Raw genomic sequence first — 72,089 nt, 5'->3', positions numbered from 1 at the left:
GCAAGAAATACAGGAAAAATGGGAAAGAGAAGGTTCTTTCTTCTCAAAGAACAGTTTCCACTGAGCTTATGAAAAACTTCAGAGTAATAGAAGGCAGGGCTGCAGAATGCACTATTGCATGGTGTACCCCTCCTTCTTTGTGGTTTCAGGAGTTGTCAGTGGATGTCTATCCCTTGTCTCTTACTTGGTACATGTTAAGGAGCAGCCCAAGGGAACCAGACCAAGCAAGAGTGCGGCAGTCCACCTGAGACTTCTGTGAGAGAGAGGTTGGCGGGTCAAGTCAAGGCCCCCAGCAGAACTTTAGTCTAGATGAGGCATGTGACGATGGAGAGTTATAAGAAAGGAGGACAGCTAGGAGTGCAGTCTGAGGGATCAGAATGTAAGCATAGCTTCTAGAATTCTGAGGGATGGTCATGCTCTGGTGTCAGGTGTAGATGAGGCTGTTAATTGGTGAAATCAATCCAGGGTGGTTGGTAAGAAGGGTTTGTAGGGGGCCCATCCACAGGAAACCAGGCGGCTGACTGGGCTCCCCCACCTCACCTCTAGAAATCTAGGGAGAAGGAGAAATTCCAAGCAGTCAAAGAATCACGGAGGAGAAGTCTAAACAGGCACAAGTCACTTTGGGAAGGAGCCAAACATAGTGTCAACCACTGCCAGGTTGAGTGTTGGTCAATCTGCACAGACTTGGTCCCAAGTCAGCTCAGGTTAGCATCATGCTGGGTGTGATAGGACCCTGCAGGAACTGGGATTCTGGTGCATTTTCTAGGAATGAGCCTCCAGATGTTCCTTTCTGTCCCTAGCTTTATTACATCTGTTCTACAGGCACCCCATTCCCTGCAAACCCCCAGTATTCAGACCAAGGCAGAGGATAGTATGTGTCCTATTTGAGCCTCAAGAATTCTTGCCCTTCAGGCACGTCTGTCCTGGCATTGCAATCCCCTCCTTCACCTTTCTATTAATCTCTATACTCACGTCCCTAAAGCTCCAGGCTCCCCTGACCCTGCTCTCTCTTGTCCATTTTGGCTTACCTTTATTTTCAAGTTTCAAGGTTGGTTCTCTCCTTGGGTGAAGTGTGGCTTCTTCACCTACTGTTCTAGGCTGAGCTCAGGGCTTAGTCTCACCAGCGGTCATATGTCATCACATCAGGAGCCTCTCCATGCTCTGTCTGATCCCTGCCACAGCTGCCAGATTGCTGTCTCTTCCTATTGCAAGGGCTCAGACCACAGAAGAGCTCCCTAAACTCATTCAGACTAGAGAGGTCAATGCTAGGTCTTCATCTATTTGTCGTATGACAAATACAGAGCTGATTTGCATCCCCTGAGATCAATGAGTGGATGAGCCTTCCTCTGTAGATGTTAATGACATCACCTACTTATGTATGTTCCCCATTGTATGGGTTTGAAAGGCTAAATAAGCTGCTGTAGCAAAGAGAACTTGAATTTCAGCGGCTTAAAAATAGGATGTATTTGTCTCCCATGTTACAGCTTTAAAAAGTAGCAAGCTGTTTGCTGGGCAGTCATTCAAGGACTCTTCTACTTTATTTCCTCACCATGTTTTAGAGAGTTCTCCTATGTTTAGTAAACATTTTAGCTCTTACTATTTAAAAGGTCCTGGGTTACATTCCACAGAAGATACAGTCCCAGCCTTCTCGGAAATCCTGATCTAACGGGAAGACAAAGCAGGTGAATGAATAAATATGTTCAGAGAAGAAAAACGAGCACAACAGAGAGTCTGTAGGGAATGAAATGAGGGAGGAATCACCCTCAATTCAGGGACAACCGGAAGGCCTTCGCAGAGGAAGGTGTATATGAGATGGGATTTGAAGAACAAACAAAATTTCAGTAGACAAGAAAGAGGGGAATAAAATGTTTCCAGTGGAGAAACCAGTATGAGCTGAAGCTTGAAGATAATAAAATGTAGGCAATCTAGGAAGCAGTGAGCACAAGCATACAGGCTATTTACAGAACAAGGCTCGGAGGAGAGGTCAGAGCCTCATTGTAGAGGACCAGATGAGGACCCCACCCTTCACTTGGTGGGTCACAGGGTATCATTTGGGATTTCTGGTTGGAGAGTGAATGGTCAGAGATCTGAAGTTGATTCAGATAGATAGACTGAAGGGGGAGGTCGGAGATAGAGAAACTAATAGAAAACCACCATAGTAGTCAGGGAGGAGAAAACACGGGCCAGGATCAGATAAAGGCACAGAGAAGGAGCTGGAAGAGAAACCCACGATGGAGGCAGGACTGATGAGATTTGACAACTGGTTCAATGTTGGACATGAAAAGGAGAAATAAAACACAACTCTGAGTTTAGCTACTCAAAACATGGTGATGCTACTGAGCTACGGAAGTCAGAGTGTGAGAGAGATTGGGCGAGGACGGAAGGGTGAAGGGTTACATTTCAAATATTAAGTTTAAATTCCTAGCAGACCCAGATAGAGGAGCAGTTCAAAATATAAGTCAGAAGCTGAGACGACAGAGTTATTTCTAGTATAAGATATGGATTTAAAGTAGTCTATAGGGAAAGAGACCCACAAGAGTAAGAGAAAACAAAATTGCCAACTTGGGCTTAAACCAGGGGTCTGGCAGGACTTTAGAAAACCCACACAAAGTAAGAGTACAAGGAAGAAACTTCAGGAAAAAAAAGAAACATAAGACTTATTTGAAAAGCTGAAAAAGCAGAAGCATGCAGTGTCCTAGGAGAGAAAAGAAAGGATTCTCAACAAGGGCCAACTACGTCAAAAACAAAGAGAGCTCCAGGATGATGCAGATGGAGGAAAGCCATTGAATTTGATCATCAGTGTATAAGTCATAATTTTCAGGATAGTGTTTGAGCAAACTGAGAAGGATAAAAACAAATGTATTAGTCAGAGAGTTAAGATTAGGAGAACACAGAATGTTAGGAAAGGAACAACAAAATAAACCAAAGGAAAGTAGAAGTAAAAAATTAATAAACCAGAAACTAATGAGTCACAAAAGAGAACTAATAAATAAATGCAAAATGTCTATCTTAAAAAAAATAATAAACTACTAGCTAATCTAGTTAAGAAAAAGATAAAGCACTAATATACATAAAAAGAAATGTGAGAAACTACCACACCTAAAGAAAAAATTAAAAGAATAATAATAGTCTACTTTGTTCAACTCTACACAAATAAATTTGAAAATCCAGATTAAAAGGATAATTTTCTATGGCTATGTAATTTACCTAAAACATCCTCAGATGATATAGTTGTATATTTGAAAAACACAACACAAATCACTGTAAAACAACTAGAAACAATAAGAAATTCATCAACACAGAGAGGTACTAAATTAATATATAGAAATCAACAGATTTCATAAATACAAACAATAATGAGTTCAAGTATCATGGAAGAAAAGACTCCACTTTCAATATCAACAAAATAGATAAAGTAACTGGAATAAACTTAATAAACAGGCAAAACATATAAACAAAATTTAAACAGTACAGATACCAAATAAGACATTTTTATTGAACAAATAAAAAAACATTAATTTGTAAGTGTAATATGAACCCAATAAATAAATATTCCAAAAGGATTTTCTCTTTTTTTTTGACTAGACACGCTATTTCTAAAGTTCATATGGAAAAAAGAAACAAATTAGAATAGCTAAGAAAACTCCGGGAAAAGAAGGACAAAGAGGAGTGACCATTCCTATCAGATATTAAAACAGAAACTCTCAATAATTCAAATGGTGTTCTTTTGGTACATAAATAGAAGAATGGAACAGAATAGAAAGTCAAGAAATACACTAAAATGTATACAGGAATTTAGATTAAGATAAAAGAGTCATCTCAAATCCGTGCAAGAAAGATTAAATATTCAAAAACTAGTTTTGCCATCTGGATTCCAGTTGGATCCAAGAGTTAAATATTTTAAAATAAATAAATAATAAAAATCCTGAAGGAAAATATGGGAGAATTCCTTTATAAATCTGGCATGGAAAAGACCTTTCTCACTCTAACTCAAAAACTAGAAGCCTTAAGGAAAAGATTGATAAATCCTGCTAAATAAAAATAAAAATCGTGCATAAAAAAAAAACCTACAAAAATTAAAGCCATAACAAAGTCAAAAGATAAATGACAAACTGGGAAAAATTATTTGCAACTGGTATTACAAAAAGAGCTGATCTCAATTTATAAAATACTCCTAGAATTTGATAAAATGAAAAACAGTCAATCCAAAATAAAAGCAGGCAGATCACAGAAAAAGGAAATAAATGTATAAAAAGATGTTCAATCTCACTCATAATAAGAGAAATGTAAATTAAAACTACACTGAGATAGAGGCTGGCCTGGTGGGGTAGTGGTTGAGTTTGACACGCTCTGCTTCGGCAGCCAGGATCGGTGGGTTTGGATCCTGGGCAGGGACCTACATCACACATCAAGCCATGCTGTGGCCGTGATTCACATACAAAATAGAGGTGGATTGGCACAGATGTTATCTCAGGGCCAATCTTCCTCACCAAAAACAAAACAAAATAAAACAAAACCCCTACACAGAGATAACATTTATTACCTTAGATTGGCAAAGATCTATAAATTTGATAACAAAGTATTCATTTTCTATTGCAACTGGAACAAATTACCACAAACTTAAAGGTTTAAATAACTCAAATTAATTATCTTACAGTTTTATAAATTAGAGTCCAACATGGGTCTTATTGGGCTAAAATCAAGGTGTTGGCAGGGCTGCATTCCTTCTAGAGATTCTAGTGGAAAATCTATGTCCTTGTTCTTTGGACCTTCTAGAGCCACCCATGTTCCTTTGCTCATGGCCGCCTTCCTCCATCCTCATCTCTCTGTGCCTTTCTTCTATGGTCACATCTTCCTCTGACTGACTCTTCTTCTACCTCCCTCTTCTACTTTTAAAGACCTTTGTGATTACATTGGACCCATCTAGATAATCCAGAGAAATCTCCGTATCTTAAAAGTCAGCTGATTAGCAACCTTAATTCCTTATTGCCATGTTACCTAACATATTCACAGGTTCCAGGGATAGGACTTGGACATCTTTGGGGGGCCATTATTCTCCCTAACATACCACTACCCGTGAGGTTGTGCGAATCAGGCCCTCTCATCATTACTAGTGGGAGGGAACTTGGTAGCAAGGACTATGTAGGGTAATTTGGCAAAATCTATCAAGATGTAAAATGCACATAACCTTCAAAATATATACATATATCAAATCCTTACGTTGTACCCCTTAAAGCTACACAATGTTATACGTCAACTGTGTCTCAATAAAACTTAAACAAATAAAACAAAAAATAAAATAAAATAATGTTTCTAATTAAAATTAAATAAATAAAATGCACATAATCTTCAATCTAGCAATTCCACTTTGAGAATCTATTCTACAGATATACTCATGTACAGATGAAACGATGGGTGTCTAAGATTATTTGTTATAGCAATGTTTGTGATAGAAGATTGGAAACAACTCAGTGTTTATCAGTAGGAAACTGCTTGAATTAATGATGGTACATCCGTACAACAGAATACTATGCAGAAATTTAAAAGAATAATCTTCAAGATAATTAAGTTAGGAAGAAAAAAAATGGAAGGCGGAAGAAAAGTCTCCATTTTCAATATCAACAAAATAGATAAAGTAACTGGAATAAACATAACAAGAAACAGGTAAAACATATAAACAAAATTTAAACAGCGTGGAGAAACCAATAGAAAACTAGTATAGTGTGCTAACTTTTTTTGCATAAGCTAGGAGCCAGATGAGAATTTATATTAGTATTTATTAGTAAATGCATAAAGAACCCATTGAAAAATGCACAAGAAATTAATAATAATGATTATCTCTAGGGTAGAAGGAATGGGTAGGTAGGAGACTCTTAATTATATGCCAACACACACACACACATATTTTCAAGACAGCTCAAATGCCTCCTTCTTCAAGAGCCCTTCCTGCCTTCTGAACACTTTCTCTAAGCCATTCATAGACATTTTGTGCCCATATTAGACATTTGTGCCAATATTAGAGCACCTATGCTCTTCTTTGAATTACCTTAACTCGTGCAGAACTCTTTTTTCCACTGACAAGAAGAAGAGGCAGAGGGAGGAGGAGGTGAAGTAGGAGGAGGAGGAGAAAAGATTTGCAGGCAGGTGCCGCTTTCTGAATCTTTAGGAGGAGGGGATTTTTATCAAAAAGAAACATGAATTTTGAAAAGATTGAGAAACACTGCACTGCACTATAAACACTTTGAGGCCAGGGATAATAATCTGCAAATAGCACTTACCACACTGCATGCTAATCATCCATGTATCTATGTCTTCCCCTAAACGGAATGCCCTCAAGAGCATCAGCCCTTAAGGAAATGGATTTTGTAGTTTCCTTGCACATAGCATGTGATCCACTTGAAGGACTGAAGGAGAATTAATTTGTATTCTTTACTAGAGGAAAAGGTTGGAAGTTTGGGGAAATGAATACTCAGACACTTAAATCTTATAAGAATTCTTCCATATTTTACGGATTCTAAGATACGTGTGTTTTCATGTTTCAGCATCTCTGAAAATGGGTGGCACCTCACAATGCCTGCCGTCCAGTCATCAGTTATGGCTAGTCATCGCTGCCCGTGTCGCTGCAATTTGGTCACAGCTGTTCATGCTGTCACCTCAATTGAGCTGTGTGTAAGATGACCACAGATTTCATCCTCCAAACCAAGACTCTTTAGAGAGTGAGAGGAGACACTAAGGAGGTGGGATGCCATGATAAGAGTGATGGGGACTGTCCCAGGCAAACACGGATGAAAGTTCACCCTGGTGATGCACCTTGTTAGTACCACATATGTTGGATTTAAATGTCATTCAAAATGTCCTAAAATAGAGTACATTGTGATAAGCATTGAAATTAAAAAGGTCATGTCCTCAAAAAAGCATAAAAACAGCAGTGGGACATAAATTTGATATTAGTAAAACAAATATTCATTTTTGGAGGAAAGACCACAATTCTATGTTTTCTTACAAAGCAAAAACCCAGTGTCCCCGGAATCTAAGTAAAGTAGATACTTCAAGTCCACAGAGGTATGTTATATATTTTGGTGGGAAATAAGCAAAAGCATATTTTTATTTTTTAATAAGTATTTTTAAATGCCAAACGATGCAACTAAAGACAGGAAAAATGGTCACATCCCTCAAAATTAATAAAAGAAATTTCAAAGTGAGGAGAGACTCTGACCAACTCATGTATCAGGACTGTTGTTAGGCACTAGGTCAGAGTTTAAACGGTAGCTTTCACTTTCTTCCTCAGTAACACAGAAAATCATGGTGTGTCTTACAATCAATGGCCCCTTAGCTTCCAAGAGATATAATACTAAGTCCAAATAAATGCAAAGACCTTATCATCACAGTCCTGGCTATATCTGACTAGAAGCTCTTTGTTAGAGCCGTTTATCAAGTCCCCTCAGCTGCTCTCAGAAGTGTGCTAGGGCCAAGCTTCAGGCCCAGCTCCTGCCAGAAAGCAAGAATCTCTCAGTGGGCTTACCTACCTCTTGAACTTAATAAATGTGAAATAAAATCTCTATTCAAATAAAATCTACAGAGTCTACTTCTTGACTTACACAGTCAAGATCTCCACTGCAACTGTCACATTCAGGATAAATAATTATATGAGAACCTTAAGATTCTAAAATCCTGGCATTTTTGCTAGTCAACGACCACGCTTAGAGGGTTTATTTTTGTCCCTCCATCACCGCTTCTTCCCCTCACTACAGCACAGTTAAGGGACTCAGAGACAAGATCTTTCACCAAAGAAAAAGGTATGAGAGTCGAGGGTGGGGACGGGCAGGCATTCACCTTCTGCACCACCAGAACAGCTTGCTCCGCTTTTTCAATCCCTAAAATCCCTTCTTTAATGGACTCTAGGACTGGGCTCAAGGAACTGACTGGTTTATTTAAGTGTAAGGCTCAGGGTCCAAGACTCTCCTCAGGCCCTATGCACTGCTCAGCATATAGACCCATCTACCCCCGCCGCCCCAAAGAGATACTTCTAGCAATCTCATTGCTTCCTGGAGGGGCCAGTGGGTGTCACAGAACCATGTAGCCTGAGAAATAAAATAACCTCATCCCAAAGACCTCTTTAGGCCATCTCATTCATCCTTCCTCCTGAATATGGGTCAACCCCTCCCTGAAGCATGTCCTGCCAGGGAAGCAGCCCCCCTAGGTCAGGGCTTCTTGACCTCTCACGTCTGTAACTCCAATGTGCCCGCTTTGCCAAACAAAACACCAAGATCAATTTAGTCATTTTTCCGGGAGTGGTGATTTACTCTGATCCAGCAGGCCTAGGACTGCATTTTCTCCATGCAGATTGAGGAATATAGGCTGCCCAATCTCCAATGTCTCTTCCAGTGGAAACAGTCTATCATCCACTTTTTATTCTCCAACTGAGCTTCCACAGCACCAAATGCCAGAGTATTTGCAAGACAGCTGTTTTCAGATTCGAGGGAAAGCTTGTGGCCGTGAAACAGGCCGCATGTAGAAGGATCAGATAATAAGTGGCCAGGTCATCCCACTACAAATCCCAGGCAGATCCCTCTAAATGACAATTCAGCTGGCTTAGAGTGGCCACGTCTGGCACCTCTTTGCCCCCTACTGTACTCCAGGTCAGCCACTGGCTCTATTCTCAAGCCATCTTCACCATTACTTGGCAAGCTCCGGTAGCCAAGCCCCTCCTCTCTGCTCAGTCTTCATCAGGATCGCTATGCCCCCTTCAAAGAAGCATGAAGCCTACAGAGCAGACCTACAACTTGAGTTCGTGCCACAGGAGCAAACACAGCCACCCTCTCAGGAGTGCCTGAGCCACACCAAGCTTCACACCCATCCAAGTGTAGGCAGGAAAGAAACTTCCATCTGCGTGTGAGAATCCCACTGGGCCCACTGGGCATGTGCTCATTCATGCCTAAAAGAAAAAAAAACTTTCTCCTTTCTCTACTCACAACACTGCTGACACAAAATGTATGGATTTTCACACACCAAGCAATTCTCCAATTCTCAGCAGATGCCAACTGGATATCCTACAATTTAACTCAATTCTGACAATAACTGCCCGGAGTTAGAGCAGACCCCACAGGTAAGGGCTCAGTCTCATAAGACTGCCACCCACTTCAGATGCCAATCACAAGTCTCAGGTTGTCACCCATACATCTGACCTACCGGCTATAAATCGGGAGTTCTCATAACACTCTCCTTGGATTCAATAATTTGCTAGAATGGCTCACAGAACCCAATGAAACAGTTACTTACTATTACTGATTTATTATAAAGGATGCAACTTAGGAAGTGCCAAATGGAAGAGATGCATAGGGCAAGGGATGCAGAGCTTCCATGCCTTCTCTGGGGACTCCACTCTCCCAGCACCTCAATGTGTTCACCAACTTTTAAGCTCTCTGAACCCACGGTTTAGGGCTTTTTATGGAGGCTTCATTATGTGGGCTTGATCAATTACTAACTCAATCTCCAGCAGCCCTCTCCCCTCATTAGAGATGGGGGTGAGGCTGCAAGTTCCAATCTTCTAATCATGGTTTGATCTATCTGGCGACCAGCCCCATCCTGAAGCTATCCAGGAGCCCACCGAGAGTCACTTCATTAGAACAAAAGGTACTCCTGTCATCCAGGAAATTCCAAGGCATTTAGAAGCTCTGTGCCAGGAACCAGAGTCAAAGACCAAATGCTAGAAAAGAATGCTCCTAGCACCCCTATCACTCAGGAAATAAAAAAGGTTTTAGGAGCTCTGTGTCAAGAACCAATGGCAGAGACCAAATATATATTTCTTACTATGCCACAATACACATTCTTCTCTCCATTAAAGAGGCATCTCTTGTGTTTCTAGCATATTTCTCCGCTGCCTCCCAGTAGAATCCTCATCCTTCTGCTCCTGCATCCTGTAGCAAGGATCTCCCTGGGCCCCTATGCACTGCGCGATAGAGCATGACATCAGCCCAAACCACCAAGCAGCCTTCACTCCTCCCTTCAGCCCTCCCTCACAGATAGGCCTCAGAAATAGGAAATCCCTGGCAAAAAGGCAGGGTGGGAGAAACAGAAGGTGCCACGGTTCCCGTCTTGGCATGTCGGCTCCAGGGTCCCTCACACCTGCCCTCCACACCCTCACCTCCACCGTGTCTGCCTTACAGCAAATTTGTCAACGAAGCCCCTGCCAAGTTGTCAGGAGCTACCAACCCACGTAGCAGGTGCCCAGCTCTGGAATGAATAGGAAGCTGATACAGAAACATTGTGGTTGGGTGTATCTGAGGGGTGTTCCCGATACAAGATAAAGGAGACAAATACTAATCGCGTCTGTGCTCTGTGGATTTGTGTTTATTCTACCCAAACCTGCCCTTGTTTTCCCCTCCCTCTTAACAGGCTGCCCCAGACCATCATCAGACTTTAGGGCGACCAAACAACCTGCCTGATTGCGCACGTGCCATGTTCTGAACCCACCAGCAACTGAAGCAAACCGATCACCAACCCACATCCTCCCAGCAACAACCCCCACTCAAATCTGCAGAAGACTTGTTTCCTTAGTATAAGAAAACAACCTTTTCTGGGATTTTTTTTTAAATGTATTTAATTCTATGTAAACAATTCTGGAGTTCTATGCAAATGCAGCAAGTGTACTAGAGAGTGTTTTCAAGCACAAGCACGTATCTGTTGCAAATCAATTTCTCAGCTTCAATGCACCTCAGCTCTTCCAACGACGTCAAATATCTGAAACGCTTCTGCACGGTACTGGACATTTCTACATTCAACTTCCTCTAGAAAATCATTACATCTTTGAGTTTTGGATACGGGACCTGCCTACAGGGAGATGGTCACAAACTCTTCAGTGGTGTGTTCAGTTTGTGGAAAGAGAAAGATTATACTCATGGTAACGTTTCTTTACCATGAAAAAGAATGGAATCCCCTCTGCTATGCTTTCTTTTATGTATTGCTGCTCATACTCAGAAACCATCATCTCTGATGGATTTGACGGCAGAGTCAGCATGGCCAGCACTCACTGGAGACCTACTACGTGCACAGCACCATAAACACAGTTAAGTGCTGTGGGAGTAGAAAGAAGAAGAGAGAAACAATCTGGTTGGGGATGGGGGATGGATATGCAAACCAGAATGGAAAGCAGCATGAAATCAGCACCATTACAGAGATTCAAGCAAGAAGCACCATGAAATGGGCCATTAAATCCATCTTGGTGAATGTACAAGCAAACACATGGAGAACGTAGCATTTGCACTGAATCTTGAAAACCCCTGAGTTATCAGCTGTAGCTAGAGCAGAGGCCCTCAACCTTCAGGATTTATTAAGAATCACATGGGAGCAGGGAGCTCATTTAAAGCGTAGATTCTCTGGCGTGATCACCAGATATTCTGATTCAGTAAATCTAGGATAGACTGCATTTTAGGAGGGTTGCAGGTGATATTGAGGCGGTAGCCTGGGACCACACTGTGTGCAGGGATAGAGGTTATGTGAAGGGAAGAAAAGGTAGACAAGAGGAAAAGTAGGACAGGCCCAGATCATAGAGAGCCTCGAATGCCACCTTAAGGAGGCTGGACTTCATTCTATCAGCAATGGTGTGTCATATCTGTGTTTTACAATGGTTCCATTCTGTTTGAAAGGTTTACAATTTTCCAGCCTCTTTTAAAAGTACAGTATCGAGAAGAATCTACACACTTGAGGAATTTACTAGAGAAATAGTAACATTCACTAAATAATTTTATATTTTATTTTAATATAGAGATATCGGTTGGAAGAGTAAGCAAGAACAAATTGGGACAACCACCAGGGCACCCCTCTTTGAAAAAGAATACAAATCATGGGGGCTATGGGATTAGTGTGGTTATGCTTTTCCTCTTTCCTCCCATTTGCTTGAAGGAGTAAAAGAAACAGGTGCTGGAAACTGGGAAACTGAGACAAATTTTTTGTCTTTTTGGTTTCCTTTTAGAAATGTAGAAACCCTAAGAGGTGTGTTCTATTGGTAAGAGAAACATAGACAGCAAGTTCTCAAATTTACTATGCATTGGAACACTAGAAACTCACTTAAACTACAGATGTTCTTGCAGAGGAGCAGTTCGCAAACTGTTTGGTGTCAGAACCCTTTTACCCTCTTATAAATTATTAAGGACCCCAAAAATCTTTTTTATGAGACTTATATCCACACATATTTCTTATATTGGAAGTTAAAACTAAGAATTTTTAAGATATTTATTATTCATTTAAAATAACAATAATAAACCATTACATATTAACATAACTTTTTTAATAAAAAGCAACTATGCTTTCCAAACCCCCAAGAAGTTTATTGAGAAGGGTGGCACTGTTTTACAGTTTTGCAAATCTTCTGATTGTCTGGCTTCATTAAACACACCTGAATTCTCATATATGCTTCTCCATCCAACCTGTTAAAATATCACACATCATGTGACCTCTAGAAAACTCCTCTGTACATTCACAAGAGAATAAGAGAGTAAAAGGAAAATAACTTATTAGTTTCATTATGAAATTAGTTTGGACTTTTTAGATCTCCTGAATCAGTCTCCGGGACCTCTGGGGATCTGCAGAACCCACTTTGAGAACCACTGTTCTCTATATTCCATTTGTCTGAAATGAGTAAGGGCATGTGACACAGAGCCAGGTTGGAGGATCACTGGATGATACCCATTTGAAGTCCTGAAATACCAAATGTTATACGAATCCAGAACAACTAGGAAAATGTCCAGGAACTAACTGTTCAGACTGGGAGACAGAACCAAACTCAAGTTAAGCACAAATTGTGGGTGGGTAGATGAACGAGAGAAGTGTCAGAAATCTGGTTTCTTTAAATTTTGCTCTAGAGAAGTTCACAATGCTGACTGTTACCAAAAGACCCTTTTTAAAAAAATCTTAAAGTTTGTTTTAAAATATAGTTATCTGGGTCATACTTCAAAAGATTCTGAATTAGAATTTGATGGAGGCTGAGCAAAGCTGTCTCTAATGAGCTCCTCTGGTGATTCTGATGCACTGCCAGGTTTAGGAACCTTTGCTATAGATCACACATTCATGTTTTATATATAATAAAAAGGCTACCCAATTGTATTAAAGTGACATCCATTTTTATTTTTATTCCTAAGTGTATCTTCCTAGAATTCTCTCTATATCTGAAAGACACCTAGCTTTTAAAAATCACGTACCCATAATCTAAGTATTACAGGCTTAGTAGCTATATTTCCAGCTTAGTGTTTTTCATATACACTATTTTTTAAAATCTAACTCTAAATTAAAGGGATAGAAAATGATACTGCTATTCATAAAACAAATAATAGATTCCTTGTTTCCATAATAAACTTTTAAGAGAGTTTGTTCCTAATGGAAACTCATTGTTACTGAATAAAAATCTTCTTGGGGAGGACAAATGTACCTTCATACATAATCTACATTGAGGATGCAAATTGTAGAGAAACAGACACCAAAGGATTTGCATTTAATCAAATCTAAAGCAAGTCATTTCAGAAGCATCACTACCGTGTACAGAAGCCTTTCCCATCAGGATCAGGCTGAACTTTCCAGGAGACCAGGACCCCTTATCGAGGAGAATACGCCATTGCCCGGAAATCCTACATTGGTGTTAAGAAGGAAATTCACCAGAACCATCCAGAATGGAAAGTGGTGAGTCAATATTGATTATTAAAATGTAAAAAAAACTTTAATAATCCTAATGTTTATTTTTCATGTCACAAAGTCACAACATAAAGTAAAGGACAAGAATAGATATCCCTAACTCTGGCTATACAAAAACACAGACCAGAGGCCAACAATTTAGAACTCCTGGTAATATTTTCATAATTTTCATAATTTTACTATTTCATAATAGTCACAATTAATCACTAATTGTTAGATGTATGTTTGCCACATAGAGTTTAGGTATGTGTTTATTTTGAAAGATCAACTTTATTGAACATTATTTTTATAAAACGAGGACTTGGATATTAAAGCATTCTTTTCCAATATATAAAAATTTTATGTTAAATGTAACAACTCTCGGTAAGCTGTCAATTACTATAAGGAAAGTGCGGAAGAATCAATATTTATATAGAACTTGAAATATCTTTTATTTATGCATCTCACTTTAGGCTGTTAGGCTAAGGATGAAGGACTTTCCACAGACACATGCTAAGGAAGAGCATGAGCTGTTATTTAATGAATTCAAACTATATAGAGATCTTTCCCAGTTTGTTCACTCTAGGACACAAATGTTACTGTCAACATAGAGTAAAACCCATCCATTTAGGAACAAATTTGAGATTAAAAAGTTAGCATTTAAAATGTTAATAAATAATGACAGAAGAAGTATTTCAAAAATACCTTGTAAAGTTACCTTGAAAGAAAAATTAATATTTTTTAAAATACCACAGTTCTTCAAAGTCAGATCTCAAAAGATAAGAGGATAGCAAGAGCCGTAAGAGGATCTGTGTTCTGCAGCATGGAATTGGTTATTGACAGAAGTGCTAAGTTCTTGGACCCAGCTATGAGGCTTAAAGTTGGGAGAGAGGGGTGGCTATTGGGAGGGGCATATGGATGCCGATGGTGTGGGCAAACCAAAAGTCTACCAAATCCTAACATGTTAACTAATTTGGCCTCATTTCTTTAAAAGCTTCAGTCTTTATTTCTAGTTTAAGATTTCATAAGTAGGATATACTATTTTCTGCTTAACAATTAATATTTTGAACATTTCAAGATTAGTTGCCGAACTTGCCTTCTGCAGGAGTTTTCCCATAACAAAACTAATATGAGATCATTTCCCCAGATCAGAAGTGGAAACACAAACGCTGAGCCTCTAGTGGGTGTAGAGCTAGAACTATTTATTCTTAGGTGGGTTATCACCTCCCCTCAGCAAGAGAGCTCTGATCCTCAGCAAGGGAGGCTGAGCTGGGTTAGTGGGGTGAGAAGAGGGGTCCCCACACTGCCAGGGGAGCACCTGAGCCAGACGGTGGGTCAACACCCGGCACTGCCACTGGACTGTCCGGGACCTCATTCTTGGCGCTTCCCTGACAGGCAGAGAAATGCAACAAACATGGATGCTATCTACCAATAATCCATCATTCAGGATTTTTATTCTGCTCTGTCTTAAGTGAGAGTGTGCCTATGGTCCATACCCTGAGGGACTACAATTCAGTGAGACATCGTCTATCATCTTAATTTTGCCATTGTCTAATGATGTAAATCAAAATGTGAATTGTTTTTTCCTAAAGTTACGGATTTTTTTTGTTTTATTCTTTTTTTGATTTGAACTATCTCTGTATTCTCTTACCTTATATAACAAGCACCTGCTTAGAGATTCTAAAGAATTTAAAAGCAAGCATTCCAGAAAATGTCATCAAAAAATAGTAAAATCGGGGCCAGCCCCGTGGCTTAGCAGTTAAGTGCGCGCGCTCTGCTACTGGTGGCCCGAGTTCAGATCCCAGGCGCGCACTGAGGCAACGCTTGTCCCGCCATGCTGAGTTGGCATCCCACATACAGCAACTAGAAGGATGTGCAACTATGACATACAACTATCTACTGGGGCCTTGGGGAGAAAAAGGGAAAAAAAGGAGGAAGATTGGCAATAGATTTTAGCTCAGGGCCGGTCTTCCTCAGCAAAAAGAGGAGGATTGGCATGGATGTTAGCTCAGGGCTGACCTTCCTCACCAAAAAAAAAAAAAAAATCATTGGAAAAAAAAAAAGTAAAATAAGAAGGTGCTTCAAATACTATAAATGTACTTGATATTTAATAACTAAAAACAGTTTAGGAATAACCTAATTTTAAATATTGAGTTTCAGAATATATGAGTTTGACTTAATAGAGAAAATGTTTAATTTTCAAAAAAAATATTAAAGCAACAGCACCATGAAATCTATGATAGGCCAGATTCTTCATCAAAGGGAACAGAAATAAGGAGAGGATGTGACTGAGACAATTTGCTGCATATAGATAATCACAATACTACAGTACAAAAAATTGTTTTCCAAATTCTAAAGGATAAATTGATTCTTATTAATAAATTTACTTGTGCTTTCTCTCCGGAAACACATGTCTCTGTTTTCTAAACAACTGATCTGAATGCAAGTTTGTATCTAGAGTATTTGAATAAAAACTCTTAAGCGTCTCCTGGTTTATGCAGGTGTGGAGTCTTTAAATAGACACAATGCACAGGGGAAAAAATCTCTGGGAGTAGGAATACCGGTAACATTTTAAACTCTAAATGTCACTCCTCTCCAAAAGAGAGAAGCCAGGTAGATGAGGGAACTTTCAGAATTCTCAAAAACATGAAGAATACTCCAGGTGATAGTTTAAAGAATTTATACTAGGTTCCATTGCTTAGTTAAAATTTATTTTAATTCACCTCATGTGCTGTGTAAAGTGTCGGTTCTCGCTTTTTTGTCCCTCTGTTTCAGAGCATGGTTTAGCCCCACTGCCCCTTTTTTCTTTCCATCAGGCTCTCACAGAGCCTCAGAGAAAGGGTTTCCTTCCCACCTCTTATGAAACTGCTCTCTTCCATGTTCTAAAGATCTGCACCTTTCCAAACCCTATGATTTCTGAGCCTTCATTTTCCTCAACTTCTCTACAGCACTTTATTTACTTCATGGGTATTTACTGAGCACCTACCAGGTGCCAGATACTCGACAACTCTGGTTATTCCTTTCTCTACACTCCCTCTTGCTTTCACTTCCCTGACACTGCTACTCTGGTACATTACATACCTACATTGCCGACCTCTCCTCCTTCCGCGTCCCCTGCCTTTCCCTGGGCATCAGAACTGTAGCCATTTCCCAAGGCTCAGAGTTCAAATTTCTATTCTTCTCTTGCTACAAAGGCTTCCTTGGAGAATTTATTTTCACAGCTTTAATTACCATAGTTTAAAAGATATTTCTTAGGTGTATAGTTCTAACCCTGGTCAACGTTCTCGTCCTATCTACAGGGTGGTTGTGTTTGATTATGCCACCACAACCTCAAAATCAACATGTTCAAAACTGTATTCTTCTTTCCTCAGCAAAACTGACTCTCTTCCCTGCCTTCTTCATTTCTCTTTTTAATCATGGTAGTCTTTTTTTATTGTGTGTGTGTATGTGTGCGTATGTTTTCTTTTGAAAGGTCTCTTAAATATGTCCTTTCCTTGTCATTTCCACTGTTTCTGGTTAGCCTCTAACTATTTTACCATTTCCCATCCACTCTGCTTTCTCATCCTCAACCCATCCTAGGATCTACCCTCAGTTAATCTTCTAAAGTATTCCAAATCTCCCTAAAAATATGACAAAGTCATGATACTCTTCTGTTCAAAGAGTTCAACGGTTTCTATTTCCTACAACATAAAGTATAAATTTTTACAGCCTGGTTTTCAAGACGTTCAACACTTCCATTATTCTCAATGAAAAAAAAAAAGATGCTTTCACCAAATATTTAATGAAAGCCTACTATGTATCAGGCACTGTTCTAGACGTTGGCACTTGAGACGTTTCAGTGAGAAAAAATGAGCAAAGATCCCCACCCTCGTGGAGTTTACATTCTACCAAGGAGCAGACAGAAAATAAACAATAAACTTAATAAATAAGGAAATCACATAGGACATTATAAAGTGACAAGTGTTACATAGAAAGAAAAAGTAGAGTAGGGTAGGGGAAATTAGGAATGTTTTATGGCGAAGGTACAACTTTAAATATGTTCTCATTGAGAAGATAACATTTGAGCCAAAACTTGAAGGAGAAAAGGGCATTTAGCTATGTGAATAACTGGGAGAAGAATATTCCAGATACAGTAGACAGCCAATGCAAAGGTCCTAAGACAGAAGTGTTGTGTTTGGTACATTTCAGAAACTGGCTGGAGTTCAGTGGGCAAGGAGAGAGTATTAGGAGATGAGATCAGAGGTACCACGGAACAAGGTTATGTAGAGCCATTGTAATGACTTTGGCTTTTACTCTGAGTGAAATGGGGACCCATTGTATGGTTTTGAGAAGAGGAGTGATGCAATTGGACTTTCTTTTTTAAAGGATCACTTTGGCTGCTGTGTTGACATAGACTGGGGACAGGGGTGAAGAGTGGGAACAAGGAGACCAGTTAGACGGCTGCTGTAGTAATCTACACTATAGATGTACAATCTACTATTGTACGTGGATATTAGCAGTGGAGGTGGAGAAAAGCCAGCAGATTCTGGACCTATGTTGTAGGTGGCACTGTCAGGAATTCCTAAAGGATGAGTTGTGAAGTATAAGAGAAAGAGCGGAATCAAGGATGACTCTATAGCTTTGAGACTGAGCAACTAGAAGGATGAAGCTGCCATCAATTGAGATAGAAAAGTTTTAGATAAAGCAAATATGGAAAGGAGAATGGAGTTTAGGTTTAGACATGTGGAGTTTGAAATGTCTGCTAAACATCCAAGTGAAGATAGACAACCATGTCTAAAGTCCGAGACAGGTCTGCGCTAGGGTCATCCATCTGAACTTATCTATATATTGATGGCACATAAATCCATTAACTCCAATTACCCCAGTTCCTTACCCTTTCTACACATGCCTTTCTCCTTCCCACCTCTACTTTGCTCATGCCATGCCTGATGCTCAAGGCCCTTCTCCCTCCTCCTAACCTATCCACATCCTTCTAAGTCCAACCTAAGTCCCAGCCCTTCCCACAAAACTTTCACCAACAAACCAAGCTGTGTTCTTCCCCTCCCCTGCTCTTTCACATGTGAATGTCTTATTTCTCTCACTACAATAGAGTCTCTTTGAGGACATATGTTATATGTTCTAAACTTATTGCGCATCCCCTGTGGCATGTAGCCCCATATTTTGCACTAAGTCAATGCCAACTGGTACATAAGACTGATTGTTTTGTTTGACAAAACTTCAGAAGTTTTGATCTGGTTATTTGCCATCTCATAAACTTTATTCCTCTGTTAGTCACCTTGTGGTTATTTGTTAAATTTATTTAGAATAGATGTATTTCCTCTAGGCTTTTTGGCATACACATAAAGAATAAATTGGTAATTCAAATTGCAATCATCAACTAAAAAGCCCTTTGGAAAAAAATGAAGCCAAGACCATATGCAAACACACACAGGATCTAGCCTGGACCTCTTCAACTTCCAATCCGTCCTCCTTCTCAGATCTAGGTCCACACCCATCATCGGTCAGCCAGATGTTCCCCTTTTTGGTCAGCTAGGAATGCCTAGGTTAGAGTTGGCCCTCACCTCTACAGGAACCTTATAAACTCCTTACCCTTATGTATAGCCGTGGTTCTCAAACTTCAGAGAACATCAGAATCACCTGGAGGGCTTTTTAAAACACAACGGCTGGGTGCCCCCTAAAGTTTCTGATTTGGTACATCCGGAGTAGGGCCTGAGAATCTGCATTTCTAACAAGTTCCTAGCCGATGCCAGTTGCTGCTGGCCCGGGATCACACTTTGAGGGTCACTGGTGTATATTCTCACTTTGACTCGTCTGTCTGGCTTTGACCCCTGCCTGGTTCTGACCTTTAGTACTTGAGTCACTATCCTACTCCAGGCTGCTGGACAGGCACTAGAGCTGTCTCAGTCACTGACCCTACCTCCCAGCCTCCACCCCTCCCCCGCCTTCTTTATTGCATTCTCAGTGGTTGAAAACCAGCCTGTGCCCTTGACCCCAATTTCTTGCTTCCTCTTCAAGACCATCTTCTATCATTTTCTCCCTCTTTCCTAAATCTTGAATCCCTCCTTCTGTCCTACTCAAATATCCTCAAATCTGTCCTACCCATAAATAGACATAAAAACATAAGCAAACTTCTCCTTGACCCTGGTGTTCTCTCCAATTATCATTCAATCTGTTGCTTCCCTTTCTCATTCAAACTTCAGGAAGAAGTAGTCTCCCTCCCTATCTCTATCTCCTCCCTTGACATTATCTGGCTACTAGTTACCCCACACTTCCCAAATTGCCATTGCTAAGGTCAACGCTAACCACTGAAGGGAAAGAAAAGGATGCTCTGCTGTCCTTATGTTCCTGGATCCTTCTGCTGCATCTTATACTTTTTCCTTCTTTCTTGCAGTCTCTTCCCCTGAATTCTGTGGTGCATACTTCCTCTGTTTTTTTTCTGGTTCTTCTCCAACCATTTCTTCTTCATAGGTTTCTCTCCTCCTCCTCTGACAACCCTTCAAATGTCAATGATCCCCAGGATTCCATCCGTAACCATTAAGTCCAGAGCTTCCCAACCAGTGTGTCAGGAGTCAGCATTATAGCAGTTCCAAGATATTGATCCTCTCAGCCCTTGGGAGTAGCCTGGCCTGTTTGCACCAGTGTGCCAGACACATATTGTTTCTATATGTGCCACCATTTGACTTTGTCTTTCAAACACTCCCCAAAAGATGTCATCCTTTTCCTGGTTTCATTACCATCAACATCATGATGGCTCTGAAACTTACATACCCAGACCAATCCCCTGGTGGAAACTTGAGAATCACCCTTGAATCCTCTCACTCATTTCTCTCCCACATCTAAATAATTTTCAAACCTGTCTGCTCCTTGTCTTCCTATCTACCCCTACTCAAACCCCATTACCACTTGCCTGAATTATTCTAGAATCCCCCTGACTGATCTCCCCGTGGCTTTGTGATTCTTAATCTACCCTCTACACAGCTGCCAGAAATGTCTGTCTAAAACGCAAGTCTAACCACACTACTCCCATGCTTAATAGCCTGCAATGGCTCACTACTGACAGCATGAAGTCCAAACTCCTTCACCCATGAGAAACTTCACAACTGAGCCCTACTTGTTTCATTTCTCCAGGCTCACTTCCTGCCACTTTCTCCCTCACATATCTCTTTCTATTCTTGCCTCCAGGCCTTTGCCCATACTGTCCTCTGTACCTGGAATGTTCTTGCCCATTTTGCCATCATCACCCTTCCCTTACCTTAGCTCGGGTATCACCTTGCCTTCCCTAACTGCCCCCCTCACAAGGAATTGACACATTCTATGTTTTTCTGACTACCCTAGGCATATTTCTGTTGTTGCACTTAGCACATTTGCATTATGATTATTTTTTAAGTATTTCTCTTCTCCCACTAGACTGCATGTCCTTTTGTATCCCCAGTTCTGACACAATGCCTGACACATAGAAAATACTCAATAAATCATTGATGAATAAACGTAGCCTTAGGCTTTTCCAAATATTAAGACATTACCTAATTCTAGGAGCAACACTTAGATTCCTTTGGAACAAACATAAGGTTATTAGCTTTAAATTTGAGGCTAATTTGAAAGAAATACTTCCAACTTCTTTAATTAAAAGTTATAGAGACCAAAATTAGATCCTGTCAAAATTAGACCCAAAGGACCATTCAAATAACTGTTTTGGGTCCAGCCTTGTGGCATAATGGTTAAGCCCAGCATGTTTTGCTTTGGCGGCCCAGGTTCACCGGTTCAGATCCTGGGCGTGGACCTAAACCACTTGTCAAGCCATGCTGTGGCAGTGACCCACATACAAAATAGAGGAAGATTGGCACAGATGTTAGCTCAGGGCTAATCTTCCTCACCAAAAAACAAAAAACAAAAACAAAACAAATAACTTTGTTTTACTAAAGTCAGGTTGCATGTGGCTTTATTTGAATTGAATAATAAACTGTCTTGGAACTTAGATTTTTTTTTTCTCCTTCATTTTGTACAGGTATTTTGTATAAAACTTGGTAGTTTTCAAAGTATTTTCCTATGCATATCTTATAAAACTCTGAAGTCACCTACAGAGAGATTACTATACCCATTTTACAGATGAAGACTAAAGGGCTGAGAGATAGTGATTTTTCCCATCAGTGACTAATATGTGGTCATGTGGTCGTGTAACACTGATTCCTAAGCCAGCAGCCTCTTTTATCTAATGCACCACTCCGTCTCTGGTGTTGGTTTTGGTTTCTTCCTTTCTTCCTTCCTTTATTCTTTTTGTAATGATATTTGACTCATAAATCAAATATATCCTAGACTATCTACAAGTTTAACCAGATTAGAGAATATTTTTGGTTATATGCCAAATGCATACACATATATATGTACATATATATGTATGTTAATATATTCTGCCATACATCAGGATGCTGAATTCTGTGCCAGCTGAAATTGCTGGTAAGCCAGCGACACTTCAATTAAAATGAATTGAAACCATCCAACCTGCTGCAGATCAATGATTTCAGAGTTAAAAAAAATACCTTATGGCCGGCCCCGTGGCTTGGCGGTTGGGTGCGCGTGCTCCGCTGCTGGCGGCCCAGGTTCGCATCCCAGGCGCGCACCGATGCGCCGCTTCTCCAGCCATGCTGAGGCCGCGTCCCACATGCAGCGGCTGGAAGGATGTGCAGCTATGACATACAACTGTCTACTGGGGCTTTGGGGAGAAAAAAATAAATAAATAAAAATCTTTAAAAAAAAAAAAATACCTTATAATTCCTCTTGTTCAACTACCAATTCAGCACCTAAATGCTTTCTCTAATAGTCCAAACAAAAGGTTCTCCTGTCGTTGCTTGACCATCCTCAGTGACAAGGAACTCACCATCCCTAGAAGCAGTGTTGCCAATTTCAGAATCTTGGAGAAACATTATTCTTTATCGTCTGTTATCTCTCTGTAATTTCCTCATGGTGAAAATAGCAAATTTTTCTGGTTGTTAGTGCGAAAATCTGACCTAAGTCTGGATCCCAGCTCTATTGCTTATTAGCGGCTATGAGACCCTGGCAAGTAGCTTAGCCCCAGACCTCAGTTTCTTCATCTGTAAAATGGATCAAATGGAATAATACATGTAAATTGCCAGGCATTATAATATGTTCATTAAGTGCACATGATAAGTGCTCAATAAATATTTGTTAAATGAATGAATGACTCTTATCTTTGGTCTAGTTTCAAAGAAGCAACTCCTCATGTTGAATCACTATATTTTCAAAAATAAAAAATACTTAATTTAGTGCAGTAAAAAAATGAATTTCTTCTTAGGAACAGAATCTTCTTAAAAGAGTCCAGTTGACCTGCTCACCCACATTGGGTAGTAATATGATGCGGCAGGAATACTGTCACTCTGTAACCTGAATCATGCAAATCTGACTTTTGCATCATATAGTATGAAGCATTATTTCAAGTTGCATCTGATCCATGATCTTGCGATTAAAGCATAAATTGTAAATCCTCCTGGAATAAATCTTGACAAATCAGAGTACAAAAAAGAGGATACTTTGAAGATCTGTTGTGTAGAGGATGCTTCTTTCACTTAAGCAGAGCTTGGATGAGTTTCTATCAAAAACCAGGAGATAAAACTAAATGAAGTTTAATTCTATTGAAGCCACTTCAAATTCAAGTGTATCATTCTAACAAGAAAATAGCATCACAATTATCAGCCTTTGAATAGGTCCCTTGGGAGGTTAACCTAATTACTCCAGCCGCATTTGATGGTTACTATTTCATTTGCTTAAGTCCCAGGAGACTACAGCAAACGCGTGTATCAAGGCGTGAGAGTGAAGCACACAGTCAAAGATCTACTGGCAGAAAAACGATCCAGGCAGACAAGCAACTCAAGATTTAATGTAAGTCTCAATTTAATACATTCTTAAGTCTTTGGGGGCTTAAGTCTTCTATTAAGGTCAGTTATCCCCCTTCTCCCTATATCTACACATCAATCTCTGGCCTCTGGAGTCTGATATTCTCCGTAGCAAAGCCCTCCTTTAACTGGCACACACTATGTAATTACTATTATTAACATTACGGCACATCTGTCAAGCTATGAGCAAGGATTCCAAGAGCTCTGTGAGCTTATTGGCTGGCTACTTCAGCTAGTGGCAATGAAAAGATGATGTGACCTGACTTTTTCATTTCCCCCAGTCATGAATGAACAAAGGCTCAGTTGGTGGGAATAATGCCGACCTTCATTCACATATTATTCCAAACCTGACAGCAACAACTTAGAAAAATCCTCTCTGTAATATGCAAAATCAGGTTTTAAAATCCTAGTAGAAGATGTCTTTAAGTCTAAAACCTCTACCTGCCATCATGTCTTCATAAATAGCTCCACTTTGTGCCTAAAATGTTTAAGTAGTTGCACCCAGATCTCCATAGATGATTCTAGAAGGGAAATAGCAGTTGGTTATCAAGATGGGTATATAATCACTTATTCTATGAGGTAAAATATAACAACATGAATGTCAGGCATCTGTCAGGCATTGCTGGGTGCAGAACATGAGAGCAGATGACAAGGAACAAACAAGGCACTCACGTACGGCACTTGGACAGGGGCTGGTACACAATAGGTACTGGTTCTTCCAGTGTGTCTGCCCCAAATGTCGGCACTATGTTGAACACTACTCCAAAATCAAAATTCTGAGACATGTTTTAAACGACGCAACTCAAGATTGGATTTATTACCATCCAAGGACACATTTTATTGCACATTTTCTTTTTTCCTTTCTTTTAAACCATGCCAACTTAGTCTCTTGAGAGAGAGAGAAGAGAGAGAGAGAGAGAGGCAAAGAGAGTTCAGTCTACTCTAAATGAACCACACCTTCACGGAAGCAATCCAGATTTCTTGACCACAACTATAGCTAGAATTGTGAAACTTGATGAAAGTTCCAAGCAAGCTGTCAGTTGAGAAGACAAGAGTCAAAATGAGGATAACGTCATAGTCCAAGAGCAGAACTGTATCTGCCCTACGTGAGTGACGATATCACTCACTCCTTGGCATCATCACCAATACCCACATTCAAATGATAAGGCACTATACCAGACAATTACACAAAAAGACAGGTTACATAAAAAGATAAGAAGGCAATTATCCAAATGGTGAATATAAATATATTTTTCTTTAAGAAATTACATAACATGACTTCTTGCTCAAGATCTGTGACTATCAAACAGTGTGTTTTCTCTATTTTTTGATGTTTTTACTTTTTAAAAGCTATAACAATATAAACATAATTAATAATAAGCCATATTATTTGATTTAATTTTAAAATGCAGATGCCTGGTCCCTGTCCCATATCTACTAACATACGGTTATTGGGCTGGGGCCAGAGAATGGTCATTTGTAACAAGCTCCTTGGGTGATTCCTTTGTACATCACAGTTTGAGAACTTTACCACAGAGCAAAGGGCAAGTGTCAGAACATCACACACCACAGCCAAGGTACTGATCTCCACCCAGATAGGAACTTGTTGAGCTGTTGCTATTGGCCCAGTGACATTGAAAGTGTTATAGCCAAAGTGGGTACAGGAAACGCGTAATACACAGTCTGTGCCATTAAACACTAAACAACCTGGGGGAAAGGGAAAATACTTATTAATAAATACAAGACCATATAACCAAGCACCACATTGAACACTAAAGACAAAAGGCCAGGCAGCATGGCCATGTGACATGAAGACTGTAATACTGTCTATATATAAGCACAGTTTAAAGCGTACTACCTTGTGTGTTATCTCATTCATAGATATATTAATCCTGTGAAAGTGATATTTACATGGTTTCCCATTTTACAGACAAAAAAGTTGAGAAAAAGAGAAGGGAAGTGATTGTTTCCAAGCTGCACAAGTGGGAGGTCTTCTGACTTCTAATTCCATGTTCCTTTTAAAGGGAAAGATCAATGTGACTGGAGTAGAATAATCTCTGGCTCATGCTGTCTTCATCCGTTTGGGCTGCTATGACAAAATACCACAGACTGGGTAGTTTAAGAATTTCTCACAGTCTTGGAGGCTGGAGGCCCAAGATCAGGGTGCCAGCATGGTCTGGTTTTGGTGAAATTCCTCTTCCAAGATGCAGACTTTTTGTTGTATCTTCACAGGGTGGAAGGGCCTAGGGATCTCTCTGGTCTCTTTTCTAAAGGCACTAATCCCATTCATGAGGTGTCTGCCCTCATGACCTGATCACCTCCCAAAGTCACCATCTCCTAATACATCATACTGGACATTAGAATATTCATGTATGAATTTTGAGAGGACACAAACATTAAGGCTGTAGCACATGCAAATAAAGAAAATCAAAACATAAGAAAACATATCATGTAGAAAGAACTTCTAGGACTGGAAATGTGCAAACCAGCTCTAACTGTGGTAGTTTCTCTCAGGCATCGAGTACATGGGCAGTATGAACTCAGCCTTAACTTTGTGTTCACAAATATTATCCAACGTCTCAACATTAGTATCTTACTCTCATCCTCATTTCAATGTCCTTTTAAATTTGGGTAATTAAATGCATACAGTCCCAAAATGTGGTTATTTGGACTTTAGGTATCTCCATGAATTGAATTGATTTTACTGTCCACTTAGTCATGTTGAATCTTCTCAGCCACTATACTAGAATATCTGTATATCCCAAGAAGGATATCGTATTAATTAATTATCAACTCTCAAGGACCTATTTCTGTCCCTGTTGCAAACACAAACCAATGAGCAGGAATCGTGGAGAATTATGGAGAATCATGTTACCGGCAGGCACCTGTGGGGCTCTACTTGCATGGATAGAGACTACCTCCTCTTTTTTATACCGATGAACTAGATCACAATAAGTTCAATATCTTTTAATAAGTTCAGATAGGCAATCCATCCTTGGACATGTTTAAAATTTGCTACTGATAACATGGATAATAATCAGTCACAGGCTAACTTGAGGAGATTGAAGGCCCTCCCATGTGGTTTTACCATACGTATTGTGCTAGGCCAAAAAATGGACCTACCAAGGATCCTAAGTCAAATCTCTAGAACCTGTGAATGCTGCCTTGTATGGCAAAATATGTGATTAAGTTAAGGATCTCAAAAGGAGGCACTTACCCTGGTAAGTGGTGGGCCCTGAAAGCAATGGCATGTATCCTTATAAGAGGGAGTTTTGAGAGAGACACACACAGAGAAGAAGACACGCAAAAGAGGAAGAGGCAATGTGACCACAAAGGCAGAGATTGGAGCCACATGGCCACAAGTCAGGGAATGCAGGCAGCCACCAACAGCTGGAAAAGGCAAAGGATGGATTCCCCCCAAGGGTCCCATAGGGAGCACAGCCCTGCCAACACCTTGATTTGGACTGCTGGCCTCCAGAACTGTGAAAGAATAAATTTCGGTCTTTAAAAAGACCTTAAAAGCCAGGCTATGGTAATTTGTTACAGCAGCCCTAGGAAACAAATACATATACATTATGAAAACCATGTACCCCCGGATAAGTATCCTTTAGGAAGCATCTATCTGATGCTCAAATTGCTGCTCTTCTCTTTGTGACTACACTTTGATAAGTTTACACAGGCTGTGTTGATCCATCTTTACTACAATTTCCCTCAAGAACATCTGCTTTTGATATCATGAGATGTTTTTTATATCTTTGCAGTAGGACTCAAAGGGGAAAAAAAATCCCTTGCATCAAAAGAGACTTTCACCAAAGACTGGACTTACAACCACTTCTGTATGTTTTAGCCATTACCCTGTGGTTTCCCAACTATTATTATGGATATCTGTTTTTAAATAACGGCTTTTCTCTTTCTTTCTCACATTTTTCTGTTATTCTTCACTATACTACTAGATCTTGCACCAGAATATTTAAAACATGGGCCATTCACCAACATCTAGTACCAAAAAATATATAATTAGACTTTTCGTGTAGGTTTAGTTGTATTTTTTCTATTACACTATTTCAACTGAGTTCCATAAAAGCTAATCACTGAAATTTTTTAATAACATCACAAAATTCAGTGAACTCTCAGTTATGTATAGTAAACTAAAAAAGGAAGTGGCAATAAGCCTAATAGCCGCAATTTTTCATTTTGTTTTGAAATTCAGTGAATGATTTGCAGGCTATTGAGCTTTCTAATCAAGTTTTTCTTAAGCTATCATAAAGATTCATTTAAAATCACTGAATATACAACAGCTGGCATGAGGAAAAAAATTTTAAACTTGCTGAGTAGGAAATAGAAAGCAGTTTAGAATTAGAATTGTGTAGTGGAATTGGGGAGTACAATGCAATATCGGGGAGATTAAGAATGGGAATCAGGGTCTGATGTTCACTCTATTTTATTGGTTTATGGACACACTAATAGCTATCCTGCTCTGCTCATTCATCAAAATGTTATAGTGAGGAACAATAAGGAAATAGATATGAAAGTTACTTTAAGTTAATATTCTACATAGACGCGAGGAAAAATAAGTGAAGATTTCTGGTTGTTTTCGGAAGGTCTAAACTGAGGAAAATGTTGAGGAGATCTCTCCCAAGTGGGAAATATATTTGGATTATATCAGCATTGAATTATACATATTTATACATACACAGACAAAAATTGAACTATTTCCACTTGGCATGATTCTTTTTATACCAACCTGAAGTGCTTGCTTTTCAAATAATAATTATTTACAATTATTTTCCCTTTGTGTATTTTCCCAAATCCTTACATTTAAATTAGTTGCTAAAATCTCTACATAAGAACATATAGGATAAAGCTGTACTGTCAGCTGGGTGTTTTGGTTAATAATCTTTCTTAATTATTTTTGGAAGGAAAACATGAAAGGAGCATGACAGTAGTACACAATGATGAAAAAATTTGAAGGAACAGAAGGTAAATGGGTGCCATACAGTGCATTTATGGCATAGAGTAATCGAAAGTGTTTGATCTTGGCTGAGAGGTGCGTAAACTCTAACAGTGGAACAGATGTGCATTGCCTGGCTCCATCCGTAATAACTGTCTGTCTTTCTATCAGGACGGCTAGTTAGAGATTTGTTTAGTTCTATATCCAGCTGCTGTTTTGCAGCACCAATCACATGAACACTTCAGTTACCAAGTGTAAACATTGTGATGTCCATATCTGTGATTTGCATTTGGATTTCTTGTGAAGTGTTAGAAAAAGAAAATATGCAATTGGGAACTGTGTATTAAAGCATCTCAAAGTTTCCTTGATTTCCCTGAAACTTTGGAAAACACATCCGAGACATCTCTTCTACACCAAAAGAGAATTCACTCCTTCCTTAGTCTGATTGAACCCCTCCTTCTGGCTATCAGTGGTTTCAGGCAATTCCTTTCTCCTCGCTGGACTTCAGTGTCCTTATCAATAAAAGTAGAGAGCTGGGTCACTCCCATTTCAGTACTCAATTTTAATACCCAAACTTTTAAAAGTTTATCCCATTCCTTTTATCTTTTTTATTTTTGTTATTAGTATTTCAAATGTTTCCATCTCACTGTTTAGGATTCAAAATAGATCTGAATCTCTGAGAACTAGCTCACACCCAAGCTGAAGCATCTTTGAGCTGATGTTTCAGATCACTCTGTCAACTGGGAACCTATACCACTTAGGTTGACTGAAGTTCATCATCACAAACACAGGCCGCATAGCATGGTGAAGAGTTTGGGCTCTAGATTCAGATGACCTGAACTCAAATCCCAGCTCTGCCATTTGCTAACTGTATGGTGATGGTAAAGTTACTTAATCTTGCTGTCAAGGGAAGAGAATATCCACCTTGCAAGGATTTAATATTTGTGAAGGGCTTCACACATGGTGTGTGCTCAATCAATGCTGTTGCTATTAAATACTTACTGCACTCAAGGAACGTTAGAATTCAAAGTGACATGAGAAATTCATTGACCTGAAGAAATTTACAGTCCAATTGTGGGAGAAGGAATTATACTTGAAATAAGTGATTAAAACTAAAAAGATGGCTTTGCTCCAAGTGCCAAATGCACAATAGCGACCATCAGTGAACTCTATGGAGGTTGAGAAGAGGATGAGCAAAGCATGGACAGGGTAAGAGGTAGAAGACTTCTGGGAGGAGGGTGGGCCTTGAGCTAAGCTTTGAATAAGGAAGATGACTCAGGTGAGCAGTGAGGAGTGGTAGGGGCCAAACAGAACACCTGGAGGGGGCAAAGGTCCAGAGGGAGAGGAGACACCCTGATGTTCAGTGGGTGGACCAACTTGGTCTGTGGGTGGAGAAGTGAAAGCGCAGGTTGAGAGGCCTGGCCAGGCCTGGCACATGACCCTTCAAAATTCAGTTCTAGTCTTGCCTGCTAAGTTCTCCCAAACATTCCCCTCTGCTCCCAGAGCCTCCAGCACACTTATCTGCTAAAATAGTTATTACATTGCACTATAACTGCTTGTTTTCTTAAATGTCACCTCACACTGGCTAATGTCTTGTTATTTCTGTTTGTTCCTTTTGGACCCTCCAGCCCAGGGGGAAAGGTAGTATGAGAGAATGGTTAAGAGATTGTGTTTCAGAGTCAGACAGACTGAGGATCTGACTCTAGCGTGTGAAAGGGATCTAACTTCTCTGGGCCTCAGTTTCCTCCTATGTAAATGGGAATAGTGATACACACCATAGAGGTGTCATGAAAATGAATTAGATAATGGATATAAAGCACCTAGTACAGCTGGTAGGTGGCACCTTGTAAGTGCTCAGCAAATGGCAGCTTTTATGGTTTTTATAGTACCTGGAACATGGTAGCATTTGATCAATGTTCCAGTGAAAGTGTGCCATACAAAGGTAGATACCCTCAAGATTGTGGCGAGCTCTAAATAGCAGCCTTGGGAGTTAGATACTTCTGTCTTCATTACTACAAATTCTAATATAATATAAATATGTCAAACCATTAGAAAGGCCTCTGGGTGACTTTTGTAGGTTTAAAAAATTGATTCAGTACGAGCAAATGAAACAACAAAATAGTAGAAGCAACAGTTAGCAACCTTATTTTTATTCTGACTCAGCAATGCCACCTTCCTCCATTTTGTAGGACAAGATGGCTAGAGTTGAAACTCTAACTTTGTGCATTTCATCAAGATAAAGTCAAATGCTCCCATTCTACGGTACTAAATATCCAAAGACTTAACCAGTCTTGGATAACAAACCAAGTATTATACTTACCCATCATGGACTACTGTTTTATGAAAACTCCAACTTCAAATGGCAGGAAGAAGGAAATAAACGTCTTAACATTTTGATTGGATTTGCCACCAATTTACCGACCTAACAAGTAACGTCACATTTTTAGGCCTACGTTTCCTCAATTACAAAGGATCATATAATCTTATGAATGGTACAGATGGGAGGGGACCAGTACTCATAGTTTTTGATGTATCCTCTTCTCCCCACTGAGTACAGCTGTTTCTCTTCCTGACTTGATAGCTTCTCCCAACCACAAAACATGTTCCATCCGGAGGTACCTCTACCCCCAACCTCCAAGGCCAAGTTGAACTCCCTCTTTAATCTGAGAAAGATACATCCCCTTTCCTCTAGTTCCACTAGAGTTTTGCAAATTGAGTTTGCAAGGGAAATAAAGAACAGAACAATCACATAAAGCACAAGAGCAATTATGTGGAATGCAAACATTCTCACATGAACTTTAATATCTGGTCAAAGATGGGCATGGCTGGGACAATTGAGGTAACTTCCAGGCCTGGGTCCCCTTCCATCACCTCAATTCCCTCTGGGATAAATAATAATTCTTAATAATAATAGCTATCATTTACTGCTAGGCTCTGAAGTAGGGACTTTACAATTATTTTCATTTATCCAATTTAACATATATTTCATTTATCCACTTTAAAATATATTTCATTTATTGACAAGAAACACAACAGCCTTAAGAGGATGCCACTCATATCTATTTTTCAGATGTGGAAACTAAGAATCAGGTGGAAAGCAGTGGAGCTCAGATTTGGACCCATGTTTGTTGGACTCCATGGTCTTTATTTTACCCAATGTATTGCCTTCTTAAATTTACATTCCTTCCAAGGAAGGACTAGTTTTGGAATAACCACTCTGCTTCAGGTCCTCTGCTCGGAGCTCATCTCACTCTTCACATTCCATACATGATGTTGGGCCCCCACCATGATTTTGCCTCCTCTCAACCACACGTCTGTGTCTCTGCCCATCCCAGCAGGGATTCTGTAGACTGCTCAGATGATGCCACACCCAGCCCAAACCAGAACCCGGACCTTCCTTTCCCATCATACCCAGACATCTTAGAAGAAACTAGACATAAGAAGTTCTCAATTTCCTTCTAGAACCTAACTCTAATTCTGTCCCAGAACCTGCTTCCAGAATACAGTTCCTCTCTGTCATTCCCCACCACTCCTGGACCCCCCAGTCTTTTGGGCTCTCCATGGCACCTGGCTCTCTCTGTAAATGAGGAAATATTTCCTGAACCAGAGTCAAAGCATACCACATTGACCTTGCAGAAGCCTCTTTTCTGCTCTCCTAGAGATATCTAGGACCTACCTCACCCAACCCATTTCGCTCTGACCTTTTCTTCTTGCCTGAAGCTTACTCTCCTGCTATGCCTTTAGATGAAGAGTGATATTTTTTCTGAGTATTGCCAAACTGGCCTGAGAGGCTGGTATCCCATGGCTTCCTCCTGGGACTAGACGTAGAATGCCACTTCTCCCACCTTTTGAGGGCTGGAAGAGATCCCTGAGTCCAGTGAAACATAGAGCTTACCAGCTCAGTTGACCTGCCGGCTCTGGTGATCCACCTCTTAGATGCTCTCCCAACCTCCATGGTGTCCAGCATTCTCTCATAGTTTTACACAATACAGAATCATATGCATATTTTTAATAAATATAATAGCTAATAAGGAAAGGGGAAGGTAATTTCCTTATCCTCCTACCTTCTTATGAAATTATGGGAAAAGATGGGGAGGGAGGACTACCAGTGGACTCATTTCCTAGGTGCTAAGCCAATTTTTAGTATTCCATGCTAAAGACAGATGGAAGCATTTACTAATATCGAACTCTAATTTTAATCAAGATATAACCCCCAAAACCTGCTAAAATTTAGACAATTTATATATTGTGCTACTTCTCTTTGGTTCTCTAATGGTAGTCCTAAACAGCAACAAAAAGATAGAAAGAAGAAAGAAGCAGAATGTAAACAAGACTACAAACTGATTATCTGTGCCTTAAGTTTAGGAAGCTGACCATACATAAATTCAAGGAAGAAATCACAGCCATTGCAGCCATCACTCTATTGTCAAATCTAAGAACAGAGCACATGTGTGTTATATTGAATCTGTAGTTAGAAGAAGGATAAGCTTTGGACAGGGGCAGCCTAAGCTTCCAAGACATATGAGTGCAAAAAAGTCTGTATCACTGCTATCACAGGAAATACTCCTGCTCTTCTCTGATTTCTTAAAATTTACCATAAAACTTATTTTTCCTCTCTTCAACTCTCATAAACTGAACCCATCCTACAATGTGTTGCGGCTTTAGTAAGATTTTTACGCTTGCCTGGGTGCAGCAAATGGTCATCAGATGGCCCAATGTGTGGCTTCCTACTTTGTTAGTGTTTTATTTTTCTTATATTATTTTTATCATTTTTTAGAAATACCTGTTCTCTTTGTGTTTGATTACCAAATCTCCTAGGAAAACTGTAATTTTTCCCTAGTAAGTACATCTCATTTGCCCTTGCTACTTTTTTCTGAACTGCGAGCAGAAGGACCCATTTATTTGTAATGTTTGCAAGGTTACTGATAAAGGGAATCAGTGTCTACCCTGGGAGAGTCTCCCCCACATCTTTTGCTCACTCTCATAGTGCTTTGCATATTGCTTGTTAACCTTCCCAAATAACCCCCTTCATGAGCCCAGAAAGAAAAAGAAAAAAACATTTTCTGAGCAGGCAATGCCTTGTAAACTCAAAATGCCAATGTTTGAATACAGAAGTACATATTATATCTTTGCCATTCATTTGAATGAATGTTTTCTCTAAAGCTTGCAAAATGGTTCATTGTCTGACTTAATTAGCCCACTGTCCTGCTCTGTTTAGAGAACTAAACCACATTTCCAGGGCTTTCTATGTTCCCCACCCAACCACCTGCTCCCTCACAATTGCAGAAATTTTTTAAAATAGTAATAATAAAGGTGAACCTTTTGCAAGCAACTTATTTTTTCAGCTGTTCTGTTGGTTCTGTAGTTTTTTTAAATGTCATGAAATTTAAAATATTTCCTGGTGGTGAATTCTTTCACACGGCTTGCAAAAATAATCAGATTTTGCAGCGAAACAGCCATGGCAAGTCCATCTGGCAGGGCTGAAGCTCTGCAGATCTGCTCTGTTCAAAGTGTGCGAGACTATTTATCAACTTGTGTCCCAGTGCCTCCTGTTGTTCTAACTTAGCTACGTAAATACAAACAGCATTCCAAAAGCACACCCAGACCCAGGGGTAAAAAATGTGTTTCACTTTGTAAAGTAGGCAACAGAAATCAATTTCTCACAGAGACAGCCTGGACACAATTTTGTGCCAAGCAGGAGAGTTTTAACAGTAAAATTTTAAGAAACTACCAGAAAGTTGGAATTCTGTAACAATGTTAGCTTTCCAAAGGACATAAAATAGTTCATATACTGGAAATTTAAGACACTTGGAATCATAGTTTTTTAAAAATTTGAGATGTGCAATAAAGATATAAGACCTAAATTCTATTTTTTTAACTTTTATTAACTATTTGTTTTAATTACAAAAGTAACGCATGGCAAAATTTCAAACAGAATAAAAGAGTATAAAGTAAAAAGTAGTCTACCTACCTTCCCTGCCCCCCCATCCCCTCCTTCTACTTCCCAGGCATCAGCACACTGAGTTTCATCTACAATCTTCCAGAAATTTGCTGACATTTTATTAGAAAGAAACTAAGTTGTTGCACCAACAAGTTAATGAACATCTTTTAAAACATTATGCTTAACGTTTAAAAATTTGTGTTTAACATAAAAATCTATGTTTAACATAAAAATCTATGTTCAATATAAAAATCTATGTTAGATATTTACATGCACTGTTATAAAAATGTATAAATTGGGGCCAGCCTGGTGGAGCAAGCAGTTAAATGCGCGCGCTCCGCTGCGGCAGCCTAGGGTTTGCCGGTTCAGATCCCGGGCGTGCACTGATGCACTGCTTGGCAAGCCATGCTGTGGTGGCGGCCCATATAAGGTAGAGGAAGATGGGCACGGATGTTAGCCCAGGGCCAGTCATCCTCAGCAAAAAAAGAGGAGGCTTGGCAGATGTTAGCTCAGGGCCAATCTCCTCACAAATATAAAAAGTATAAATTAATGTTTTCATGGTAAATTCTCTTCCCCCTAGAGAGAATCTAAATATGTCTTTTAGTCTTCATTTTACTTCTATACATTTCAAGGCCTTAAGCAAATCACTTAATCCCGTTATGTCTCCATTTTATGTCAATTACATAGTACCTACTGTCACCTGAAGCTGGTGATAACAGGAACAAGGTCCGAAAAACCAGATGAGCTCTTTCGTTATGAGATAAATCCTCTATAATCTAGGCTTTGTAGACACAAGGTAACTGTTCTTAAGGATATATGTTTCAATATTCCTTCCTCACAAATTCTCACTGGCTTTAGGCTAGGACCTATACAATGTACTATTAAATCATTTAAGAATGTACGGGTTTTTTCTTTTTAAATAGGGCAGTATGAGGGAGATGTCCCCTCTTTATACACAGGTATAAAGATGTATCAGCAGAGAGGTTGGTGACAAAGAAGAAAAGAGAGAAAGAGCCCTGGGAATTGGTACAACTGGCACAGGTGGCCAGCAGCCCTCAGCACCCACAGGGCGAGTACCAGCCCTTGCCAGGCTCTAAAACAAAGCCAAATGGAGGTGAATACAAAAGTCACCTGTTGGCCTCCTAAAACCTCACCCCTACTGAGAGCACATCAGACCCCCATCACTGAATCTCTGTTCAACACTATAGCCCCTACACTCACCCCATCAACCATTTCTAACCCACCGTTTTCAGCACAAGATTAAATTTCCTAGAATGCCACTGTGATCATATCTACATTGCTAAGGAACTTCTAAAGGACCATTGCCTGCTACCGGCCAAAGTCCAAGCTCCTTAGCATGGCTCAAAAAGTCCTTCATAGCCTGGCTCCTGCACCCTGTTCCAGCTCCTCCTCAGCTTTCCTGTCTGCACACTTCCTGCACACATTTCCATGTCTCACACACTGTCCACTCGTTCCAACCTTTGCTTTGCTCCCCAACAACAACGCCCCTTGTCCTATCTGCTCACTGATTTCCTTTCATCCTTCACAACTGGACTCATATATCACCTACAGTATGACGTGCTCAGTCACCTTCCCCCAAGACAGCAACTCACCTCCACGCCTACCCTCATCCTTACCGCCACCTCCCACCCCTACCTGCACTAAATCATGATTAGACTAGATCTGTGTTAGAATCCAGCCTATGTCACTTACTAACTTTGTGACCTTGGACAAGTCCTTTATATTATCTATTACTTTCCTAATCTATAATCTAGAGATAGTAATTTACAACAATCTATTTCATTGATTAATGGTGAAGATTTAATGAGACAATGCATGTAAATCATTTAGCACAGTGCAGAGTACATAAAGCACACAAATGTTAGTTGTTACTAAAAATGATGAAACACACACTAATATATGTAAAGTGCCTGACATAGAGTCTGGCATGAAGTAGGTATTCATGAAATGCTAGTCCCCTCAACCCTTATTTTCATTATTGCATTAATTACATATATGTTTAAGCAACTATCTTCCTTATGAAACTGTGTGCTCCCTAAGAACAGAATCCATGCCTTATTCCTCTTTGTATTTCTGGAAACTACCAAAATTCTGATGCATAATAGTCACACAATACATTTTTATTTAACCAATTAAGTGAAACTTCTGCTCTCAACAAACCCACTTGCTTATTATTCCTTGAAGAAGAGCTGTGCTTTCCCACCTCTGTGCTTGGTTCACAAAATTCCTCGCACCTGGAAGCTTCCTTTCTCCTCTCTGCATCCTCTCATCCTTCAGTGCCCAATTCAAATCCTCAGCACATTGAGTTCCCCCTTTTCTGACTTCCAGAGTATGTAGAGCATGGACCATGCACCTGGAAACCAAGTAAATACTGTTCTATACCATGAGCTCCTTTTTCCTGGTAGATCTGTATCAGGTACTTATTGCTGCCTAAGAATCCACACGAACCTTCGAAATTGATAATAATGATTTGTTATTTCTCACAATTCTGTGGGTGGCTGGAAGTTCCTCTGCTAGTTTCCCCAGGGCTCACTCACGCAGTTGCGTTTAGCTGGAGGTTCAGCCATGCTGGAAAGTTCAAGATGGCTACTCACGTGTCCGGCAGTTGGTGCCAGCTGTCAGCAGGAGCACCTGGATTTGCTTCCACGTGATCACTCATCCTCCAGGAGGCTAGACTGACTTTCTGAAGAAGAAATCATAAGGCAGCATTTCAAGCAGGCGAAGGTGAAAGCTGCAAATCCTCTTGCAGCCTAGACTCTGAAACTCACACATGACTTCTGCCACATTCTATTAGTCCAAGCAACTCACAAAACCATCCCCAATTCAAGGGGTAGAGGAATATAGACTCTACTTCTTGATGGGAGGAGCTGCAAAGAAATTGTGGTTAGATTTAATCTACCACAAATGGCTTGTGTCCCTCTGTAGATCTTAATCTAAGCCCTTTGGTTGCATTTTTTCTAGCACCTGCAACATTCAGCATCATGCCTTGCACATCAGAGGAGCTCAGTAAATATCTGTGCTTTCATGGAAGGGCTAGGGCACAGAACTTGCTTGTTATGTCATTGAGAGGTTGAGGGAGCATAAATTTGGGAGTCAGAGAGTTTGGGTTTAAATCTTAGTTCTGTAATTTACTAAATGGGTGATTTGGGGCACATTACTTAACTTCTCTGATGTTTGGTTTCCTCTTTTGTAAACCTGAGATGGTAATACCTACTTTATAATAAGATAACATTATATAAAGCACCTGGCATGTGGTAGATGCTTACAATTGTAGTTCCTATTCTTTATGGAGTATTTTTCTTATTTGTGATTAAATTGCTATGTAATTCAGATAAGTGGGCCATAAATCAAAACCTGTTTCAAACTTTGCAAAACTAATAAGACTTATTAAAACAGGTTTGGTATAGTTTAGTCAGTGTATAAGATTTCTCACCAATGAGAATGCCCCTGGTTCTACTGCATACTTGGCACATTAACTAAGCCTTCTAATTCTCTATGCGCATTTTTGTCTGGAGGAAGAAGATATTCTGACCTAACATGGGTACCCATTTAAAGTCTAACTGGGTTACATCTGGCATTAACTTTACATTCATTTCATAGTTGGAGGAAAATCATATGACCTACTATGGATCTAAGTTCAGATATTAAAATGTGGTTTTAGAATGCTCAGTATAGTATCATAAGCTCCACTTCTCTCCCAACCACAGATATGATGATAATGAGAAATTAAATATATAAAGTACTGTGAATCCCTTCCAAAGTATCCCAGCTATTCATAAGTGGCAATGATTATTATTATTTAAGCATTAGTAGCAATCTTTAAGTTTAAAGAGACACTTTCTAAACTATGTAATCAGAATTAAGAAAATGTATTATATAGCAGTGCGAAAAATTTTATGCTAGTCGAAGATCTCTTCCTTAGTACATTTCAATATATTCCTTCAACCAGATTGGCACCTAAAAATATTATAGGGTCATAAAAATGACTATAAATGTATCCAAGGGAAACTTCTAATCTTATCACTTTACTACCTTGGTGACCTATTAGTTCAAATTAACTCATTTTCATGGAGGGGCTTTGGGGCAGCTGTGAGGCTGCTGTATTAGCTACAGGAAGTTGCAGACTGGCAAATTTCATTCAAATATAAACCTCTAAATTTGGCTACCTGGCATTGCAGGATCCTGTTGTTTGCTGTATGCAAAATAAAAATTATATACCATCTCGGTCAAAGTTATCGGCTCTTCAATATTAATTTCAATGCTATTTCTGGAGGATTCATATGGTGAGAGGCAACTGTGTGAATGTAATATCTTGAACAAGGAAGAAAGGAATGTGAGTTTTCCCTTCACTTGAGCAATGACAACTAGTGCTCGTGCTGAACACCCACGTTTTAGTCTGCTCTTTCTCAACACATAAAATCTGGGAGTGGGATGAGGGAGTAAAGGCCAGCTCTGAAATCTGTCCAGTGAAATCCTTTCCAGTCCCAACACAGGCCCTTTAGAACTCTTCTACGCTCTGTGAGATGAATGAAGTGGTGTATTATCGTTCCGTTTTGTATTTATCCATCCAAATATTTCCCAGGCCACCATAGAGGGGGCAGCACTAATTATAGCTATAAAATAATTAATTTGATGGAAATGTTTTATGTCATGATTATGGTATTGGGTCACAGGAGTCTGTCAAAATTTGTCAAAATTCATCAAATTGTACACTTAAAATTTGTGAATTTTATTATATGTAAATTACACCTCAATAAAGCTAACGCCCTAAAAATAGAATATCAGTTGAAGGACTAAGGGTATATACATATAGATATATATAGATATACATATGAAGTATTAATCCCACTTGATCTTCTTTGTGAGCTTTTATATAATTATATGATCTCTCTGGATGTCCCTAAGTTTCTTTTATACTAAAATTTTTTTTTAACTATGATGCTTTCTTATGTTTATTTTTGAGTTATTAAACTGCTTGGAAGGCAGTATGGTGTGGTAGTTAAGAAACAGGCTCTGAAATCAGAAAGGTCCTTGTTCGATCCACCTACCACCACCACCACCAACCTCATCCTGTGAGGGAACTTGTGTTATATGTATTATCTCATTTAATTATCACAACAACCCTAGAAGATAAGTAATATTATTCTCGTCTTAATGCTGAGGAAACCAAAGCACAGAGAGAATAACCCATTTGGCCATTTGCCTAACAGTGTGTTTATGAAATTACTACAAGAATGTGCTTATGAATTACTTCTATTGTAATTTAAATCTCTGCTGGAAAATGTTGGAAATCATAGAAAAATAAAAGATTTTGTGCTGTGTGAAAAACAGGAAGGTTTCTGGGGCCGGCCCTGTGGCATAGTCGTTAAGTTCTCGTGCTCTGCTTTGGCAGCCCAGGGTTTGCAGGTTAGGATCCTGGGCAGAGACCAACGCACCTCTTGTCAAGCCATGTTGTGGCAGCGTCCCATAAAAAGTAGAAGAAGATGGGCATAGATGTTAGCCCAGGGCCAATATTCCTCAGCGAAAAGAAGAGGATTGGCATCAGATGTTAGCTCAGGGCTAATTTTCCTCATTAAAAAAAAAAAAAAAAAAAAACAAGAAGGTTTCTACATCCAGTTTCCATATTTAGGCATTTGATTCTGTTTCAGGCAGACTAGATGGTCTGGGGGTGGGGAGATCTCAGCCACAACAAAGCTGGATCCTGAATAAAACACATTTTAATGAGTTGTTGAGCTGGTAGGAAGTAAAGGAAATCTCCAAAGCTCAGATGGGAGGGAGGGTTGTCATGAGAGATTGGGGAAAAGTTTGAGCAGAAATTAAGACATTGAATGATGAGAAGGTGATCACAACAAAAAGGCAGGTTCCCCTGAGAACAGGTCTTCAAGTTAGCTTTACGCATGAAGACTGGTCCTTGAGCTCTTGCCAAGGTTGAGAGGCTGAACCTGGGACTCCATTAATCTGCGAACCTGGAAGAGAGCTGGCTCCCAAGAAATATAAATATAAATCTTCTAGAGGAAAGCAACCTCAATTTAGGACTCTGGCTTTTCACATTTTAAGGTTAACCAGATACGAGTTTCAATCAAATATCACCAAATGCCTAAAAAAGCAAACCACTATGAATGAGGGTTAGCATAAACAATAGACAATAAATTTAAATTCCCAGAAGTTTCAGATATTAGAATTACCAAATACAAAACACACCATAGCTTAATAAACAATGAACACTCAACAAGAGACTATCAAAAATTACCGAGCAGATTTTGTAAAAATCAAATGGCATTTATAGAAATGAAAAAATAAGTAATTATTGATAATAAAAAAAATACAATGTATGAGTTAAACAGCAAATTAACTACAGTTGAAGAAAGAATTAGTGAACTGGATGCAGATCTGAAGAAATCTATACCATTTTATAACAAAATATAGAACAGAGAATCATGGATATAGAGAAAGTAACATGAGATTAAGGGATATAGAGGACAAAAGTAAAAGGTTTAACATACATCTAAATAGAGTCCCAGGAGGAGAGAATAGGGATAATACAGACAAAGCAATCTTTAAAGAGAGGATGGTTGAAACTTTTCCAGACCTTATGAAAGATATGAATCCCCAGACACATGAAGCACATCCTATATCAAGCAGGATAAATTTAAAAAATCTACCTTTCAGGCCAGCCCGATGGCATAGTGGTTAAGTTCGTGCTCTCTGCTTCGGCAGCCCAGGGTTTGCCGGTTCAGATCCTGGGTGCAGACCTATGCACTGCTCCTCAAGGCACGCTGTGGCAGCGTCCCACACACAAAGTAGAGGAGAATTGGAATGGATGTTACCTCAGGGACCATCTTCCTCAAGCAAAAAGAGGAAGATTGGCAACAGATGTTAGCTCAGGGCTGATCATCCTCACCAAAAACAAAAATCTACCTCTAGATAAAATGAGGTGAACTTGAAGCACCTTAAAGACAAAGAGAACATATTAAAAAGCAATCAGAAAGGAAAGAAAGATTGTCACAAAGAATAACTGTATGGTTAATAGCAAACTTCTCAACAGCAATCACGGAAGTCCAAAGACTGGAGTGAGATCTTTAAAGTGCTGAGAGAAGAATACCTATAAAGTTATAGTTGTGAGCCCAGTAATATTATCTTTCAGCTACAAGGGCAAAAGAAATGATATTTTCAGATAAATAAAAACTGAAACAGTTTACCACCAACACCACCTACTCGAAAGGAATTTTCTAAAGGATTAGTTTAGAAGAAGGAAAATGAATCTAGAAAAAAAGCTTGGAAGAAGAATAAGCAAAGAACATTGTGAGTATGTAAGTAAATCTAATACAGATTTACTTAATAAAATGATGATGATAATTATGACATCTAATTTGTGGAGGTTTAATAAAAAGAAACAAGCTGAAATGCAAGAAAACATACTCGTCAATTAGGAGAAGGGTAGTAAGAGTTAATGTTCTAAGGATCTCGTCTGTCAGGGGGACGTTTAAGATATTGTTTTTAGTCTTTGTTAAATATGCAAGGTAAAATTTTGTGGGTAACCACGAGGAATGGAAATAGAGTGTTTAATTTCCACAGCAGGTAGAGGGCAAAATTATGTAGAAGAAACAAATACAACAGGCTTATTTTCATCAAATAATAAAATCGACCAGACTTGTAGTTGTGAAAACTTTGTAGAGTATTCAGGTATTAAAACTGGGTTGGGGTGGGAACAGTGCTGGCATTTCCACAGTAATAATTAAACCCGAGCAGAAAAAGAAGAAGGAGTGTAAGAAGATTCCAGGGATTGTTGGTAGAAGAGAAAGATAGGAAAGCTTTTGTACAGAGACGTCAAAAGCTGAAGGGGTTGTGTCAGCATAGACTGAGATTTATCCATGCCTTGGGCAGAGGCCAGAGGCCAGAGGCAGAGCCATGCCAGTCGATGAATGAGGCTGACAGATGCTGAGGGAAGAACAGGGTATTGATACTCATGTCCATCAAATTAGCACGTGTACTGCATCTCATAGAAGCCTTCCTCCTAACCACAGCCTTGGCCAGAGAAGTTTAAGGGGGGTGAGAAGGTAGGAGAACAAGGTGACGTCTCCCCAGGCAGCACCCAGGACAGCTACCACCCTGCCACTCCCTACTTAGACATGGAGGGAGGCTGAGGCAGAAGCGACAGGGTGTAGGCCTTCGTACAAGCCTTCGAGGAAAGACCCAGACAGACAGACAGAGCTGGAAGCTGGAGGGAAACACTGGATATCATGGGAAAATGTGCCCAAACACAAGTGCTTCTATGTTTAATCACTGCCTCCTTGCCTTCCCAAATAAGACGTTAGGGCACCCTGATCTACACCCATCTCTGACCCTGCATGCCCAGAATTCTCTTCTGCTACTTAAAAGTGTCAACTTATTAAACAGGAAAACACATAAATCAGAACATGTTTAGAAGAATATACTATAAAAATAAGGGACATAAAAATGCATCTGAGGGGCCGGCCTGGTGGCCTAGTGGTTAAGTTCACACACTCCACTTCAGCGGCCCGGGGTTCACAGGTTCGGATCCCAGGCACGGACCTAAACACCACTCATCAAGCCATGCTGTGGCAGCGTCCCACATACAAAAATATAGAGGAAGATTGGCCCAGATGTTAGCTCAGGGCCAATCTTCCTCACCAAATAAAAACATGCATCTGAGTGATAGTAACTAACATTTCTATCCTGCTTACTCTATGCCAGGAACTATTCTAAGTGCTTGACATATATTGATCATATATATATGATCTCATTGAATCTTCATGTACCCAAGATCACACAGCTAATAAGAGGCAGAGCTGGGATTCAAACATAGACATTCTGGTTCCAGAGTCTTCACTCTTAAATACCATGCTACTTCTGAGTGGTTGGTGGATATTTTACCTGGAGAAGATAGAATTCCATGTTGGTGCTATGGACTGAATGCTTGTGTCCCCCCAGAATTCATATGTTAAAGCCCTAATCCCCAATGTGATGGTATTTGGAGGTGGGGCCTTTGGGAGGTGAGTAGGTCATGAGGACAGAGCCCTCATTAACAGAATTAGTGTCCTTATAAGAAGAGACATACGAGAGAGACGATCTCTCTGCCACATGAAGACACAGTGAGAGGTCAGCCATCTGCAAACCAGGAAGAGGGCCCTCACCAAGAACCCAACCATGCTGGCACCGTGATCTCAAACTTTCAGCCTCCAGAACTAGAAGAAATGTTGGTTGTTTAAGCCACTCAGTCTATGGTATTTCTTAGAGCAGCCCGAACTGATTAAGACAGTTGGGAAATGATGGGTTATCTTCAAATGTTTGAAGGATTAAACTTATTCTTTATGGACCAAAGAGATTAGAATTAAGAAAGTGGCTCTTTTCAGCTTACTTTGTAACAGTCAGAAGTCCCCAAAGAAGAAATGAGTTTTCTCAGATGGTGCTGATTTCTCCATCACTGGAGGCCAAATGCACCGAGTGTTAAGAATATGGAGACGATTTCACCATTGAGTAGGTAGTCAGATGAGACCCTCGATAAAATCTCCTCCAACTCTTGAGAGTCTATAAGACCGTGAGGGTCAGGGCTAAGAGCTCAGATCCAAAGAACTGGGTATTAAGGACTCAACTTTTACAACAGCCAATTTTCCACTTAGCTTTGTTCCTGGTCATCTTGAAGCCAGAATTTGCATTTGTATATTTTAAGACTCTACACACCTGGATACCCTTCCTTCAACGGTCAGCTTAGATGTCGCCTCCTCCAGGATGTGTTCCCCACTCCATCCCTCATGCCAGCTTAGGCGCCCACCTCACCCCCTCTTACCCCAACCATGCCACTTCTTATACTATAGTGAATTGTCTGTTTTGTAGTCAGTCATTCCCTGTGTTAGTTTCCTAGGGCTGCAGTGATAAATTACTACAAATGGGGTGGCTTAAAACAACAGAAAATTATTGCCTCACAGTTCTGGAGGCTAGAAAACCAAAATCTAGGTGTCCACAGGGCCAAGCTCCCTCTGAAGACTCTAGGGGAGCATCCTTTTTTGCCTCTTCCTGGCTTCTGGTGGTTGCTGGCAATCCTTGGTCTTCCTTAGCTTGAGGCTGTATCACTCAAATTTCCGCCTCCATCTTCCCATGGCCTTCTCCCCCTGTGTCTGTGTCACTGTGTGTCTCTGTCTTCTTCACATAAGGACAGTAGTCATATCGGATTTAGGGCCCACCCTAATCCAGTATGACCTCATCTTAATTTAACTAGTTACATCTTCCAAGATCCTATTTCCCAATAAGGTCATGTTCACAGATACTGGGAATTAGGACTTCAGTATATCTTTTGGGGGGATATAAGTCAATCAACAACATCCCCCAAACTTGCATGCTCACTAGACTGCAGTTCTTTGAAAACCGTATCTTTATTCCACATATTTTTATTGTGTCTACTATGAACCACCCTTTGTTCTGGGCACTGAGTACAAGTCACAGTCAAGGTCCCTACTCTTGGTAGAGCTTTGCTTCTACCTGAAGACAGACAATTAAAAAGTGGCCATTCAATGTTGAAGCCAAATGCCAAGCATATAAATGTATATATATAAACCACTTAATATATATATGATGAAGGATATTAACACAAACAGCAGAAAACAAAGGATAACTTGTTCTACTTCATCTGACCCACGCTTTTTGGCATGTTCATCAGTCTAAAACTTTGGTTTCTCTCTGTCCCTTGCAAAACTTTGTTCTCTGGTACTTGCATTCTTATTCTGAGTTGGTCCCCCTAAACTAACCCTCCAAATAATGTTTTTTAGTATAAGACAATAAAGTGTGAAAATGTATTCTTAATCTTTTCTTTTAATTCAAACTTGCAACTAAAGAAGAAAATGCTTGCTCTCTTTGCCTTCCAGGGCAGCGTCAGTTCCTCTCAGTCTCCATTTGTCCAGACGCCAGGTGAGTGCTTCAGTTCAATGAGCAATTCATTAATTCACTTTTGAGTTTCAACCGGGCATTTGGGCTTCCATTCTTTTATAACTGCTTTACAGCACTTTCAAAACTTTGCTCCTTTAAAATAGTTATTTTTTAAATACAAAATCAGTGAAGACAGATCTCATTCAGTCATTCCTGAATTTAAAATTCATTCTATATTGAAGGTAAATCCCTTGCCTAGAAGAAGTTTATTGGGCAAAAGCAATAGCAATTAGGCCCTTGATACAATTTAAAAATGTCTGAAATTCTGGCACCATGATCTGATAGATTATGCACCTGCTTTAGAACAGAGAGGGAGACCTGCTGGAAGATGCAGGAACTACCGTTTATCTGCGTGCTCTCTATATGTCAGGCATTTAGTTCAGCATTTTGTATTCATTTCAATAAATATGTCTCATACAATATTGCTATGGGGATGGAAAAGGGGTTTTGTTAATAACAGTGTTGGGCACTCCCATACCCGTGCACACATGCACACACGCGCATGCACGCACACACACACACACTCCTTCCAGATCTCAAACTCAAAAGTGGCATAGGCTTTCTCAATAATTTTACTAACCCTCAGAGTTGGGTAAGGGAAAGGAATTAAAGCAGTAGAAGATCCCACATATCTGAATGTCTCCATGTTGTGTTTCCCAATCATATTTACAGTCACTGAGACCCGGTTGCATCTTCTCCTTTCTATAGAAGAAAATCTCTGCCACTTCTCTAGAATTATTCTTCCTTTTTAAGGAGAAAGGTATATGCTTAAGAGAGTGGAGGGTTTTTTCTTTGTGATTGCTTTTATTTAGAAATTGGAAATATAGACATGAGACCCTGGAAGCCCAGTTTACATATTCTTCATTCTGTTCTCAGCCTTAACCACTCCTGTGGATATAAATTCCTGGTGTGAAACAGAACCTTATTTATTGATATTAATTTTCACTTGTGCCAATTTTTTTCCAAGGAAGGATGCTTATGAGGAAACCCCCAACTGCAGCTTTCAAATTCATGAGCAGATTAGAAGTTTGGGGCTATAGAATTTAAGATGAAAGTGGGGTGAGTAGAATTGTGCTGTAAGTTTCTATGAGGAATTTTGATTTCCTCTGAATAAATGAATAAATTTACATGTAATTGTTGAACACAGTGTTATACTACTGGGTTTACAGAAGATGTGTAAGACATAAGCTCTGCCCCCATGGAGCTCGCAGGTCAATTGGAAAGAGGATTGTAACTCAGGTGAGAGAGTAGTGAGCATAATCTGAAGTGTCATTTCATGTGGCAGGGGCCAAAGTGCTGTGTATGTAGAGAAATGCATGACTGAGCTGTGATAAGAAAGGAGAAGGGTCTTGATGAGTCTGTCTCCTCTCCCTGCAGAAGAGTGGGCAGGGTGGGCAGGGACAAAGCTCAGAAGTGGTCCACTGTGGTGGGGGGAGGTAAGAAAGGCACGCACCTGCATCTTCCTCCCAAGTCGGGCTTCTGTGACCTCTGGGTGTAGGTCTTAGCTAATTAGACCACACCCACCCCAGCTGGAAACAATCAGTTCTACAGACCTTGAGTCTATGCCCCTGAACATGTTCTAGATGATAATGTGTTTCCTGCTACAACTGAGCTCTGGCGTCAGAAAGTCTTTAGCAAACATATCTCTTTTCTTCTGGGACCATTTCACTGGCCTTGCCTTAAATGAGACTCTTCTCAGTTTCAGCCTCTTCCCTGTTTTTGCCAGGGGAAACTTTCTCTTCGCAAACTTGCAGTGCCCCGGAGAGCTGAGTGAGGGACTCAGTATGGCCACAAGAGGGCAGCAAATAAGTGAGACATCAAAGCCAGAGAACATTTTTTTTGTGTGGTCCTCTCAACTTGACTGCAAAGAAGCCATATGATCCCAAAGCACTCAAGCCATTTCTTGATGCCTGCTAGGTGCGAGGCATCAGGTTAAAGATAAATATACAAAGAATTAGAAGAAAAGTACAACCCGCCTCTGATTTGGGGTGGGGTTACAGTATCATCTTATCTAGAGATGCTGAATCTCAGACAATGTGCCCCGAAGCAGCCTCTTGTTAAAAGTCCTGTGTATATGGGGACAGAGCTCAGAAGCTGTGAAAAAGATGCTCATTCTATAAAATGTAAATGCCAAGGGATTCTTATCTCTTTAAGCCCAACCCCTTCCTAGCAGTGCCTGGCACATAGATGATGCACAATAAATGTATGTTGAATGAGTGAATGATTGACCAGTTATTGCACTGCCTAAAATGAATTCATCCCCAAAGACAGAGTGAACTTGAAACACAATAGTCATTGGGTTGGACCAGTTAAAAGAGGCAATGCAGCAATATTTAATGCTTTTCAAGACATTTATCTATTTAAATGTTAGCCTTGGTGTCAGTCATGTGTGAGACACACCATTTCACACGTGGAGAGACTCAGCTGCAACATAGATGCCTTGACTTTGCCATGAGGAAATTTTGCCCTTTTGTTTTTCATTTGCCAACAGGTTCACCGGTAATGTCAGGTTACTATGGCGTCAGAAGATCTTTCCTATCTGACTCAGACTTCCACAACACTAAACAGTTTGCAAACGACGTCTGCACCTCGGGCGTGGCGAAGCCCTTTCCCTGTGAGTCCTCCGCAGGGCAGAGCCACCCGGCCCTCCTGGATTCCTACTTCCCGGAGCCCTACGGAGACCACCGCCCCCCGGCCCTGACCCCCAACACCGGCTCTCTGTTCAGCTCCTCGCCCCTGCCGCCGCTGCTGCCACCGCCCTTCCCCAGCGACCCCACACACTTCGTGCTGGTGAGTAGACAGAGATTTCACGTTTAGGGAGTAAGGTAAGGTCTGGACTCATGCGCCTCTGGCCAGTGCATGCACTCGGGTCTGGCTCCCCGTCTGGCTCCCTGGAGATCCCTGAGGCTGCTCTGCAGCTGGCCCGAGAGATGCCAGGACGGGCCACTCTGCCAGGATACACTCCGAGGAGCCTTCCTCAAAGATCCATGCCAACTACCACAGCAAGAGAGCCTATCTCGGGGTTTGGGCCAAGATGACTAATAAGGCAGGATTTATATCTATTTTGTTAATACTCTGCTTTTGCCAAATGTCCCCCCCCCCCCCCCCCCCCCCCGTCATTCCTTCAGAACATAAGGAAAGAGCACTGAAGTTACATCTCAGACACAATCTCCCAGGGCAGGCACGTCGGTGCTTCTCTTTCCCTCCCACTCGGCTGCCTCCCCTCCCCCACAATATTTCTACCCTACAGAACCTTGTCCTCTCATAATCCTTCCAGAAAGATGAGTTCATAATGATCTGAAGAATACTAACACCCTTCTTATAAAAAACTGTAAAGCCTTCAACCACAAAGGAATGAATCTCTAAAGATGGAATTTTAGACAAAAGGCAGTGGGGATTAACATTATTGAGTAGCTACTCTATGCCAGGAACTTTTATGTGCCTTTGTTTATTTAATACTTGGGATATAGTTATTAAAGCACCATTTTACAGATTAACAAAGTGAAGTGCTCAGAGTCAGGAAGGTAGTAAGTGGCACAGCCATGCGTTGAACCCAAATCTTTCCAGCTCAAAGCCTACAAGGTTCCTACCTCTTTACTCACCAGGGCAGGGTGGTTTTCCTAGCCCACTCAAAAACCTACTCCTTCCAGGAGTAGCCGGCGCTGACTCCCCAGCTGTGGAAAGGGCGTTCTAGGACCCCAGGATTGTGAAGCTCAAAAAGAATGCAAGACACATTGTGTTGTAAATCGTAAAATGCTGTATAAATGTCCATTTTGTTATTCTCACATTTCACTCATTTAATGTTTTCTGGGGAAAGGAATCTTCGTATATATAGGGAATCTAATTCTAGAGTAAGAAAGGAGCTAAAACTTCCACTGCTGCTGTCAATCACCAGAGGGAAGCGCTATGTGGTAAGGAGGATTCCGAGAGCAGAGGGAAGACACCAGGTCCGCTCTGGAAGCCCTGGTCCAGCAGCGCCCCCTGTTGCGGAGGAAATCTGTCCCATCAGAGTCTCACCTAATGACTAACCCCAGTGACCTTTCCATTCTCCTCAGAGGGACTCGTGGGAGCAGACGGTGCCCGACGGTCTCAGCCAACCAGACCCCGTGCACGCCGATGCCCTGCAGACCTTGCCGCCCGGAACAAGTTGCCTCTCCCAGCTGGAGTCGGGGAGCTCCGCCCAGCACAGGAGCCCTAGCTGGGGGGTCCCCCTATCTGCGGCTCAGTCCTACTCACTGCATGCTCTGGAGGATCTGTACCACACGCCGGGGTACCCCACCCCGCCCCCCTACCCCTTCACCCCTTTCATGACGATGTCGAATGACCTGCCGCCCAAGGTGGTGTCCCTCTCCCCAGACGAGGGAGCAGACACCTCTGCCCTTCAGGACCCTTCTGCATGGGCGAAAGAAGATGGGAGCACGGCCTGGGGGTCGTACGAATGCCGCAGAGCTTACTGAGGGGTGCGCCAAAGGACTTCTACTATGCTTTTCTTTAACTTGGGTCTGTATTCCAGATGGTTTTCAGTGTGGCAGCTCATTCAGAACTGGATTTTCAGGATAAGCCATCATGCCACCCTTTGTTAATGGACATGGCATTTATTTGTAATCCTCCCCACCATAACCCCACTGAAACACAACACAATGTTAACTCAATACATCAGGGACCCTATTCTAGTGAGACAACCTGACAGTGAGGTCTTTGGGGAACCTTAGGAATCCATTACATTCTGAATCTTCTGTTACCTTTGAAGTATCATTTTTGGCACTGGTATTTTTTTCTTAAATTACATTAAAATTTATGAAGATCATAAAACATACTGATTTTCCTGTCCAATTTTTCTTAGTTATGAACTATGAGTGTTCCTTAGTAAAAGAGAATGCATAGAATGTAATATAGATTAGGGCACATGAAACAACTCACATTCAAGTATGAAGCGTTATATACATTTCTCTCCTTACAATGACTTGTAAAGGCCCAGTAACAAATATTGGCACCACACACGAATGCTTTATTGTCATTAAAATAGGATGAGGTCAGGAGACTCTGGCTTCATAAACATATAGTTTTGACTCTGCCCTAAAGCCCAGGATGTCCAAAAATTAGGCTAATCCAAAAAACAATAAAGGCCAAAAACTTGCTTTGATCAATGGTAGCCTTAATTAAGCTAGACCTTGTCTCTCTGATGGAATAAAGTTACAATTCAGAGTGGATTAGTAACATGGGAATTCTGGGATCAAATAAGAATGCATGCATGAGGCCGGCCTGGTGGCATAGCAGTTAAGTTTGCACGCTCCACTTTGGCAGCCTGGGGTTCACCGGTTTGGATCCTGGGCACCGACCTACTCACCACTCATCAAGCCATGCTGAGGCGGCATCCCACATAGAAGAGCTACAACTCTACAACTATGATACACAACTATGTACTGGGGCTTTGGGGAGAAAAAAGAAAAAGAGGAAGATTGGCAACAGATGTTAGTGCAGGGCCAATCTTCCCCAAAAGAAAAAAAAAAGAATGCACGCATTGTAAAGAAAATACAGAGAGGAGGACTGGGCTCCTGGCAAGAAACAAGAGACCACAGAACACCAAGAAGCAAAGGGGCTTTGGAGAAGGACCTATTGTCAGGTGTGCACCAGTAGCATTACACACAACATCTTCCATTTGGAGGAAGACCTTGTTGGTGGCTCATCGGTCAGAAATGTACCACTCTTACTATGTATAAGTGAAGAAAGTGACATCTGAAGCATTCGTCTTGGGAAAGTTCGATTGGTGTAGATTCCTTTGCCATTATGTTCCCAGAGTAATTCCCACAAGCAGTGTGCCCCTCTGCAGACCAAGCCCATCATAAATGCCTTGCACAAACTCTGACTTTGCATTGCATGAGCCGAGGCCCACGGGTTACATCCACACTCCTGCTCCCAACTTCCTACCAACTTCCTTTCTTCACCACGTTTTTCGGATCCCCCTGGTCCCTCCTGACCCAATGCCTTTTCCCTCCATCTCCTGGGGTCCCAATGCTCTCATTTTTTACCTGGTTTCCCAAAGCCCCTCAATACAGTCTCCATCACATCCTCTGTGACAGTGTCCCATGCTGTCCCTCAGCTAAGTAGGAGTCCAAAAAATCTAATTAAGGATATTAATTCACACTTAGAAGTGAATAATTCCTATTCTTCCTTCTCCAGGCCTTCAAGGGCATTTTCTGGTCAAGGAAACATACTCCTAATTTATGGAGTGCCTGCAGAAATGCCTGGATAGGGAGACTTCTTTTATCTCACACCCCTCAGTTCCCTCCCGGGAGAGCATCCCCACAGGAGCAGATCAAGGAGGAGCTCTGGTGGTCCTCAGCTCTGGGCTGCACTCTGCCCGGTCCCCTGCCTGGCTCGTTCCCTCCTACCACTTCTTTTCACAGCCTGATCTTCACTTTCTCCATATTTGCTCTTTAATGAAAGGAGGCAACTTCCACTTTAGGAGAGAGTGCTGCTCTTTCTTAAGTCTGGTGACTTGGGACCTCAGTCCTGGTTCCCTGTGTCGTTGGCAGAGCCACCTGCCATCCAGCATCACTCATACCTGGACAGCAGGCCTGTGCATCAGAAGAAAGAGACCTGGCCCTCTCTATATATAGATTTAGGGGTCTTCACAAGGATCTCAAAGTCATTTCTCTAGATTGGTTGTGTAATATTTATAATAATCACAATTATCTCCTGCTTACCACGTTACTAAGTAACACACAACACAATAATGGTTGTGTAAATCACAAATATGGGTCCACATCACTTTAACTTTGATTATAACACTAATGTTGGGCATGCTCATTTCTCTTAGTTTGCTGTTATCTACTCACGAACTACGTTCATCTCACAATCTGAGGATGCATCGGCTCTCAGACAAGTAGAGCTCAGCAACCAGACCTGGCATTAGAAGTAAATGCACTGAGTGCAGGAGTGTCTGCATTCTTCTTAAAGCATCCAGGCCCTGTCACAGTGTTTGAGAAAATTAATTTCTAAAGAAGGAGACCTACACCAGCCCATACTCCATTTAATATCCATTCCAGTCACCTCGTCTACAGTGGGGTCCGGGAGTGGGGAGTGGTGCTAGTGATTCCAAATGGTAAATGATTTTTAAGAATTCTATTTAGCTTGACACTGTGTTGCTATATTACACATATTTTAATTCAGTTCTGTTTCATTGTTCTGGGAATTTACAATACTTTGTTAAAAAGTGAAAGTAAGCTACAAAATTATGACAGGGAAATTAATGATATTTCCCTACCCCATTTCCCAACCAAGCACGCTCTATCTCCTACTGCATGCTGGGGACTAACCAAGCACGCTCTATCTCCTACTGCATGCTGCAACACTTCATAACACTGCACAAGGCCAGCATAAGAAAAAAATGCACATTCTTCTCTCCCTCTCCTTCCTTAAACTTGCTGTTCTAGGACTCATAGCCTTCCTGGGACAGCCGGAGAAAATTAAAGAGCTCAGGTTCAAAATGCCATCTCTTTCAGGTCCCTTAAGATTCAAAATAAGCAGAGATGTGATGTCGAGTTCAAGCCACTTAAGAAAGTTGACTAGAGGATAATGTCAAGAAGAAGTGGAAAGTGGGGCCGGCCCTGTGGCATAGCAGTTAAGTGCGCACGCTCCGCTGCTGGCGGCCCGGGTTCGGATCCCGGGCGCGCGCAGACGCACCACCTGTCAGGCCATGCTGAGGCAGCGTCCCACAGAAAGTGGAGGAAGATCAGCATGCATGTTAGCCCAGGGCCGGTCTTCCTCAGCACAAAGAGGAGGATTGGCATGGAGGTTAGCTCGGGGCTGATCTTCCTCACAAAAAAAAAGTGGAAAGCAAAATTTGCCCAGGCAAAAGCTGCATTATACATAGTCCTCCCATAAATCACTGGAAACAGACATTACAGTATGTAGTTGACAATGTTTGTGTTTCTCTTGCAATGTTATACAAACCCCAAAGAATGAGAGAAGAAAACCACATCTTTGCCTCATTTACTTAATAAATGCTTTTAAATGAGCGTTATGGCTTGCTACAGCTCAGTAAACAATACAATATGATGGTACTATTGTGGTAGGGGAATAAGTACTTTAGTACTGAAGTACTAGAATACTCTAAAAGAAATTCTACAACGGGAAAAGAATTACCAACCCCAATAGTAAAACATATATTTACATACATACATACATACATATATATATACATATATATAAAAGTATTACTAGCATCTTTATGACCCATTTTTCAATATGTAAATCTAAATAATACATTCATAATAAAATATCAGTTATATTTAAAGAACTGAAATAACAACTAATGTCCAAGATTTAAGTCACATTACATTATAGTGATTCTACCAACTTTACACCAAAATTATACTCTTTCTTTAGGTTCTATGAATAGGTTCTGTTTACGGTATCCTCTCTATTCAAAACAATATTACACTGTTCTTCTTATACACCACATTCAGTAACTATTGACTCTAGAGAGGTTATGTACAAAATCATATACTCTAGCTTAACAAGTGAGTCTCTAACTAGACCCACCTAGTAGAGGACTCATGAATGGCTCAGCAATGCGTCCCCAGCACCTGGCTTAATGCCCAGGATGTTGTAGTTGCTCAGTAAAATCTTTGTTAAATGGAACTAAAATTATACCACAAAGATGAATAACTATTTAGACCCTGACTCTGCCGGTAACCACTCTTGGAAACTAAGGGAAGGAGAAAATGCTCACTGTGTTTAGTATTTAACAATAGCCATACTCTGCAAATTCTGACAGTAGTAGACACTGAGCTTTAGTGATAATATATTTAAGATGATTGATTTAGTATTTTTAAATGTCTTTAAGAAGGAAAATTACTGAACCTTTGAAGTAGCACAGAAAAATGTTTCATTTGGTATCTACATGTACTATAATATATTGCTCAAGTCTTATAAATAAAAGTTATTCAGTGTTTGGTATTATCTCTGGTGTGATTAAAACAAAGACGATAAATAGATCAGGAAGTAGAATCCCCCCAAATCAGGCTAAACAAATCATAACTGAAATCTTCTATAATTATTAGCAAATGATGACACTAAGTTAGCTTTGATCTTTGATATAGAAGTGCCCTGTAATCATAACCTCTGACAAATGTGTGTGTTTGCCATATTCAATGTCATTGCCAGTACATTACAAGCTAAAAGGAGGGAAGAGTAAAAGATTTTTACGAGTTCTAAAAGGAAAAAAATGTGGACAAAACAAATAACATCTAAGAATTAGCTCTTTTGCATTAGGAAAGTTGATAGATGTCCCTGCTAACCTTCTCCCTAACCAAAGAATAATCCAGAAGTTTATGGGTAATAAATTAATTTAGTCATAAATGAAAGATCACTCAATTGTTTTATTTCCCAACCTTGGTAATATATTCATAGATTTTTAACATGGTATTCTGTATATGTTTTTCTATGTCTTAACATTGCATAATAAAAATGTTTTAAGTGAAAGATGAACTTTTCATGCAGTGTCTGATAGTATTTTCCTTATTTAAATGATAAATTATCAAATGCCCATTCCCCCATGGAAGCCTCTTAACGAAAAGTTAAAACTTTGAATATGTTTTATGGGAAGAGACTGACTTAGCACAAATCAGTAAATAATCTCCATCTAATAGTCGTCCTGGGCATTTTCATATGGACCAAACATTCACTCTAGGGCCCAGTAAGTACTTGTTTCCTCCATGTTTTTGGAACTTGATATTTCCCACAAGGTTTGTAACAGTGTCCCAAAGTCAAAATGACAAAAGAACTTTGCATTAATAAAGAGAATTTAGAGCTGTAGTCAAATTTGGAGGGAATAAACTCTCCCTTTTCCTTATACTGAAAGTCTTTTCATATTCATGTGTCTAAGTTTAATAAAATCTCCTTCTTTGGGGGAAAAATATAATGCTCTGCAGTGTCATTTGCATACAAAAGCCTGCCAAAAAATTTCAGTTGAATATTCGGTTTAAAACTTTAAAAAGAAATGTATTCCAGTCCCATTATTCCGGGTGCTAAGTGACTTTAAGAAGATCAAAGACAAACTAAAGGGTTTCTGAGCTCAGTGGCTCAGAGATCTGAAAAACTACAATATATGAACAACTAGAGAAACTACAGAGGGCGAGCCTCAGAAAGAGAAGGCTTGGAGTGGAGGGTGGGAATGGGCATAACTTCTTCAGGCTTAGCACTCCTGATCAGAGTAGATAATCAGTATATGCTTGTTGAATGAATGAATGAATGAATGAACCAAACAAACCCATAAAGGAGAAACAGTAGCGTGGAAGTGGGAAATCAGCTATTCCATGTTAATCACAGAGCAGTTAATGGCACAAACCAAGACTTACTTATCTTTGTATTCCTAGTGCTTGATACCATGACTGGTACATAGTTGGTGCTCAATTAAGTCATAACTGGATTTTGGCTTAATCAGTGATCATTGTATTCAAAGCAGTCCAACAGTGGAACAGGCTGCCTTACAAATAGTGAGCTCCCATTCCTCAGCACAAATCTACTACGGGCCAGGAGCTCAGCTAAGGAGTGGAGGGAGCCAGAGGCTGGACGACCACCAGCAGGGATGTTGGAAAAAGACTTTAAGTCTCTCTCGGCACCTCAAAGATCCCTTTCAATATCCAAACGCCAGAACCCCGTGTTATATTTTTAAGCAAGTGAGCATGTTAAAGCCTGTTCAAAGCCCAGAACATTTTTTTCAGTCCTTTATTAAAACCCCAAAATGATTATCAGGACTTCAAGGCAGATACCCTGGAGGTGACAATGCCCCCAGCAAGAGGAAAGAGTTCCCAGTCTGCGAAGCACAAACTGTAATGAGCATCATAAGTGAACAGCTCACTGTCACCTCTAGCCAGCCTCTTCCTCAGGGTTCTGGCATTTCCAGCCTTTACAGAATAATCGCAATTCAGCAGGCTGCACTGCTTTAGTCTCCTCACACACCCCGTTAGTAAAACAGACAGCTCACCAAAATACTTTCATATGCACAACATTGACAAGTGTATTTGCACATCTTACAAGAAGTATTTTTCCAAAGGAAGTCACAACTCATTAGTGGGTCATCAAATTATCTTAGTGACTCCCAACCAACATATATTTTTCATAAACTGAATGAAATGGAAAACACGGAATAATAGAACAGAAAATATCAGAGTGCCTCATATACATAGGTGTAGATTGTTTTATGAAAAGTTTGTTTTATAAATATGTAAATATTGTTACAGATATAGTATGTGAACACGTAAAATGAATTTCCTATTGCGGGTTGAAGTGAAATGAGTTTGAAAGCCTCTGCTATAAAAGATCAGGAAGACAACAATAGTTAAGAACAAGGGTTTTAGCATCAGATTTAGGAAAGTTTGATTCCCAATCCTGCCATTTCTGTGTTCAATAATCTTAGGCATGCTGCTTACCCCTCCAGGCCTGTTTCCTCATTTGCAAAATGGGGAAGCTATACAATACAGTGCCTGACATCCAATAAACACTCAATAAATGACAACTTTTAACAGTCTCCTAAGAGGAACATCCAACTCTATGGGGTGTAAGGGTAGCCCTGGTTGCTCCAGGCCTCAGGACACCTGCAGATCTGTAAGGAGGATTCACAGGAGGCATTTAGAAAGGATTCTCCCTTACCCCCACAAGCATGGCATTCAGCTCTTATACCTGTGCTGGGGTTTTGCAATTATAGAAACAGCAGGAACCAAAATCCCTCAACGTTAGGCTAAAAACTGGGAGGCTTCTTTCTCCAAACAGGGCTCAGGCCAGGGGAAACCCCGTTTTCTGAAGTTGCTGGCCAGCAATCACACTAGAACATCCATCCCAGCAGCGGGGGCCAACAGAGAAGCCCCCAGAACTGCTGCATGGTTCAGGCAGAGGCTCCTGGAGGAAGCGACAAAGAGTTCTTTGCTGTCCCTACAGACTTCCAGTGAGCTCACCTAGCCCTGCCTGCCCTATCTACAGGGCAGCCAATCATCAGCATCAACCTCAGTGATGTTGCCAAGGGAACTCAATGGCCTCCTGCCATCCCTGTCCATCTCCACACAAAAGGAGAGGCTTGGAAGGAGATTAAACCTAAAAAAATGAGACAGCACCCTCAACAGGGGAAAACAGAGATGCAGAAGGGGCCAGGGAGAAAAAACAGCAATGCAGACAAGAGATAGACGAAAGCAGTGACAGGAAGAGACACAAAGAAAAAGAAATTCGGAAAAAAATTAACAGAAAGGACAAAGTGGGAGATTGTAAAAAGCAAACCCAAAAATAAGTGTAAAACAAAAAGGAGGAAGGCAAAAGAGAGAAGAAGTAATGGAAGAAGCTAGGAGGACGAGAGACATCCCTAATTCCACGCTGCTTTGCTCCCTGTTCATTCAGGGGGTGCAGAGCCCAGGCAGGGCAGGGCAGGGAGAAAGGACCTAGGGGATCTCTGAACTCCCAGTGTCCTTCCCCTCCTCCCAAGTCTGCCTCAGCCTGACCTCCATCAGGAAAACTCAGGACACAGGCTCAGGAGCCTTTGGAGAAAGAAGCTCTCGAAGCTGATGGATTCCAGCTGGGCTGGAGACAAACACACCCCAGCCTGCCCTCCAAGGTCAGGTGCCACCTCATGTGTTCCCAGCCCTCATCCCTTCCCCCAGAGACTTGGCTTCAGTTGCCAAGCAAGTCTTATCCATCACAGACTCTGGTATCTTGTCACTCTCAGAGAGCCCCATTCCCTGCTCTCTGAACGCTCCACCCTGCATCGGGCATTCAGGTCTTTTTCTGGTGGTCCGTGGGGCTCAACTCCACTTAGTGCATTTCAGAGAACTCAGGCAACATAGAGCAGAGGCCTCTAACCATCGCCTGGCCTGGTATCAGGGGAATGTCTTGGCTCATTTGGGAACCCCAAATGACAGACAAGGGAACCTCCCTGTCTCTCTGTCTTCTAGGGCTGCCCCCTCCCCTCAGGGCCATGAGAGGATTTGGCCTGGCACTCACTCCCTCTCTGGATCACTCCTATCTTCTCAAGCTTCCAAATCACATGAAAGAGGCAGAGCCAGTGCTTGGAAAACATAACCCAGCACAGTCCCAGTTATTTGTGAGACGCGCGGGCCTGGACCACAGGGGCAGCCTGACCTCAAAGCCCTCTCACCCCAACGTATGAAGGCTTGAACAAAATCCACGTCCTTTCAGCTAAAATGAGCAGGAGCCAAGTTTATCACTGTTTCTCAATACATGCTCCTGTAGCTAAAAGGCAGGCATGGCTCTAGAGGGAGAAGGAGGAGGGAAGAGGGAACTTTACAGTGAAGAAACAGCAGCCTCAGAAAATCTCTGAAGGGCGAGGCCCCACAGGCATCCCCAGCTCCTTGGGGAGGAACAAAGGGTCTTACTGGGCAGGTATTCTCTATGCAAACCCCAGTGTCTGGGGCCCAGACAGAAAGTGGCACAAAGGGAAGGGAAGCCGGCACATGGCCAGGCGGGGCAGAAGGAGATGAGGTGCAGAGCTAAGGCCTCTGCCGGGCCTCCGGCCTGCAACCCGGGCCCACAGTGACTCTCTGCCATGCCACACCTACTGGCTGCCAAGTTCACTCCCCAAAACCTGAGATTTTTCCTTAAAACGGAGTTTGGGGATGTGGGAATCAGTGTGGCTGGCCAGCCTGGCTCAGGTGGTCATGAAGGGCAGCCTAAGTCACTCAGAGCCCCTGGAGCTGCCTTTGAGGCAGAAATACAGAGCATCTTTGAGGACTCCTGATCTGTCTGTGGGAAGGTGGGCAAAATGCTCAAAATACAATAAAAGCAGGGGCCAGGACCCAAAGGGGTCTCACTCCCTGTTTCTCTGGACTCTCTGTGGGGTGCCTGTATGCAGGATTTCTGCAGAAGATAGTCCATTTTGTTAAGCCTTTGAATATTCAAATTGAAAGTATCGCGCAATCATTGATTGTCAAATCATGGGTTTCTAGAGGTTTTAAATACTTGGCATGAGGGGGAAAAAACTCAAACCTATACCCGAAGGTATAAAACATTAATTCTGTTTGTCTCCTGCTCCAGGAACCTGGGTGCAACTGGATGCTTTGTGAAACTTTAAAAATGTTGCATCTCTGCTTCTCTCCTTGCACAGGAGCCCTCCTAGGCGCCGAGTCCCTGCAGCTGCAGCATCCAGCCACCGGCCCAGCTTCTGCTGACCACGATGTCCGGTAACTCTGGGCTGCTTCTCCTGGGGTGGGGTCATGCGGGCCAGGGGCGTTTCGATCCCAGTGTATTTCCACAGCTTCTCCTGCATAGAACAGAGAGGCACGAAGTCAGGGCATGCAAGTATGAGCCCGGGATCCTGAGAGAGCCCGGGCCACGCTGTGGCCGCTCCCATTCGGCACCTGCTCCCAAGGGCAGAGGTCCAGAGGCCGAGTTGGCCGCTGTGGACGTCCGTGTACCCCGGTCCCCCACCCGTCCTCCCACTTTGCCACAGTTGTGACCCTGGGACTTCGCGGCGCGTACTCTGCGCGCCCAGAAGCGGCGGCGGGGGGAGCTAGAGGCTCATGGTGAGGCCGGGACGCGAGCAGGGCGCGCCGGGCGCACACGCCTGAGCTGTGGCGGTCCCTGTGCGACCCCGAGCCGCGCCCGCTACCTGCAGAGCCGCGACCCAGGCGGGCAAGTTGGGAGGAGAGACTGGACCGCGGAGAGGGCGCGGCGCCCAGGCCCTGAGGGCCGGGCACGGGATTCCCTGTGTCTGGGCGACGACTAGCGCAACCTCCATTGCTAGGGAGACCCCTAGCTCCTGGGACCTGGCCAGGGGGGCTCCCTGCTGTCCGGCTGCGGTCTCCGCAGTGACCAGGCGAGGCGCTGGCGGCCTGGCACTGTCCCCAAGCGCCCAGGCTGATCGCGCGGCCGCCCCAAGGCGCGGGGCCTGTGGCCCCTCCCCGCGCGATTCCCCCAGCGCACGCTCCAGGGTCGAGGTCAGGGCCGGAGTCGCACTGGGCTCCTGTGGCCACCCCCAACCTCGAAAGCTCGCCCGGCCCGCGTGGCCTAGCAGCCCGGCCCAACCTACTCACTGCGGCTCAGCGGGGCCCGCCCGGGGCCGCGGCTGCCCCCGCTCCCGGCGCGCAGGCACTCCCTGCCCGCCGACCCCTCCGGCCTGCGCTCGGCCTCTCCCGCGAGCGCGGCAGTCCCGCCCGGCCCCGCCAGCCCCAAGGGCGGCCCCTTCCGGAGGGCGGCCTCCCGATGGAGTGCGCGATCCTCGGGGGCCCGGCCCGGCCTTCCCGGAGCTCGCGCCGCGCGGACTCGACTCGGAGCCTCCGTGCGCCGCGGAGAAATGCCTGCACCAGAAAGGGAGGGGGTGGGGAGAGAAGAGAAGAGAGCAGGAGCGGGGCCGAAGGAGGGAGGAGGAAAAAAGATGGAGAGCGGCAAAGGCGGAGAAAAGGGGCGACGGAGAGAAGGCAGAAGGAAAAGATAGACGGGATGGAGGGAGGGATGTCCCTGGGCCTGGTCCCTTTACTGGGTCAGTGTAGCAGGTCCCTCACCGGCCCAAGGGCAAAGCTCGCCAAACCGCACCTGTCCGCTGCCTGCCCCAGGGCTGGCTTTCAGACCAAGGGCACATAGAGGTCGGAGCCTCCCCAGAAGCCACGCCTGGTCTGGTGGAAAAGGAAGGGGCTCAGAGCTTGCACACGAGTGGGAGAATCCCGGTGGGGTGGGCTAGGGCAGCTACTCAGATCAGAGAGAGCGCCCCTGCTCCAGCGCCCAGCCCCTCCCCAGGTCCATAATACCCTTTCCCAGGCCAGCAGGCTGGGCCCAGACCACCAGGTTCCCCTAACTTAGCCAAGATGGGGAGCTCTCCTAGACTGGTCTCCACATTCCTAAGCAGAAAAACCTGTGTGCTAGTGGTTTAAGGAGAGGGCCCAGCCTGAGGTGGGTGGCCCCACAGATTTCCATAGGTTCTGTCCCCACTGGGGCCCTGGACACCTGCCCAGCCTCTAGAGCTTCATCCTTTCAAGTTTGAGAAATTTGAGTTTCTTTCCCACCTGTCTTTTAGCATTCTCTTTGCAGTCTCCAAACCTAGAAACCTGGCCTGAGGTGCTGTAGTCTATAAAGAGGACCTCCACACCCCAAACCATGCACTTGACCACTGACTCAGTTGCCTTTCCCCAGAAAAACCGAAAGTGTATCAAGGTGTCCGGGTGAAGATCACGGTGAAGGAGCTGCTGCAGCAGAGAAGGGCACACCAGGCAGCCTCAGGGGGAACCGTAAGCATAAACCTTTCACTTACTCCCCAACTCGTTCAGCCTCATTCAGCCCTGTGTCTGGGAAGGTATAGGAGGCCGCCCTAGGACCCAGTCGCCCTCTCCAGACCTGGCCTTCCTCAGCTGTTCTTATGACTTCTGTGCCCAGCTTCATCCCAGTTCATCACAGCAAGCCACAAAGAACAGCTGGGGCATGTTGTGGGGCTCAGGATGTGGGGGAGCCCACTCCTCACTGATCATAGTTAAGCATCAAGGGCTTGTTGGTCCTGTGCGAGGAGAGGAGCAGCCAGCAGGTACGTAAGTCGTTATTCTGTTAGGAAGACAGTGTATGTGCCCTCGCATATCCAAAGAAAATCTCTCCCAGAAACTCATTTCATTTTAGGGAGGCCTTCAAGGAGGGAATCTCTGTGAAACATCCCCCCCCCCTCCTCATTCTTCGGGAACCGAGCCTCAGAGGTCATTTATCTGTAAATCACCAGGCACTGAAAGTTCCCAGCAGAAAGGGGCCATGTATCTGCAAAGGAGACAGCTTAGAATATAGAACCACCTCCTTATGATGGAATGAAGCCGGAAGCAGTTTCGGTTATGACGAGATGGATCTGGGCAGTCACAAGGGTACCTGCCACTTTATATACGTCCTAAAACAGATAGTGCTGCCAGGATCGCTCAGGGCAGCAGCAGAACCAAACAAACTAGCTAAGATTATCCTCCAAGAGAGGGCAATTCATCATACCATTACTTGTGGCTTGGTTTGGGTGTGGATTTAGGAAATTACAGATGGGGCCCATATTGCCAGTGTTAGGATTGGTGTTGTCTCAAGCTTATTGGCATCTGCCCCACAATGGTTTTTGTACCTGATGCTATGTGCAACGCATGACTTCATGAAATGGGCCTTTGTGGGAAGAGGCTAATGATGTAGGGGCAGTGAGCACAAGTTCTAGAACCTGTGGACTGGTTCTCAGCTCCTCCGTGGTGTGTATCCTCTAGCAAATTATTCAGTCTCACTTGCCTCAGTTTCTTCATCTTTAAACTGGAGATAATAGGATTTTGTGAGGGTTAAATGAGTTATTGCATAGAAAACACGTAGAAGATTTCCGCTTAGTAAGTGCCCACAAAATGTTAGCTATCATAATTATCATTTGTGAAAAGTAACTAAAATAAAATTACAACCAAGGATTGAAAGCCAGCTGTTCAGTAATGTTCATTCACAGCCTTTTCTCAGAGTTTAGAATTGAGTTCAGGTGTGAGTTCGCTGTGCTGTGGCACGTACGGCACAAATATTACATTTGCTGGAAATGTTAGTACTTTTGTATGCGGAATTTCAGCTAACGCAGTAAAACTTCCTTGCATTTTTATAGGGTTTTACAGTGGTTCTTTTAAAGCACTTTCGTACATTCATGGTTTCATTTAGGTCTTATAACAACCAGAGGAGGTAAGTAGATTAGGGATCTCTATGCTTATATTACAGCTAAAGTTCAAAGTCTTGCAGTTACTTGTGGTAGAGCTAGAAATAAGACCAAGGTCTTCTTATTCTTAATATAAAAAAAACTTCCCACCTATTGGTTCCCTAAATTCATCTTTCTGCAGATCGAGCTGTGCTGAGCAGGACTGGTAGCCTCAACCATCAACTCTTCAATTCAGAGATGGTTATAAAATTAATAAAACCAGGAACAAGGGAACTGGGAAATGCTTCTGGAGTGAAAAAAAAAAATCATCAAGATGTTCATAACAAAATGTAATCTTTCATTAAGGAGCTTTAGTACATGGTAGAATTCTGCTTCAGCTGCACCTGGAGAAGTCTCATTTTGGGCATAGCAATTTTATTGCTGTTGGCCTCTTCCAGGTTGGTTTGGCTACTGTTCCCTTGTTAGCTAGCCACAGGAATGAAGAGCATGGGTAAAACATTTCATCGTGTATCTGACCAGTATCTGTTCCCTGGAGCAGTGTGACTTATCTAAGTTTTTCTGAATTTCCCCCTGAGAAATAATAAAGCAGTACTTCTGAACCAGTGCCTTGCAGGAACATTCAGAGCAAAGCGTGCTTTACTTGGCTTCCTGGAAGATTCTATCTTCCCATGCCTTCACAGGCATGTAGGAGTAACACAGAGATGGTTTAATTACAAGAGCAGATGTAAAATCCCTCACTGGGAACCGTCAGAAGGATCTGGGATTCTAGGAAAGCTGTGAGGGTATAGTCAGTAGGGAAGGATGGCAGATCCCAGGAGATGATGTATTGCCTGCTTCTTGGTGTAGATCTTTCTGGTTTAACAGAGATGATCTCCAATTTGTTCGATGGTTGAAGGACCCCTCTGGGAAGCTTTAAGCCAAGGAGAGAGTTAATTTTATCAAATATACAAAGCAGGAAGAAATTTATCTTAATCTGTTATAAAGTCAGAGTAGGATCCACAATTTGAAATTTTAAGAAGGCAATCGTGAATGGAAGTTATAGATTGAGACAAATATCAGGATCTCAAACAGTGCCAGGAGAAACACGTGCATGCCAGATTTGTAAATTTCATTTAAAAACTTATTTTGGCCAGATAATTTGCAAACAGTCCTACACATACACGCGCACACACACACACACACAATTCTTTTACCTTTAGGATAAAAGGAAACTTGAGTTAGTACTCATCAAAAGATATAATTTACCGTTTTTTTTTTACCATTAATTTTTTTTTAAACAGCCTTGATGTGTTTTTATAAATTGTAGATTGTGGATTTTTGTACTGTTTGAAATCTAAGAAAGAGGTGCCTTTCTTTGTATTCTTGGAGCAAAGTAGAAAGTGAACCCATGACTAGAAAGATCATATCAAGTAGGATATTGTAAACATACCTGAGGGAGATAACATGGGGAGGCAGACAAACAGACCATTCGGGGGACAAAGGGGGCTAATGAGAGCTCCACAACGAAGCAGATTTTTTAAAACCCACCCCTTCCAAGTCCTTTAGCTCAAGCTGCAGCCAAATATTTGCATACAGAGCTGGTGAAGGATTCCAGCTTCCTGGTTCATGACATTACAGCATGGATCATTTTCAAAATTAACACCACCTCCTTTTTCAGCAGTGGCTGACAGTGCAGTCTCCCAGTGGCTAGGAGGACAGGAGTAAGTACACCCTGTAACCCAAGAGAGAGGTGTGGTGAGCTCAGCTTCCCAGCACAGAATCACAGAGCAATGCTGGTCCCTTTAAACTTTAAAGCCACCACCTGCAACCTAAGGGGGAAAAAAAAAATCCTGCATTACTCGTTTAGTACAATTATCAATTCAACTGGAAGATAAAGGCGGCTTGACTTGAAGTAGGAACAGTCTCATAAACTTTAAGTATCTAAACCTTATAGTGAAAAAAGCAACTTTTATAGAAAATAGTAAAAGAAAATACAGAGTTAAATATTTCCTGACCATTAACTAGAAATGTAGATAGGCTCCAGCTTACTGATTACAGCTTTAAGAAAACATTTTCTATTTTAATATTTCATGGCTAGTAAGAACATGTGAATATTTTGAGCTATCCAGAATTAACAAAGTTCAGAATTGTGTCCTTTTGGGAAAAAAAATTCCTAAGGCTAAGCCACCAGATAGTATATGAAAATTTTGAGGAAAATGATTGACAAAGTTATAGATAGTTGAGATTAAATAAACGTTGGTTCTCATTAATTTTAAATAGTTTAATAGAAAGGCTCTTCACTGAGTTTTCTCAAACTGTTACATTTCTGTAATATAAAAATCATTTAAATTAATTTTTTGTTAAAATTAATAACCTTTAAAATTTAAGTGGGAGAATTTGATATTAGGAAAAAATCCCCCAGCAAACATAAAAATTGAATCTAAATAAAATATAACATTGGTTGTATCTAACAACAGCAAGTCTTTTTAGAAGAAAGAATCTGGCTTACCTTAGAGCAGAAAGCAACATAGTTCACGTCAAAATGTCTTAACTTTCCCTTTACAGAACTTTTATTTCACTTTGCTTTATGGTCATATTCTTGCTTTGGCAGCTGTCTGGAGGCAGCCGTGTCCACCTGTCCGACCCAGTCGCACCATCTTCTGCAGGTCAGTACAGCCAGCATTACAATTCCCTCACAAGCTCTTTCAAAGGTCCATCTAGAAAGCCTTTCAGTGCTTGATTTAGGGGTTAAAAGAGGCACCACCGTTTAATTGGAATCCAACCAATCAGAAGGTGAAAAATGCATAGTCACTCCAGATGCAAACCCAGCAAGGAAACAAGTGCAAAATTGTGTCCTTTCTGAACTGTCTATTCTCTGCTGTCTGTTCTGTCCCAGGAGTTTGTTCTTCACATTTATTCCAGGTCCTTGTCTCCAGGTACCTAAGCTTGATTAAAAGAGCAGAATTGTTTTCAGAAATTTATATTTTTTAGTGTATTGTTAGATGGAATACAGAACATTCTGAGATCCTAGAAGAATGCCTTTGCCCTTGTTGATTTAGTCTCTAGCCGACAGGGGCTTCCCTCTCCTTTTCTCTCTTCCCAGAAAGCAGCTCAAACAAGTGTAAGTTTTCTCAGCCCAATACGAATAACTCTATTACATAAACACTCCTACCTATGCCACTCAACAGCCAAGAGTTTAAGGAGGTCATATATAAGGAAACCTGTGCTTATGGTCGCTCACCACTGAATGTGCCACTTTGACTTCACCTTAAAGGAACCTTGAGACTTCAAAAAATCCAGTGTTCCGTCGTCCCTCTGATGGACACACTCTAAACCTATCTTCTTTGAGCATTTAAGGGTAATAATCAGAAATTGGGCCTATTAATACCAAAATGGAAAAGGAATCATGTTTTCAGAATTATTCTTGTTTGGTATTTAACAATCTATATTAATTTCATTATCATGTTAACATATTCACTAAGAAAACATTTTTGCTTTTTGTAATTTGAAACAAGTAATACTAATTTGTACTCTACATTCCTGGCTTCCATTTTTATAATTTGTGTTGCCATTTATATCAATCCTCGCAATTTAAGTTACTGAGTCAGTGTGAAAAGTTTGGGAAAGCAATAACCCTAAATCAAGAGGATTCTGTGCCATGGCATCAGAACTTTTCCTAAAGCCTCCAACAACTCTGTAAGCTACTTCTGAGAGGTTTACTTGAACTGCAAGACAGGGGCCGGAGTAGATGCTTCATAGTCCAAGAAAGTGGAATCTTGAGCCATTTGACTGTGACAATTGGCCGCAGGTTGGATCACCATTCTTTTATTTTTGCCCTAGGCACATTTACAGCCAATTTCCACATTATTAACCAGATTCATTTCCTTGGGACTTGAATTAGCTAAGGCAACTAAAAACTCCAAATTACCTGCCTGTTTACTTTTCAAGAATTTGTTAAACCCCCCTTTCCCCTAGACATAGTAAATATTCAGAATATAGAATAGAACTCCATTCAAATCCATAAGTGCAATTTTTAAACAAAAAAATCTGTCGTTTTCCTTTCTCTTCTAGGACTGTATTTTGAGCCTGAACCGATTTCTTCCACGCCTAATTATTTTCAACCCCGAGAATTTTCCAGTTGTGTTTCTTGTGAAGAAAACCCGAGCTGCCTCGACCAGATCTTTGATTCCTACCTTCAGACAGAGACACACCCAGACCCTCCGCTCAATTCCATGCAAAGTACTCCACACTACTTCCCGGACAGCTTCCAGGCTGCCCCTTTCAGCTTTAACCAGAGCCTGGTAATTTATCTCAGTTCTTTACAAAACCTGATTATTGCTTACTATGGGGTAGTAATGCTTTGTAAGGGAATTCGCATCATCTCATGAGAAATCACACAAACACCATCAGCAAGGAAATTATCCAGGAAACAAGCAGACAATCATTTAAAACTCAATGGAGGTGGGAATAGCCACACATTGCAGGGCACAAACTTTTGGATACACACGTGCAGTAATAATGATTTCCCAAGTTGGCTACGCCCAAGTAAGTTGGTGTGTGGCAATAAAAAGTTTTCCTGGCAATATTCATGTAATGTTTATAAAACTGTAAAGTTAAGACATCTACTCATTTGGAAATCACTCATTTCAACAACAGCCCTTGGATTTTTGAGTTCTTGAAAATGGAATTAAGGCTCTTTCTACACAGTACCAAACTGTCATCCTGATGAGGAATTTTTGTTTTATTTTGACGCTAAAGTGGTTCTGCTAACTGGTTGTTTTGTCTGCTACAGGCAAAGGACTGTTTTGGGTCTGAGATGGTTAGTAAAAAATGAAGCCCGAGTACTTGAAAGAATTTGGCTTGTCTGTTCTTGATGGACCTCAAACATTTGAAAACATGTTATCATTTAAAATGGAGTAAGGTTTCCATTAGTAGATACCAGTTGTTTTAGATGTCTTTTAGATACTCTTATAGTATTTTTTTAACCTTAAAAAGTAGTTTTTAAAAAATGTAAATACTTTTTTCTTTTGGTTTGTCAAAAGTCTGTGTAGGTATCAGACTAAATTTTAAAGGGATAGGAAGTTAACTGCACAGAATATGCATACAAGACCCTAGTCATCCAGTTCCCTTCTAGCTTCCAAATTAGGCTTTGTCAGTAATAACTATAGACCCACTTAAGAGAAAGCAGAAGGCACCTTTCTCCTCAGGGGACAAGACTTTAGTGACAGTGAGAGTAGTTTCACGTCTTAGAGTCTCCCAGACGGTGGGTCATTGAGGATCCCAGTTCTACCTGTGTATGTTCACCTTGTTCTCCAGTCAAGGGTGTGGAGAAACATCCACGGAGCCACCTGCAGCTTATACTGTGACACGCAGCAGAATTCGATGTGCAGGTGACGGGGAGCACAATGGGATTTTGTGGTTTAAGAACAAAGCATCCTCTTAAGTATGGTTATAACAAAGGAAGCCAGTGGAGCAAGGCAGTTTATTGTTGGGAAAGAAATAGGTAAATATAGAATGTGGTGTCATGAAATCACACAGTCAGCAAATAAAATTACTTCTGCAGACTTGGGTTGGGTTGGGTGTTCTGTTGCGTTTTTTTTTTTATCCCTAATGTTCTTAGCCTGGGTTAATAAATCCACTCTATTCAGTTCTTTTAATCCTGTCTAAGTTATCAAGCTCTTTGTTCCTTGGTTTTTATTTCTGTAGACCCCCGGATCGCCTTCAGATTGCTCCACTCTCTCTGGTTCCTTAGACTACAGTTACTCGCCAGCTCAGCTACCGTCATATGTCCCGGAGAATTACAATTCTCTCCCTTCTCTGGACACCAGAAACTGTGGCTATCCCTCAGAAGACTATTCCTACCCTCTCCTGCCCTCACATGCCCAGTATGACTGCTTCTCCTCAGCCACCACCTCTGTCTGCTACTGTGCGTCCTGTGAGGCAGAACACTTGGACACCATCAGAGCGTCAGAGTATTTTTCCTATCCCAGCACAGATTATGTGAACTTTGCTCCCTCAGCAGCAGGAACCAGTGATTTCTATAAAAGGGAAACAAACTGTGACATCTGCTATAGTTAATAGAAATCACATTCATTTGGAACATGGCGTGTGTATATCTACTTTTCTACCACTCCAAGTGACAACTCAAAATATGCAACCTGTTAACAAAATATCACAAGCACGGTTTACATGTCACCATTTTCAACTTTCTGACACTAATTTAGGCATAAACGTGAAGTCCTCAGACCCAGTCGTGGTTCCACTCGTACTTTGTATGCTTATAGTTAAAATTTTTGTAGGGAATGTTCAGTTGTTTGACTTTTCTGTGTAACGAACAAATACTAATTTTTTTACTAATAAATAATTTTGTATTATTAAATGTTGATTTCTTTTTTTAATTTTCCACTATTACTTTCCAATTGGTTAGAATATCAATTAATTCTGGAAATCACTAATTACTCTTCAGTAGTTTAATCTCACTTACTCATGAATTTAAAATTATTTTAATGTGATGGGATGCCTTGGGTCCCAGGCGATGGAGGGTAGACACAGCTGTGATGGCTGAAGAGGGAAAGTCAGCCTCACCTCTAAATGAGAGTGTACGTCTTGGACCAACATCAGAGAAAGACGTTTATGAATCATTAGTCTCTCATATCTAACATCAGCCAATGAAATATTAATATGACCAAAAAGCACATCTTACCTACAGCGATGTTAACCTGTAGATAATTCTTTTTCATTTCCAAAATATTGTTTTGTAAACTTTCTGGGCAAATACTTGATCTTTCTCTTGAGAGCTGCCATGCAGCTGATGTATCACAAAGCTTAGAATTCATTATAAATACGTTATATGTACCTTTATATAGAAATACTTTACATATGAATTTCTGCTTTAAGTCCTTAAATATGTATCCTTCGTGTTTACAGATTGATTTGTTGGATTGACCATGTTGTTTACAACTGAATTTCAGAGTTTACTTCTTCTGATCAATCTATTTAAACAAGCACAACCATCTTTCAAGATGAAAATGAGTTACTTAAGCTACCTATGCTAGACTGTACTGTTAAATCCTGTTTGCGGAGGGCATGAAGGCACAGGACTTAATCCCTGCAGTGAAGTCTGGGGGGCATTTCCCATGTCCCAAGGTTCAGCACAATGGCAGCAATACTGGCACCATTGGCACTGGCCACAGCTACCATTTTCTGAGCCCTTCCTGTGTGCCAGATTTATCTAAGGGTTTCTCACACTTAGTCTTATTTCATCTTCACAACAACATTGATAACAAAATGAGGAGTCTGAGGCTCAGAGATGTTAAGTCACCTGCCCAATGTCACACAGCCAATGAGCACCAGAGCTTTGGTCTGAAGAACACCAAAGCCATGCTTTTTACTCATTCTCTGGTGGTGAAAAATCTGAGCCACCATTTGTGAAAGACTGTTCAGGAACCTGTGGAATCATCCTCTATTAAACCCTAACTTCCTCATACACACAAAGGTGTGTCCCCATGACAACTAGTCAGAGCTCGCCAGAAGGGCTGAACTATCCACAGGATATAAACATGCCAAGCACAAGAGTTGCCAGAGTCCCCTATTTGGGGACCAAAGGGAAGAAGCTGACCAACTGCCACTTCAGTGGGCCTCTTTCTATCAGGAGACAGATATGCTTTCGAAATGACACTGTCTAATTGTCCCCTCCCTGGGGACTCCACTAAAGCTTGGGCAAACAGGACAAGTTGCAACCTGTCTCACAGAATTAGATGTGCCAGGGAAACAGAACAATTACCACCTTTCTGAGATGCCAGTAAAACTACATTTTTAATAGTTTCAAACTAAATTGAAACTGACCTGTTGTCAAAAATATCTCTTCACACAGACCAAAGTTCCTGCTTACCCTCCACGCCACCCTCGCAGCTGTCCCAAAGGGACAAAGAGCAGAGAACCCAAAGATGTCCAGTGGTTGGCACCAAAATATCCCTCTCCTGGATGCCATTCCTTTTTTTTTTGATTCCCTACTTCTATCCTTTGCCTTCTGAATCAGCTATCTTGCAGCTCTCACAGAGAACATTTTCCCACCTCTTGGATTCTTGTTCGTTCTTTACATTGCCTTAGTTTTTGCCTAAATCTAGTATGGATTGAGATTCATAAAAGAATGTGAGACAAGGGCTTATATAGCTACTGTGCATCATGACAAATAACTCTACCTTAAAATGATCTTTAAGACTTTTTCAAAAATTTGAGCCAACTGGTCACCTGGCACAGTGTGAAGTGGATGGATGCTGCCCACCAGTCTCTTAACCACTTCACCTCACACAGAACAGCTCAGGACCCCTACAGCAGCACTGGGACAACCTAGAATGCCTCTCATCAACATATGCCTGGGAAGCTGGACAAAATACAGATGCCTACACCTCGGTGTGAGAAAACATGAGCAGTAAGTCTGTGGTAGGGCCCAGGCATCTGCATTTTTTAAATATACCTAAGTTGATTCTGATATAGGCGGTCCTCTGTCTACATTTGAAAAACATTGACATATGCAGTGTCTGAATTGTTCACTTGCAGGACCTAGAAGCACAATACTAATAGCTTACATAGATTAAGCTCTTTCTATGGGCCGGTGCAGCAGGCATTATCTTATTTAATCCTCAAACAACCACACGAGATAGATACTATTATTGTCCTCATTTTTATCAATGATGAAACTGCAGCTTGGAAAAATGAAGTAACGTGCCAAAGGTCACACAACCTATAAATCAGGGTAAGAATTCTCCAACTCAAGTTGTCTGATGTCATGGTCTCAACTTCCAATAGCCTCGGTATACTTTCCACGCATTATACCTGGAGGAATAATCTGTTTGGAATTTGATCTTTTGCCTTAAAAGTCACATATACATCTGTAGCCAGTTCCTCATACCACAGAGGCATTTAGTAAGATTATAAATGGAAGTTCAAATCAATGAATAATTTTGTTATTCAGAACCTTTAGAGAGATTAATAAAACAAAATATTAAGTGCTTATTGTGTGCAAGACAGATTACGTGCCTTCAAAATGCAGTC

General features: G+C 41.4%; 3 protein-coding genes across 3 annotated transcripts; 2 read left to right on the top strand and 1 right to left on the bottom strand.

The window, feature by feature from the left end:
• Positions 1–13,661: 13,661 nt before the first annotated feature.
• POU2AF2 (POU class 2 homeobox associating factor 2) lies at positions 13,662–49,881 on the top strand. Its single transcript, XM_058544508.1, has 5 exons — positions 13,662–13,671; positions 23,447–23,556; positions 45,364–45,406; positions 47,916–48,214; positions 49,480–49,881. The coding sequence occupies exons 1-5, from the start codon at positions 13,662–13,664 to the stop codon at positions 49,879–49,881; spliced, it is 864 nt and encodes a 287-aa protein (XP_058400491.1).
• A 6,374-nt stretch (positions 49,882–56,255) lies between these two features.
• On the bottom strand, positions 56,256–61,010 carry LOC131408208 (uncharacterized). The gene is made up of 3 exons (XM_058544747.1): positions 60,965–61,010; positions 60,466–60,729; positions 56,256–59,693 (listed from the first exon to the last, which is right to left on the bottom strand). Exons 1-3 carry the CDS (start codon positions 61,008–61,010, stop codon positions 59,329–59,331), a joined length of 675 nt encoding a protein of 224 aa, XP_058400730.1. The 3' UTR covers positions 56,256–59,328.
• A 223-nt stretch (positions 61,011–61,233) lies between these two features.
• On the top strand, positions 61,234–69,365 carry POU2AF3 (POU class 2 homeobox associating factor 3). Its single transcript, XM_058544746.1, has 5 exons — positions 61,234–61,286; positions 61,545–61,653; positions 65,647–65,701; positions 67,107–67,336; positions 68,742–69,365. Exons 1-5 carry the CDS (start codon positions 61,234–61,236, stop codon positions 69,111–69,113), a joined length of 819 nt encoding a protein of 272 aa, XP_058400729.1. The 3' UTR covers positions 69,114–69,365.
• Positions 69,366–72,089: the final 2,724 nt, after the last annotated feature.

The sequence above is a fragment of the Diceros bicornis genome, chromosome 7, assembly GCF_020826845.1.
Source record: "Diceros bicornis minor isolate mBicDic1 chromosome 7, mDicBic1.mat.cur, whole genome shotgun sequence".
Taxonomy (NCBI): domain Eukaryota; kingdom Metazoa; phylum Chordata; class Mammalia; order Perissodactyla; family Rhinocerotidae; genus Diceros; species Diceros bicornis.
Note: the sequence above shows the minus strand (reverse complement) of the source record. Positions and strands in the feature narration are given on the sequence as shown.

Bases quoted from the DNA above. Each gene is read 5' to 3' on its own strand.
- POU2AF2 (XM_058544508.1), top strand. The intron at 23,557-45,363 runs GTAAGTCTCAAT...TTTGCCTTCCAG, and splicing joins CAAGCAACTCAAGATTTAAT to GGCAGCGTCAGTTCCTCTCA. The intron at 45,407-47,915 runs GTGAGTGCTTCA...ATTTGCCAACAG, and splicing joins TCCATTTGTCCAGACGCCAG to GTTCACCGGTAATGTCAGGT.
- LOC131408208 (XM_058544747.1), bottom strand. From the start codon at position 61,010: ATGTGCCCTTGGTCTGAAAGCCAGCCCTGGGGCAGGCAGCGGACAG. The intron at 60,730-60,964 runs GTGCGGTTTGGC...TTTCTGGTGCAG, and splicing joins CTGGGGCAGGCAGCGGACAG to GCATTTCTCCGCGGCGCACG. The intron at 59,694-60,465 runs GTGAGTAGGTTG...TGTTCTATGCAG, and splicing joins GCGGGCCCCGCTGAGCCGCA to GAGAAGCTGTGGAAATACAC.
- POU2AF3 (XM_058544746.1), top strand. From the start codon at position 61,234: ATGGGGAGCTCTCCTAGACTGGTCTCCACATTCCTAAGCAGAAAAACC. The intron at 61,654-65,646 runs GTAAGCATAAAC...TTGCTTTGGCAG, and splicing joins AGGCAGCCTCAGGGGGAACC to CTGTCTGGAGGCAGCCGTGT. The intron at 65,702-67,106 runs GTCAGTACAGCC...TTTCTCTTCTAG, and splicing joins AGTCGCACCATCTTCTGCAG to GACTGTATTTTGAGCCTGAA.